This window comes from Schistocerca cancellata, chromosome 8 (genome assembly GCF_023864275.1).
Source record: "Schistocerca cancellata isolate TAMUIC-IGC-003103 chromosome 8, iqSchCanc2.1, whole genome shotgun sequence".
NCBI classification, from domain to species: Eukaryota; Metazoa; Arthropoda; class Insecta; order Orthoptera; family Acrididae; genus Schistocerca; species Schistocerca cancellata.
In genome coordinates this window covers 244,292,780-244,364,868 of record NC_064633.1, presented here as the reverse complement: position 1 = coordinate 244,364,868, position 72,089 = coordinate 244,292,780, and the positions used below count along the sequence as shown (strand labels likewise).

The 72,089-nt window shown below is 43.6% G+C and overlaps 1 protein-coding gene across 1 annotated transcript; it reads right to left on the bottom strand.

Annotated features, from left to right (window-relative positions):
- Positions 1 to 26,808: 26,808 nt before the first annotated feature.
- Positions 26,809 to 28,050, bottom strand: LOC126095492 (forkhead box protein C1). Its single transcript, XM_049910281.1, has 4 exons — positions 27,787 to 28,050; positions 27,265 to 27,744; positions 27,115 to 27,180; positions 26,809 to 27,033 (listed from the first exon to the last, which is right to left on the bottom strand). Exons 1-4 carry the CDS (start codon positions 28,048 to 28,050, stop codon positions 26,809 to 26,811), a joined length of 1,035 nt encoding a protein of 344 aa, XP_049766238.1.
- Between the last annotated feature and the right edge of the window lie 44,039 nt (positions 28,051 to 72,089).

The window sequence follows — 72,089 nt, the reverse complement described above, 5'->3', positions numbered from 1 at the left end:
ACCAGCTGCCCGTAAATTACGGGAAATATATGACCTGTGCATAGGCATCTGCAAACCTCTGGGAGCCTATCAAGTACTTGTCGAATCCATCTCAAGCAGGATGACTGCAGAGTCGCGTGCCAGTGGTGGACCAACACACTTTTAAGTACGTGATCATAACGTTTTGGTTCATCAGTGTATCTTACCTTTCTCCAGTGCGCGTGTAACAAATCGTTTTAACTTACATTGAAGGAAATATTGCATCCAGCCACAAGTTTTCTTGAAATGATTTTATTATACCATTACTAGTTTCATGATTGAGCCCTTCGTCAGATAGTAATGTTGAATTATTTCCAAGTTTTTATTTGTGTCTCCCCGAAAAGCCTTTCTTTACGTATTGTAGGACAGAGGTTTGATTTTCTTTTACAGTCCATACTGATACGGTATGGATTGTAACAGGAAATCAAACCTCTGTTCAGTAATAAGTTAAGGAGAGGACTTTTCAAGAAGACACTAATGTAAAACTTGCAAAGGAGTCAACTTTTCCATCCTATCGATGGGTTCGTGTCCGAAACTAGTAATGGTATCATAAAATCATTTGAAGAAAACTTGCGGCTGGTTGCAGTATTTCCTATAGCGTAATTTACAAAAACAGCTGACGTGTTCTGCAACAAAAATGGATAAAATAAAATTATTTTGACAGTTTTGTATCTTAATAATTACAACTATCACAGTCTTCACGAGACGATAAATATTAAATATTACACAAAATTCTGGATGACGATAGATTTTATAATGGATTTTATTTTCCTCGGTTGCAGGTGCCGTGAAGCGTTACCAAAGCCTTTGACCAAGTTTCTACTTAACGTTTAATAATTGTGTTTGTGTAAGTGTATTCCCTATGAGCAATACTTCATCTCGACTAAGAATTTTGTCTCAGAGTATTACCTACAGCTGCAAGAAGAGGGCCGGCCGGAGTGGCCGTGCGGTTCTAGGCGCTGCAGTCTGGAACCAAGCGGCTGTTACGGTCGCAGGTTCGAATCCTGCCTCGGGCATGGATGTGTGTGATGTCCTTAGGTTAGTTAGGTTTAATTAATTCTAAGTTCTAGGCGACTGATGACCTCAGAAGTAAAGTCGCATAGTGCTCAGAGCCATTTTTGCAAGAAGAGGAAAGTGGAAAAAAAAAACTTTGCGAATTGCTTGGGCACACGGGATAGACGAGAAGCAAGTGGAACAGTCCGTAATTTACAACATAATTGAATGTTCGTGTGCTCTTTGTAGTTATTACCACCCTTAAGTAGACGAGATTCTGCCACGGAGAAGCAAAAAGGCGGAAACCTTCTTCCCTTTACACAAATCTGATGTTTATCGGGTGCTGCTAGCACTGCAATGGCATTATTAACTAATTCAATTAATGGCATCCTCCGCCGTATAGCGAACGCCGGCCGCACGCTTTTAAAGCTAAAAGTGGGTTTACCACACAATTTACTCCGTACTTCACACTCCGCTACTTATTTCGCTCTTAAAATTTATGCACTATATTTTAACCATCTTGAACACACTACATCAAACTACACCAGATGACATAGTGGCTAAATTACAGAGACCATATTGACAGAACCGTGTTTCGAATCTAAATAGAAGTAGCCTCCTGTTTGTCCGCTGTTTCCGTAGCTCGGAACTCTTCGGACTAACAGCCTCCGAGCTCCGCGTTTCGTCAGTTTCCGCGAGCAAACAGTGGGGCAGTGAATCATTACAACCTCCGTACCCTTTATTGTTGCCGGTTCGAGTAATTTGAGTTAACAATTCACACAATCTAGACTTTGTTACTTCTGCAGGCCCGTTTAATATTGGTCTGCTCTAAAGGAAGAACGACACACGTTGCCATTTCCGAGCTTAAGTTGCCAGCATTGCATGGGGGAAGTGCTGTGCTTACTTAGCATGCACCGCATTCGCCACCAGGTTGTCCGTTTATAGGGCGGGGTAAATCCCTCTACTCCCCTCGCTTCTCGCCAGGACTGCAGCAAGCGAGAAAAAAAGTATGCACTTGTAAATTTTCCCAAGCTTCATCAGTTAGCTGTAGTGCGGCATAACATAGCTGGTTAAAATTACAGACCTCAATTCCTTATGTTTGAATCTACATCACTTCGCCGTAAGCCCGTGTAGAGTGAATGATGAGCAGGACATGGTATCAAAATTAACGATGTTTTCGTAGGTTGCTGTTTGATCCACGTACGGGATGATGGAAAATTGACTGTCTGTCGAAAATGACTATATACCTCGCGACTGTCCATGCAAAGGACTGTCTGTGTACCTCACACCGTAATTTCATACCTTATTCTCGTTATTTCAATACTACATGTACAAAAATAGCTCAAATGGCTCTGAGCACTATGGGACTTAACATCTGTGGTCATCAGTCCCCTAGAACTTAGAACTACTTAAACCTAACTAACGTAAGAACGTCACACACATCCATGCCCTTGGCAGGATTCGAACCTGCGACCGTAGCGGTCACGTGGTTCCAGACTGAAGCGCCTAGAACCGCACGGCCACACCGGCCGGCACTACATGTACAATGGGGCAGCAGAGTTTTTGCGCAGTGTTCCTGAATAAGTGATAATTCGTTACGGATCGAGGATGTGCACAGTGTCAAATACCTGTCGAATATCTAGGAAGGCAAATAATCTACCTGTTCACCAGTACCTACCACCTACAAATATTGTAAGTATACACGAAAAGGCTGAATAGAGGACAATGGAACAAGCAAATAACCTTAATACAAATACGCCCAGAAACCTGTAGTTTCCTCGATACGACGTAATTGCGACTGAGTACAATAACATCTTGTAACATACAAGAATCCCCTGTGATATAAACAGAAGATAGGCGCCTGAGGACAAACAAATTACAATAAGTGTTCGACATGGCCACCGTTCACATTTCACGTCTCCTCATCGATGTACGCTCACACACACACACACACACACACACACACACACACACACACACACACATATGCAACGATTTTTTGTCGGAGGACCTGGAAGAGAAGCTGGTCGGAATCGGCTACTGTGGTGTAAGCATCTTCAAGTGGGATTCTCATGGCAGCTCCGTCGTTATATGCAGCATGCAAGATAGGCCTACGCTAGTAAATTGAACGTATTAATTCTTGACACTACTTTATATGACACAGATACAGCATCAGCTACGAGATTTTCAAATGAAACTGTATGGAATCTTTTATCGTATCAGATGACGCTTAGTGAAACTTTTTCAAACATGTGCGCGTGCTTAGGTTCAAGTGAACAGCTACAGCGGGAACACGTAAACGCTCGAAATATTTGAAAACAGCGGCTGAAGCTGTCAATAGGGCCACACTCGCGATGTTTACATAATAGTAACTGATTCCGGGACCCTTGACTTTCAGTTTTAGCACATTTCTCGCATACTTTCGCGAAAACGGTACTGCGTGTTTCATTACTCCAAATCACTCTTTCTCATTCGTCCATTGTTCGATGGCATCACTCTTTATTCGATCTCAAACGACGCTTAGGATTAAGGGCAGAAAAGTATGGCTTGTGAGGAGTTGCTTGGCCATTGTACCCCGTTCTTTTTAACTCACAGTCATTGTAGTAACTAAACTGCTGGCAGCAATTTGGAACTCAATGAGTTATTCTTTCCGTTGATACCACGCGATTTTTTTTACAATCAGCGGCCACAGCGCACGGCGGTCCCAGACATTGAATACATTAGGGGACGTCCATTAATTACCTCTGCGGGCGGGAGGAGCCTGGCAAAATCTTACCAAATCTCATTTGGGGGGGACAATGAAAATCTCACGTCAACTTTTTAATTCAGAGAATGTGCATTATTATAATAGACAAAACATTGTTTCATACCACTAATGATGAGCTTAGACAATATTAAACTACGTACCAATCATTATGGCCTCTGTGAAATGTAGAGAATGCCTTACACGTGTTCATGCGCAGGATTCCGCGATTTGAAACAAGTGCCGCACAAGTATTTGATTTGATTTGGGGAGTTCTCTGCAGCACCGGTCGAAATCAATGCGTGTCACTGAGTCAGTCGTGGTATTCTGCAACTCATATAAAGCTGACATAATTGTGTTCGCAATGAATTTGTTCCAAAGCTTTTACAATGCTTGTGTCAAGCGGCATACCGACAAGTCGAAACACACTTGCGAACTAGAAGTTAAAAGTCTGTGGAAGGAAGCTAAGCTGAAGCTCACAGACAAGAATTCTCTCAGTGATCATGTTAATCAAGAGACTGCAAGCTACGTAATCACACGGTTAAAAGGAAGGTACAAATAACGATGTCTTTCCTATGCAAAGTAATTAAAGGATCAATGATCTTTAATGAAAATAATACACCAAGAAAAGTGGGTTTTTATGAATCTATTAAAACAGTTAAAACTTTTACTGTGAAGCCTTTTTCTCCATCTGTCTCTGTTCAGTTCGTCTGAATACTACTCAGGTTTGAATTGTCTAAAATAAAGTACTTTTACTCGTATGTTAAAACACTGTTTAATACACTTTATAAATAAAACATGGTTTTATTAAAGTGTTTTAATCAATGTTTAAAACAAATTTCAAAGAATAATTTTTACTTGTTTTTATCCGACAGGGTTCAAACACACATGGGAGAAGATGGGGGGTGTTTCGGTCCACAGCTCACCACGGAGAGAGCGGTCCAAATCTTAAAGAAAACCTGTCACGAAATTAATGGACGTCTGCTTGGATGTGGCTAGTCTTGGTTTAGCTGTCTTTCTTCTTTCACCATCACGTTACCAAAAATCGACTTGCGCAGCTTTATTAATACGTTTGAAATGTCGCTGTGTGATTTGTAATTCAGGTGACATTCAATTACTAATCCATATTCGAAGTCACTAGGCGCTGCTGATCGAGCCATTCTGCCGTTACTGTTTCTTTACTGACAACATAATGCTCCGCGCCTCCCTTTCTACCGACGGACAAGCCTCTAGTGACATCTAGAGGTAAATTCCGATTTACATAGAGGTGTATGTATATTGTTGATCAGATACTGTATCTCGACTGATACAAGAGTTAAGGGCATTACCCGAATAATAGAATATGTGCCCCTCTGCGTACTATCATTTGCCCGTTCTCGAAATAGGAGGGGTGTAAGTATTAGGTATCCACGCTGTAAAATGGGTCAAATGGCTCTGAGCACTATGGGACTTAACTTCTGAGGTCATAAGTCCCCTAGAACCTAGAACTACTTAAACCTAACTAACCTAAGGAGATCACACACACATCCATGCCCGACGCAGGATTCGAACCTGCGACCGCAGCGGTCGCGCGGTTCCAGACTGTAGCGCCTAGGACCGCTCGGCCCCCACGGCCAACTCCAAGTTGTACATAAATAGAAAAGCATTTTACGTGTGCTGATACCTCGGGTGAACCTTGTTGTCTACATGATTACTCTGCAATTCACCATTAAGTGCCTGGCAGAAGGGTTCATCGAACCATCTGGAAGCTAACTCTCTACCTTTCCACTCTCGAACTGCGTTTGGGAAAAACGAACACTTAAGTCTTTCTGTGCGAGCTATATTTCTCTTATTTTATTATAATGATCATTTCAACTTTTGCAACAAGGGGTCAACAAAATGTTTTCGGATTCGGAAGAATAAGTTGGTGGTTGCAATTTCACGATAAGATCCTGCCACAAGGAAATACGCCTTTGTTTTAACGACTGAATGTCATTAATGGCAGTAGACGGACATTAGCGCCACAGGTTTCTAATTCTTTGCATCCTTTTTTTACCGTTTTTATAAACAGAAGATCATTGCGCTCTTTTTTCGAGAAGTCGAAAACATTTTCTGTGTGAAACATTATCTAAGATCATAATACAAAAATTAATAGCATTTTTGTCTCGAATTTCATGAAGACAAAGCATTGACTTTACCTACCGTCAAAATAGTCCGTTTACCGCCAAGTCTGCATCTCTGAATGTAAAACAGTTTAGGCTAGAGAACGAGTGTGACTGTTTAGAATGTCACTGTTTTTTGAATAGGTGAAATACGACGGCACGCTGAAAAGTAATGCCTGCGAATTTTTGTGTGAAAACTCTTAAAGCTTTTTGAACGAAACGAACGTTAAAACAATGTGTGTCAAATCTTATGGAACTTAGCTGCTAAGGTCATCAGTCCCTAAGCTTACACACTACTTAACCTAAATTATCCTAAGGACAAACACACACACCCATGCCCGAGGGAGGACTCGAACCTCCGCCGGGACCAGCCGCACAGTCCATGACTGCAGCGCCTCAGACCGCTCGGCTAATCCCTCGCGGCAAAAACTAACATTATTAACATTTTACATCTTGAGCCTTAACGTCTAGAGGGCTCTGAACTGCAGCGTACAACTTGGCTGTGTGTAACGTAACTATGTCGATACTTGATAAACAGTGTGCTGTAATCGAGTTTAGAATTTGAAGAGTTTGTCTACACATGGTGCACCTTCTCCTTCAGCATAGCATAGCAATGCTGGATCAAATAAGAGCGCTGAGACATCTGCAACAATCCGACATCTCGGTTCAGTGTCACTAATCACCCTCCATGAAGTCCCAACTTGGCCCCATTCGGTTTTCATCTGTCTGTAAAATTTAAGGTACATATTCAAGGACTTCGCTCTGATAATGATGAAGCGATGCAAGCAGAGAAGAGGTTGCGGCTTCGTCAACAAAGTCAAACATTCTAAAGTGACAGTATCAACAAACTGATCTCTCGTTGGGAGAAATGTGTTCGTCACCGGAGTGACTGTGTGGAGAAATAAATGTGTGGACATGAAGAATACAGATGCAGAATGTTAATAATGTTTGTCTTATTTAAAAAGGTTTAAGAGTTTTTACATGACTCCGAGATTACCGGTGGATCTATTCATCGTCAGCATGGCCTTGTACTTTGGAGTATTTGTATTTCCAGCAAACGGACGGCTAAGTTAAGTTAACAGCGCTTGTAAGTTGACGTTATACATCATGTGTAAAGTACCTAATTCCACTCTTTCAAACCGAGAATTATAGTGCTACTATATTGCAGAAATACTACTTCAAGCGGTGTTAGTGCAAATGTGTGTGGATTCCTAAGGGACCAAACTGCTGAGGTCATTGGTCCCTAGACTTGCAGACTACTTAAACTAACTTATGCTAAGAACAACGCACACGCCCATGCCCGAGGGAGGACTCGAACCTCCGGCGGGAGGAGCCGCGCAATCCGAGACATGGTGCCTCAAACCGCACGGCCACTCCGCACGCCTCAGTGTTAGTAGTTACGGCGTCCTGACGATCGAAATATAAATATTATGAAATGCGTCGTCAAATTATGTCCTAACGAATTCTTATACATTTTTCTGTTGTGTGCCGTTTTAATATTGACAATTTATATCTGGTAATACGAAAAGCGCGCTTGCATTTTAATACGTTCTAGACGCTTCTAGACGCTTTCATGACTTATTAACCACTGAAGCTTCTCTTTTACTTATTTTTGTTTCATGGAAACCATATACTCTACAGATTTCACTCGTTGCGAGTTCACAACAAAATTTGCCTAATGTTGTTGCAAAATTGCTATGAATACACTGACAGGGAGATTCTCAGGTCCTAGTGAGAACATTTTTAGTTCCCGTAAAGTATTGCACTGAAAAAACTTAGATTTTTCAAGAAATGATCTCTGGTGATTTGTCACTAGGCTCGGACAAAATTTCTGCGATATTGGGAATTTAGTACAGTATATTGTTTCAAAGTTGGTGGTTATTGTATACTTATCTTAACCACAAGCCGAGTATAAAATTCGGAAACCGATCAGACGAATCCCAAAAGAGAAACAGTTACGAAAGTTACAGATCGAGAAAAAGAAACCAGAAAGAGATCGTCAGCATCACTGCTACAAACGCCTATTAAGTGCGTGCCCTAAGTCGCAGAGTAACAATGTTACCGTGACGCTATTGGTCATCAGTGTGTGTGTGTGTGTGTGTGTGTGTGTGTGTGTGTGTGTTTGGAGCTTACGGCTGCTCAACGGCGAGGTTGTCGGCGCATATATTCGTCATCAGCCTGTGTGTTCCGTGCATTTCAAAAACGAAGGGAAATCATTACATTTTGATGTTGAAAGAATCTTGAACCAAGATTTCTCGAATGGAGCTCACAAGGTACAGTAATTCACTTAAATGGACCAGAAACTTAAGGTCGTACAAACATTTGGTAGTAATATTTCAATTTGCAAAAAATTTTGAAGTATTTCTACTGTAATACATCTACGATAGAGTTTGTATCCGAAGGTGGTAATAATTATCGCACACATTTACCGACCGACTGTTTAGCGACAAAGACTATTCAGTACTTCATTTTTTTCTTAGTCTTCTTTGCATTTCGGCTCTCGATTTAGAATTTTATCTCTAAAATGCGTTAAGTCCTGATAAATGCGCAATGTCTATAGGCTACCGTGTTTTCTGAAAGTACTTAGCATCCGGAATCGTTTGAAATGGACCATTGCTGTCATCTGACGAGGACTTGAAAGTGAAGAACCTCTAGCGCCTGAGCACCTGACACGTCTGACACTCAAGGAAAAGGTCACTAAGCACATTTCACGTTTATTTAGTGTACCGCACTTGGCACAGACACGACTCGAGCCTAAGAGACACTAAATGCACGCACAACCGCCTGGTTCTGACTTTACTTGTAAGGAGTATCTGGATGAATTTGTATTAACTCCAAAGCAAGAGAGACTAGGGTTTAACATCGCCTTGAGATGACGTCATTAGAGTCGGAAGCTCGTGTTAGGGAAAGGATAAGGAACGAAATCGGCCACGTACTCTTCAAAGGAACCACCCCGGCAATTGCCTGGAGCGATTCAGAGAAACCATTGAAAACCTATGTCTGTATGATTGGACTGATGTTTTAACCGGCGTCCTTCCAAATTTGGGTGCAGTGTGCTGACCAATCCGCTGTCTCGCTCATTCGTATGCTGAGAGATCAAGACAACAACAAAATCTGATCGTGTAGCGAACAAAAATACAGACAGAGTGAAAATAATATCTTACGATTAGACTCGATGTCCCAGATCTTTAGTGTCAAAATTGTATTGAGATTCTGAGATAACGAACCAATAAAAGAAATGTAATACTTCAGACGATATCAGATGTTGGTTAAACAATGCGTGTGAGACACGTCTTTGCAGACTGCCTACGTTTCACACCCACAGTTGCAAGGACAGTGGGGAGTGGGAGGGGACGTGGGCTTTCATAAGGCTCATGTTTCCACTCTCCCCCTCCCCCCCCCCCCCTCCCCCCCGAAGTAAAAAACAAGTATCAGTAGAAGTGTTTGCCTTTTTATAGATATCAGTTTCTAAATCTCACAGCTAACTCCTAACTTTCATAGAACAATGGAGTCTTCGGAAATGACAAGGAATTACAAGCTATTAGTGGACATGACGTCGTGGGCTGTTCGGACTGTGGCTACTATGTTAGGGATAATTAATTACTAATATTCCGTCACCAGTCACAATTTTTTTATTTTCTGATTTCTGTCCAACGCATTTCTGAGCTACAACTCCATTTTCGAGGACTGTATGGATACGTTTGGCCGTTGCATCTGCTTCAGTTTGTCACCTAAAAGTGACAGAACTACACAGTTGTTAGATTTAACGAGATAAACAATACCTCATTTGGGATTAATGAGAAGAAGCAAGAAATGGAAATGCCGTATGGCTAGGGCCTCCCGTCGGGTAGACCGTTCGCCCGGTGGAAGTCTTTCGAGTTGATGCCACTCCGGCGACTTGTGTGTCGATGGGGATGAAGTGATAATGATAAGGACAACACAACATCCAGTCCCTGAGCGGGGAACATCTCCGAACCAGTCGGGAATCGAACCCGGGCCGTTAGATATGATATTCCGTCGCGCTGACCACTCACCTACCAGGGGCGGACATGAAGCAAGAGACATGACAGTAATAAAGTCTAGTAACATGCGTTTGACAACATGACTTTCGTCTATTGCGTTGGCGAAGAATTTGCACATGTGTACTTACATTTTGAAACTGTTTGATACCTTTATTACGGTATACATGACTCAAACAGTGTATATTAATCTGTGTTACAATGATGAGATGGAGAATTAGATTTACTGTTAGTTCCATTTACATAATTGAAGAAGGAAAACAAGAAATTAAAAATTATTTAGAGGAGTGACAGTTAACAATTTTAGTTTGAAAAGACGAAATTTTAGCCAGCCGCGATGGCCGAGCGGTTCTAGGCTCTTCAGTCCGGAACCACGCGGCTATTACGGTCGCAGGTTCGAATCCTGCCTCGGGCATGGATGTGTGGGAAGTCCTTAGGTTAGTTAGGTTTAAGTAGTTCTAAGTTTAGGGACTGATGACCTCAGATGTTAAGTCCCATGGTGCTCAGAGCCATTTGAAACATTTTGAAAGAAATTTTACATCCTTATTTTTATGCAAAAAAGTGAAGTTACAGTCGCAAAAAGTATAAATTACATACTTTTCAGTAGAAGTAGAAAACTGCAGTGATTATTAAGTCATTCTGCATTCAGATAAGCATGTAAAATTTCGTCCTGAATATGTAAGGATGTCAAACTAAAACTTAACTGTCACCCCACTAAATAATTTTTTTCTTATTTTATTTCATCATTTATGTAAACCGAAATAACAGTAAATCTAGTACCGCATCACCGTAACATAGGTTAACATGCACCACGCAATAATGTCGTACTGTAACAAACATATTAAACAGTTACAGAGTGTAAGTCTAAATGTGGAAGTTTTTCACCAATGCAGAAGACGAAAGTCACATGGTCAGACACAGGTAATTTATTACTAGACTTCATTTCTATTATTACTCTTACATTATCTCATTAATCTCCTCTGTGGCACAGTTTATCTCATTAAATGTAGCAACTGTGTAATTCTGTCGCTGTTAAGTCGAAATATAAAGCAGTGTACCCATACTGTCCTTGAAAATGGAGCTGAAGCTCCGAAACGCGCTGGACAGCACCATCAAAAAAATTAAAAAAAATGTTGCGGTTGACAACGAAATATTATTAATTAATAATCCCTAATCTAGAACTACACAGTCCATTTAATACAAGATGTTCGTCAGCTGCCTGTGTGAGAATCTGCTCACGTGGCTGGGCTTACTAACTGACCGGAATCTAGCCAGGTAAAGGCGCACATTCCCAGGCACACCGTAGCTGCTGTGGCCGAGCGAGTTGGCACAGTGGTTAGCACGGTGGACTCACTTTCTGCAGGGGGCGTCAGGCCGTCCTGCTTTAGATTTCCCGTGATTTCCCTTAATCGCTCCAGGCAGCTGCCAGCATGGTTTCATTGAAAGGGCACGGCAAGTTTCCTTCTCACCTTTGGAACAATCCGAGCTTCGGGCCCGTCGCTAATGACGTCATCGTTGACGGAACGTTAAATTTTAATATTCTTAAGTCCAAGGGGAGAACCGAAAAACCACAGAAAATTCAACAAGGAAGACCGAAAGGCAAAGTTCTCCATTAAGAAAAAATAATTAGCTCGAAGACTGACTTCCCGAACGTAGGTGGAAACTACTGAAAGAAACAGCTCACCCTCATTTGCATACTCGGATACTCAATTTCAGAAGTGTGTTGACAGTCGTAGTGCTAAGTCAAATATTGATAATAATGAGTGCACACTTCGCTTATATATTGTGTAAATTATGACCTCGCCCAAGATGTCACAATTTGGTGTCATTATACTTCTTAATGGGTAAATTTCTCTGAATAGTAATGTCTCGGATATTATGCTAAAGTAATGTACTAAGTAGAGACGTAAACAAAAATATTATTATATTAAAATATCTGGGAATGGGGAAAAAGAACGGAAGGGATAGAACAGGCAACAGTGCAGATAAATTTCCTATAAGAGGCAGCTTCAAAAATAGGCCTATGCATATGATATTCCAGACGCGATGGAGACACCGAAATACATGGAAATTGATTATCGAATAATAAAAAAGGCTATAAAATTTAAATATCTAGGTGATACAACCAGATGAGTAGAACAAAAAGCTAACTTAGCAAGGACAAGACAAATAAAGTAACTTTTTATTTAACAAGAAATCTTTATCCAAAAATACGTGACTCTGCACTACGATACTGTCATTAGACCAGAATGCCTAGAAAGTTAGGTAAAGTAGAAAAGATAAGAAGGCAAAATTAAGAACATCTTAGCACCAAAATGCGAAATGAAAATTAAGAAGTAGAAAATGAATTTATGAAACGGCAGAACACATATTAGACACAATTTGGAAGAGAATTATATTCCACGGATATCCAAGAAGGTTACAAGAGGAAAGAGTAATTAAAAGAATTTTTGATTTTTTTGATAAATACTCAAAAAGCCGAATTACGTGGATCAAAGAAAATAATTCAACGGGAGGTAAAGGGAAATAACGGGGGAATAAATAAGAAAAAACAAAAATTCAAAGCAAAAGTAAAAAGTTTCACGAGCTTCCAGGAGAAAATAAGAAATATGAACAAAAGAAGGAAAAGAACAACGCAGGGAAAGAATGGAAAACTACTGGAAAGAAAGAAAAGAGAAAAGAAAGGAGACTTATGTGATTTCATGTAACCCTCACAAGACCAAACCAGTTTTAGAAAATTTATATATTTTTTAATGTTGTTATTACTAAAATCGTTGTCATCTGTGGCACGTTAAAAGTGTGGGTCACCGCAAGTAATATTTGCGAGAGGGCAGATGGGCAAGATTTGTGAGGGAAGGTGGGGAAGTGGAAGTCGGGGGGGGGGGGGGGGGGAGAGTGAGTAAGAAACTGTGGCCCACCATAGAACTGAACCTCGGGACCGCGCCATCGTTTCGCAACAAGCTGCATGCCGCACAGGAGTCGATGGCGCTCGCTACCTTTAATGATGAAAAGCAGTTGTTTTCGATTTTTTTTTGTAGAATTTTCCACTGTCTGTAATCCGCGACTGCTTGTCGAAGTGGAGCATTACTCGTTACAGGGCCTTGTAGTCAATCATTTCATTCGTGGCCGAAGGAAAGTGTCGCTACGCGCGTCATCTTGACTGGGAGAAATTTATCGCCCGAGCTTAGAGAATAATGACAAGCCACAGCGAGCTGGCCAGTTTTCTGAGTAGAAGGAAATGGATCGTGTGAGGAGAAGATAAACGTATCCGTGAAATGCTTACTTCTAAGAACGTTGTGTAGAGAGTGCTGGAGGAATAGCAGCTACAGCGTTATCATAAGCAAAGCGTACAACAAATGAGACTGATCGATTCAGAAACAAAAGTTCAGTTCTGTGATTACATTACTTCGTAAATCCATACTGAATCTGCTGGTCGTCGTTTTGGACAATTGGTATATAGTTAAGAAACTGTTCCTATAAAGTGTACGTTGTTTATGCCAATAAGCAATTAAATATTACTTTTCGACATTTAGGTCAAATGAAAAAAGTGTAACATCGGACGAGCATCTCAACTGGGCCGGAAATACTCTCGCCGCAAAGCTGGAAAGCTGCATGGTGCCTGTACGCCCTCAGACTCGGAATGCATTTCTACAGGATGTGAAAAGTAAAATTATACGATCTCTTCTTACACCGAGCCTCCCGTATTGCAATGTAATCCAATAAATAAAGATACGCGTAGTAAGGCACCAGTTGATTAGAAGTAACAATGAATGCTTGTGTGCGTTACGTCTATTTGACCATATCATACAACAAGTTAGGTTGGTTACGGCCAGATATGTTACGTGACTACTGCACGGTTTGTCTGCTTCATCGTTTCCGCAGTGTCCATGCTGCCCACTAGCTCGCATCAGAGATTAGGATAAGTAAGTACTCTAAACTCAATGTGTTATTTGGTATCGTATATGTGCTCATTCGAACAAAGACGTTAGCAAATTCCTTCGATGTTGCTGCTGTACGTTTCTGAAACAAGCTGCCCTACAGTACACCCACTATTCAGCGCCCAGTTTGTGTTAAGAAGAACCTTTCTTTCACCCTCACACAGTTTTCCTAAAACTTAACGTATATGGCTTCAATTCCCTTTGACGAACTGCGAAGATCAAATGGCTCTGAACACTGCCTCTGAGGTCATCAGTCCCCTAGACTCAGAACTACTACAACATAACTAACCTAAGGATAGCACACACTTCCATGCCCGAGGCAGGATTCGAACCTGCTACCGTAGCAGCAGCGCGGTTCCGGACTGAAGCGCCTAGAACCGCTCGGCCACAACGGCCGACAACAGCGAAGAAAACGCTCCCATCTTTTCCCATTTACGCTTCTTTCTCTTTCCATTTCTCAGTCGATCATGGCACTTCCCCCTATCTTCATTATCTGTGTTGTTCGTGTTCCTCTTTCTCTCATGTCTATTGCTGCAAGCTTTCATAGTTTATATCCATCTTCCTGTAACTTCCCTTTATTGTTGTACTTCTCATAAACGAATGTAAACTGCGTTAATTTTTTTCTTTCTATTCTGTAGTAACAAACAAACGTTTTGTAATGTTGTACGAGGCGTGTTTTTTAAGTAAGTACTGTTTTTAAATTTAAAAAAATGCGTGCTAAGATATCTCAATAATTTTATTTTTACATGAAATACTGTACCTTAATCTAGACACTGACGCCATTATAGTCTGATTCTTCCTTGTTTACGTTATGTACTGAGTGTTTAAGATGTCTCCGATAATCGTGAGTCCCGCTGACTGTGAAGTACGGGCTGTTATAAAATTTCTTACTGCTAAGGGCCTAAAAGCGATCGATATTCATCGTGAGGTCTGTGCAGTTTACGGAGAAAACATTATGAGTGATGGAATGGTAAGAAAGTGGGTGAGAGCATTTAAAGATGGCCGCACAAATGTGCATGATGAACAACGGAGTGGGAGTCCTTCGGTCGTTAATGAAACTTTGGTGCAGGAAGTGGACAATAAGGTGAGAGAGAACAGACGCTTTACTATTTCCTCCTTGCGGGATGACTTTCCTAATGTTTCTCGTAGTGTTTTGTATAGCATTGTGACCGAACACTTGAATTACCGAAAATTGTGCGCACCTTGAGTACCGAAAATGTTGACGGATGTGCACAAAACCAAACGTTTAGACAGTGCATTGACTTTCCTTGAGCGGTACCACAACGACGGTGATGATTTCTTAAGCCAAATTGTTACGGGCGATGAAACATGGGTGCCCTACGTCACGCCAGAATCAAAGCAACAGTCCATGGAAGTTGAGCAAGGGCATCGTTTTGCTGCAAGACAATGCCCGTCCGCTTGTGGCGAATCAGACCGAAGATCTCATCACATCTTTTCGATGGGAAACTCTAGATCATCCTCCGTACAGCCCCGATCTTGCGCCCAGTGACTATCATCTGTTCCTGCACTTGAAAAAAGACCTGGGCGGTCAGCGTCTTCAAGACGATGACGAAGTCAAAACAGTGGTGATGCAGTGGTTAACAAGTCAGGCGGCAGACTTCTAAGAGGAGGGTATTCAAAAACTGGTACAACTTTATGGCAAGTGCCTCAATATTGACGGAAATTATGTAGAAAAGTAGATTAGGGTAGAGGATTTCATGTAAAAATAAAATTATTGAGATATCTTAGCACGTCTTTTTTTAATTTCAAAACGGTACTTACTTTAAAAACGCGCCTCGCACATTAGCTGCAACTTGTAACAAGATTATCGCACTGAATGTAATGCTAAACATATACGTGGTGTCTTTCCCAAGAGTCTTCAGTAGCATGTTCTCTGGTGTTTCGGCAGATATTTTTGCAATTTTGTTTTTCAACGTGTAGGTGGTGTCAGCCCAAGCAAATGCTGCTCATCTCGTCTTTCAAGCGATGCCGAGCTTCGATGGAAGGCGTTTGTTTCTCGTTACAAACAAAACGTTTTCTCAAGTGGAATTTTACGTGCCCATTCGACAGAGAGGTCCCAAATTAGTCCAGAGCGATATTCGTTATACCGATATCTATTAACAGGAACAGCGAAATACGAGGAACAACCAGCACTCCAGCACCACCTTGGCTAGCGCTGACTGCTGCCGCCATGCAGAAGCGCTGCTCAGCCGCTCCTGGAGTACCGGTTATTCTTCGTGTTTTACTGTGTAATCTGCTAATGAATGGGAGCGTAAAATTCCACTTCAAAAATCGTTTTGTTTGAAACTGGAAACAAACCGTTGCATTCCGTCGACGTTGGGCGCAGTATGAAAGACGTGATGATCAGAATTTGTTTGGGCTGACACCAGCTACGGCTGGTGCAAATATCTGCCGAAACACCAGAGAACGGGCGCCTGGCGACCCATAGGAGATGCACGCGAATGCCTGTTACGTGTAAGAGAGGGCGTAATGGCACTAATGTTGTCAAGTGAACTAAAGAAATAGAAAAGTTCCTTAAACCAATCTTTTTGAGTTTGCGATACACCAGTATGCGTATTTTTTCACCCTCAAGCTTTGGGATATGTGTTCAGAACACTGGCTATAAGGGAATGGTTAGGTCTAATTACATTAACACAGAACCAAAGACTTTGAAAACCAATTTGCAGTTCCTCTGTCTGACACACACACACACACACACACACACACACACACACACACACACACACAATCGCGCGCGCACATCTGCGCGTGTTCACTAACGCCACTTACAAAGGTACTATGCTTAGAAGAATTCTTTGAGGTGTGCTTGTGGGGATTCAAAATGGTTCAAATGGCTCTGAGCACTATGGGACTTAATATTTGAGGTCATCAGTCCCCTAGAACTTTGAACTACTTAAACATAACTAACCTAAGGACATCACACACATCCACGCCAGAGGCAGGATTCGAACCTGCGACCGTAGCGGTCGCGCGGTTCCAGACTGAAGCGCCTAGAACTGCTCGGCCACACCGGCCGGCCGCTTGCGCGGGCACTGGTCAACATATTCGCTGTTCACGACCTGAAACACAACACACCTTGTTCTTTCCCCCTTTGCAGAAACAGTGTTAGTCTCTGTTTTTGTTAATTTACAGATGATTGCTGAATCTCTTGACCCTATGATAGAATACACATAGTATTCCAAGTGGATCTCGCGCGTCATTTACTGTTAACAAGTAGGCATTTGGTCGAGTTTTCGCAGCGACTCAAATGTGAAAATTATTATCACTGTTTTTAAGTTAAAACTACAGCGAAGATAGCAATAAAATTTGTTTATTATCTCCGGTCTCGCATTATGTTAAAGCCATCGTAAGATTTTTAACATAAAAAACAAATGTTATTGCGACTTTTGTTTTAATCTAAATATAGCGCCAGATCGCTGCACTCCGCGGACAACGTGGCCTAAGTTTATTATCACTGTGCTTCTGAAAACTGTGACTACCCTCGAGCCCGTATGTGATGAGAAAACTGTGAGAACAATGCATTCGCTTTTGGTTGGATCGTCATTCAAAGTCGGCATAGCACCCCGATCGTGAATATGACGAGCTGTAACATTATTTCTAATCCAGGTGCTTCTCTTACCATATCTTTTAGCTTGATAGTTTCATTCATTTTCTAGTTTACTGTTGGGGTACAGCACATAAAAAAAACTACTTTTAGTTAGACATGCTCCTTGTGTAATTCAATTTAACAGATGTATTCGTGTGACCTACGTTTGGCTGCAAGGAAACTAGTATTTTATTGATTTTAGTTTCAAATAGTAAAAATGTGTCTCTCATCCTGTCTGCCGTTTCTAGCGTGAACGTTCTCAGTCGTCTTCTCGCGATAATATTCTAAGCAACCTTGAGCGTTAGCCAACTGCCCTCGTCAGGAGCAAACATATGACAGTTGGAACTGCATCTTGGTTCTCTATCACTAGCAGTAATTGCCTAAATGATTTGTTAGCGACAGGTTTAACACTGTATTTACCTACTTTTGAAAGTTAATTACTCATGACAAAGCAACCAAAAGGAGTCATCGAAACCTCAAGTTTATACCAAAATTTGACGTGGCAAGAGAATAGTTAGACTTTGTTCAAGAATATCATCCTACAAGACTTCGCGGATACCGGTGTATCACTTCGTTGTTTTGCTCAGACCTCCACGGCCAGAAATTCCGTGGGGTAATTTATATCAATTTATTCTTGACGCGTATTTGTTACAGTTTCCCTTGCAAGCAAATACAGTCAAATGAAAATAGAGGATTCTACATTTCCAAGGACAGACTCTGTTTTAAACAAATGATTCACTTGAAACGCTCACAGCAAATAACAAAAATGCAGTTTAACTGTTAACTAACTCTTTGGGAGGGTCCTTGTGTAGTATACGAGAAGCCCCATTGTCGCAGACATTATATTACATTTATGATTTCTTTTGATTGACTTTTTCATATCTGTAACAATTATTGTTATGGGGAGAGCACCGACAAATAGAACAATAAGAAACTTCTTCATTCAATAAAATGTTCTCTGGTTTCCCGAATCGTAAGTTCGCAGTGTGTCCGCAACGTTTAGGTATACTTCTCCTACGTCTTCTGTCGAAGTTGGAAGCGCAGAATATACATCCCGAAACGTCGCAGACAAGATGCAAAATTTACCCTTTAGGAAACCCGAGAAAATTTTATTAGAGTAAAATGTCGCAAAAACCTTCATTTAACAATTCCGTGTTCTGCAATTTGCCAAGAAACTAATTATAACAATATTTGACCTTTCTAAAAACTCGGGTAATGATTGGGGTGACATACAAAGAGAAGGTTATCGTTGAATAGCTTTCCTGCTGTGTAGTCCAGTAATTTTAAGAATTCTATGTGCACCTATATTGCTGAAAAGGCAGAACACAAAATTAATTTTTCTTAAATTTTTAAACCAGTAATTTGCAGAATACAAGAACTTGTCAATACGTGAATGTAATACACATTTCATGGAAGATGAGGCATATAACATTTCTAACCCGGTACATGTTCTGCTGAGATGAGTGTAACTTTACGTTATTACTGTAAACGGTCAAATAACATGAATTTGACATCACAAAGTATTCTCAGGTTATTAAAAAAGATTCGATTCACATGTAGTTGGGAAACCAATAAAAGTCGCACAGGAGACTGCAGTCACAACATGGTCAGAAAATATAAAGACTTGACGTGAATTGAAATCACAAACATTACTATTTTAAAATAATAGTGAAATAAAAGGAAAACAATTGGTAGAGTCCTGATAGGAGCGTATGATTGCGCGTTACCATGTGCGTTTTAAAGTAAGTATTAAATGTTCTTTTATTGTTAATTGGCCAAAATTCCATGCCGGCAGCTAAATATTAGTCAGTGGCTAACTTGGGATGTATGTGTAAATAGGCACATGGCGCTTGGAAAAAATGAACACCCAGAAAAAGCCACGTTGGTCGAGAATTTGCCGCAGCTATTTTCTGTCGCGAAAATAAGTAAATTACGGAGCCACAGTTTTGTCTATGTGCGCTGCCGAATCGTGTTCCAAATATCGAGAAAATCAGTTTTAAATAGCTCTTTCAAGGGAGACATATCGTTAGAATAACTACTATACAGTAGATAGATTTGTTTACTGCGTGTTGCAGTATGACTGGTGTACACGAATCCACGACTCAAATGTTGTGCAAAAAAGTTAGTTAGCTATGTCGCGTAAAAGCGAATTTAATTGCATTTGTAATTTGTTACATTATAATGATAAATTTGTATGCATTTGTCATAAGTTAACTGAAGAAGAGAACATTATACCAAAAGATCTTAACATGCATACTATAACCAGTTCTTTATAAATTACTTCAGCTTGCAGTCGCTGTGAAATTAGAACGCGATTATGTGAACTGAATTAAATTTACTGCCGTGTTACGCAGGCTGAAATGCACAGAAAATTGTAAACAAAGAGAATAAGTAATAAATTTTACTTATAGATCTGATAATTAATGTTTCTAGTAATAATCTTTATATTCAACATTTGACTGTAACAGAATCAATTGTTCATTGTAAATTCTAAGTTTTAATGTGGCACGGTTTATTCTGAATAGTTAGAAGATAATTATAAAATGAATCTAGTAACAGCGACAGTAAAATAAGTATACGTATGAATTAACAATGCAGATTGTGAGACGTCATTGTTTGTTGGAAGAGTAACATCAGTCCCTTTTTTTTTTTAAGGGAAACCACTAAGACAGCAGTTTTTATTCATAGTATCACCTCATTTCATTTGAGTTGTACAGTATCAGTAAATGCTGAAATTAGCATGTCTTGAAAATGTCGACGAAAACATTAAATTTTACAAGTCCAAATTATCAGTACTGTGAAACCAGCCAGAATAAATATTGTGTGTTGATCGGATCAGTCTGGGATATTGCTGTCAACTACTGAATAACAAACGCTATTTGCGACACATGCTTGCTAAATATAATGAATGATTTCAATGATCAATAAATCGTCTTGCATTCTCTTCATGAATATGTATCACTTGTATATACCACGAATAGTCATCCGACTGTCATTTATGAAATATGTAAGCTAACAAAGAACATCTAAAGGTATGTAAATTCCAGGTGCAATGTAGAGAGACATTGGATCGGATATGATTGGGGTAAAAAAAATATCAAAAACACAGTTTTCGTCTTGGACAATTGTATATTGATCGACTTACACAATATTTACAAATTAGTGTACATATAAGTTAATGTGGAAGTTCCTGTTATCATAGCTCCAAAGGAGACAGTAAATTCACAGGAATATGCATCTTATTTCCAAAGTCACAGAACAATATTATGAAACACAAGATTTAGAATACAGATCAGTGGCCAAAAGACAAGGTCATTTTATAAAAGAAAAATAGCAAAATGAATTCATCAGTCCTAAGAGTATTTCCTTTATACAGCAGGACTAACAGCATTGCATCTGTTGTTCTAACGAAAGGGGGAGGGGGGGATGAAAATACATTATTAAACACGCAAAAGTGTCAATGTTTTAAGCGTAAACAGACATATCACTTGCGTTTCCGATGAAGGATCACATTTCTTAAGGGGTTCTTAAGTGGTTTCACACTTACACTAAACGTATGTACAGAGATTCACATTTACGACAATATATAAACGTGGAGTTAATAATATTTACACCGCGCTCGAATCAAGTATCATATTATTAAATAAAATACGGCAGGTGATAGCAGTTTTAACTGCCCCTCGTAGTAAAACACACTTTAAATCAGAAAACAGGTCATTGTTCAGTTTCTCTTTGGACAGGTAACAGTACACAACAAGAAATGAGTCATACATTTTGTAAATTAGATATTTAAGTTGTCATTAGGAACATGATGATTATTTAAAATTAACATTTCGATAGCTCCACTCTGTGATGATTTTAAAGTTGCGCAAATAGCAAAAAGTAGGTTGTATTTTTTCCGTACAAGTGACGCACTTAATGCCGCAAAGACATTGGAGTCTGTCATAAGGCTTATTCCGGGACTCGGAACAAAATTATGAAAAACTTCCAGGCAGCAATATTGCTACTGGAATTGCCTCAGAACTAACAGAGGAGTTGAGATTGTCCAGTCTAGAGGACATACAGAGAAACCAATTTGGAAATTCGTTTGGCGAATTATATACATGGAATTCAGTGGCTTAGCCGAAATCACCAATGTGTGTGCACTTGTCAGACAACTATGTACATAAATTTCAGATTACAGACATGTATAATAATATTTACCATGTTTAGTACTGATTATGTGACAAAGTGCTTTATTGGATACGTCCATTAACATATGGGATGGTAGAGCTATTTACAAGCATGAATTGCATAAATCATAGCAATGCTGGCCAATCAGTTTGTTATATGGTGCTTCCTTTTTGTACTGAATTGCCACTGAAGCAATAACTCGATCAAGTCGGGTCGTCAGGCAACACACAACGGCGGTATTCGGCAGATTATTTACAATTTAGCGGAGCGTTTTCTTAAAACGTCAGAGAATTTTTACAAATCGGTCCAGAATGACCGCTGGAGTGAAGAGATATGATTGCATTCTGCGCCAGAAATTTTTTCTGACATTGACGACTTCAAATTCAGTACATAATGTAAATAAAGAAGGTCAATAATGCAGCTGGTTTTGAGACAAAAGATAGAACCACATTGAGTTAAAAAATTTACAAAAATGTTTCAGTCCAAATATTATATTTTTGAATATGTTACTAATTACCGCTATATACATAAGTATATTGGCCATTTAAGTTTTGACAGCAACAGTCTTAAATATGTTCTTGAGATAGTTCCTTAATTTTATACTTCGGTGATCAGAAATTATTCGAGTTAGTCTGATGCAATCATACGAAATAGTCTAAAACAGAATAACTTTCTACGTATGACAGGAGTAGCAAGAAATGGCAACTGATACATATTGTAAAGGTAGCATGAACACTAAGTGTTACCGAAAATTGAAGGGGTTGGCGGGCAGAAAGTGCTAACATTCACGCATGTATCTTGAGTATTTTGTATGCTATATCCTTGGTTAAATGCAAAGATAAGGAAATAAGCACAATAAGACACAGCATTTTATGTAGTATGCGGTGCTTTCTCGCTGTACATATGAAGCTACTTATTGCCAGCTGTTTACTGAGGGTTACCACTTTCTTCCACCGACCTCATCGACTGAGAACCCAGATAATTCAAAGAACTTAAAACCGAATCAGAGTGTACATTATTTGTTTCATTATTTATTTCCGTCACTACTGGTTCCAATTATTCAATGACAAAAACCCCCGAATATTTCAAGCGTTTTCATTCCATCACAAATCCAACTGTGGGAAATATAAACTGAAAGGGTGGTATAGATAGCTCTATTACCATCATTATTCTTAAATGAATTCTGCTGCTTTGTGGAAAAGACACTGCCAAATTTAGTTATACATAACTTTTTTAATATGGTATTTTAAAAGTGAACTATAATATAAATTCAGTTAAAATAATCATTCTTCCGCCGGCAAAAAGAGGCCTCACATTAAATTTTAGTATGACTTGGTCATTTCCGAAAGCATTAACATGATTCTCGAATCTTTTAGAAGCAACAAACACTTAGCGTTAAATATGATCATTTTAGTCATCTTAAGGCGATTTCGATTCATAGAAAGTTATTGAATACTGGCAGCAGTTCAAAGGAGAGTCAATGACCGACACTGGGACACGTAGAACGAAAATCAACCTAATAACAAGTGAAATGGTGAAATAACTAATACTGATTGAAACAACGAGTAATACTTTTTGTGATTTACGATGAAACTAACGTGAAAAAGGAACGGTCGCGTTTAGAGAGAGATGCTTTAAAGTGGCTCTCCGTCTGCCACTGGACTGGAAAATTCAAAGTTTAGTAAATATTTGTCTTAACGCTATGTCTTTAAATCGGAATGTTCACTCCGCAGAGGAGTGTGCGATCATGTAAAACTTCCCGACAGATTAAATGCGTGTTTAGAAGCAGGAATCGAACCTGGATTGTCGCTTTCTGTGGGAAATACTTTTTTAGGCGAAGATCCAGGTTCGACTCCGCGCCACAAAAAGTATAAATTCTGTTGGTTCAGAACATGAACCGCGATTGTACTTTTTTTTTTACCATTTACGAACAATTACTAATTTTCTACAGGGAGTGCGGGACACACACAACACAAATGGATACTTCGGCAAACCAAATGTGAGAAGGTAAGAAGAAAGAGACACAAGAGAAACAATAATTAATAAAGCATAATACAAGGTTACTCTCTTACTGCTTCAAGAATCACTAATAGAATTAGGAACATGTCAATAAGAATTATTGTATAAAGCTCTGAGCATTTTAAATGCATACTTAAAAAAAAAACAAAAAAAAAAAACACGATTCGATCGTGTACTGCTCACCCTTAGGCGATTAGTGGACAAAAATTTTAAGCATAGAACTATGTAATCTCAGTTGTGAGTCTCGATTAACTAAACAGTGTGCACAATGGCTGCTTGAAAAGCAAATGAATTTAATACAGAACCTCCCAGTTAGCTCTTGGTTGCGACTGGCAGTGAACGAGAAAATACCACAGATCTAATCTGTCAGGGAAGTTTTGACTGCTACTGTCGTTCCCCGTTTCAGTTCTTTACGCAAGTCATCATTGATGATGATCAAATGAAGCACCAACAGTCACTTTTACAATTCAAGGAAAAACAGATGTCGAGTGTTGACGCTTGTCTCTAACGGCTACGATCAAATGTAAAATAATATGCAAATTACTAATGTGTCTTCCAGTGAACATTTAGTAATCTGCGTGACTTGCCTACTGTCAAGGCACAGGTCAGGCGCGAGAGAATGAATAATGAGCAAATGCGCGCGTTGTGTGATAAGTCAATAAGTAATAGTAGTGCTTTGCCGTTGGGGCCGGCTCGCTTTAACACAAGAAATTAGGGTTCAAAGTCTCATTAGAGACAGAGCACAAGCTAGAGTTGAGGAAAGAGATGGGCCTCGTCCCAGCATTTGACTGAAGAGAAATGTATGTTGTGAAACTGTTGCCCCGAAACAAGTATTTGTTAAAGGTCCCAGTTCAACGCCAACAGCTGATGACAAATGCTTCTTTATTTCTGCCAACTGCAGTCCTCGGACGATCATCAGATATCACAACACATTTCAAACAATTTCATGACGAAATAGGATCTGTAGCATGAATTAGCACAAAATCCATCATATATCGCTGCTGTCTTATAGTAAAATATATTAGACTGTCAGTAATTAAATATATTTACTACATGACAGCAGTGATTTTTTTGGATTTTATGCTAACTGACGCCGAAGTTTTTATACCTCCATGTAAGCTGTTTTAAATGACTTATAATGCCCGATGATCCTCAAAGGATAACCTGGTGATAATATGGAAGTATTTTTTTATCAGATATTGGCGGTGGTCTACGGCGTTTTTAAATGACCTGAGCGACACAAAGAAGGCACCTAAGTCCTGAACATGAGTGGCCATACGGGGATTCGAACTGAAAGAGGGTCCAGTGTCAGTTTTCTTAAGTAATTCTGCAACAAAAGTGCTGACCGAGATGCTCAAAATTTGATCAGATTCGAACACGTAAGTGACTGAAACATTTTTGGGTGTTACGTCGGATAGTGTTGTAGCAACTGCACAATATTTCTACGAGGAAGTTGGTCGTGATCTTCTGTTACAGTTAAGTCGTTGCGGAGATAATAATCATTTAATGTTCGGTCGTTCTAACAACACAGAGGAAAAACAAAGAAGAACTGTTCGCAGAATTGAGAAAGCTGAAGGTACCATTCCGTACAAGCATTAGTGGTCTTTTATTACAGAATGATCAGTAGTTCTTAGATGCGCCATAAGATTTATTTTAGTTGGAAATTTTAAAATTTGAACACAGGCCTGTAAAGAAGATGCAGTTACCATTTTTAGTGGTTAGTTAACATAAATGTTCTTTTAAAGTGTATGATATCCGCCGTTCACTGCAGAAATTATTTGTTTCAAAATTGCAATTTCGGCCTCTGGGCAATTTTCAAGTAGTACTGCAAGATTTTGGTTCAGCAAATGTCAGACTTTATAATACTCCGCCATGTATACATGTCATCGTCAAAAATAACCCTTTCCACTGTAGAAATACGGTAAAATCGAACGAGTGCGAAGCTCCGCACATCGTGAAATGATGTAGATTACGTGAAATGTTACCAATGTTAACATCCTTCATATAAATCACTCCAAATGAATGTTTTAAAACGTTGTTTACATGTGGAAGGAAAAAAAAATCTACATGACTGTTAACCCCAGACCACGATAAGTTGGTATCTGTGTGTGTCGCAGAGACTAGCGGATGCACGAATCTGTTTCTAATTACTTTTTTTTTGAAAAGAAAAGACTGATAATTACTTCTATATTTAAAAACTAAGAAACTTTTACTTTTTTGTTAATAATGGAGAATTATTTTTAGTAGGCTAACACGTGCAATTATATGTTTTTCAATGAGCTCTTTTGTGATTATTGTGAATAGTTTTCCCACGCTGAAGCGCAAATAAAGCGGGAAAAAATTTGAAGTGCGGTTACCATAACATCATACGACGCAACTTATAAGAGGTTTTGAGGGAATACATGAGATGAATTCGCAGTGGCGAATATGGACAACAGTCGGCCTTACAGTGGGATGACAAAATGAAAATTTGTGCCGGACCGAAACTCGAACTCAGTTGTCCGGCTATCATGAGCAGTCGTATTGCCTTAGGCTATCCGAGCACGCTTCACAGCCAGACCCAAACTTCTACATGTCGTCAACCTGAGCTTACAGATCTGTAATGCAGGGTGTATTCCCGAACAGGGGAGACATTTTAATTGAAAGTCGATTGCCCGGTGTCGGCGGATAAATGCGGTATTGCTGTGCCTTTATGTTTAGAAGTACTGTGCAATGACGTACTTTTCAAGGAGTTCTTACGTCGGGAAAGGGGCTAACAAGGAACAAGTAAGTGACTGTTGGTGCCTCGTTTCATCTTAGTATAGGTATGACTTAGCATAGTCTCCGATATGAACAAAATAAATAAGATTAGTCTATTGAGGGGGAGCGCGTTACGGGGAGAGGTCACCGGGACGGGCAAGAAAACGCTCCGCGGAGCCTCTGCTATGCAATGACATACTTTTCAAGGAGTTAGTACGTCGGGAAAGGGTCAAACAGGGAACAAGTACGTGACTGTTGGTGCCTCGTTTCATCTTAGTGTAGGTATAAGATTAGCATAGTCTCCGATATGAACAAAATAAATAAGATTAGTCTATTGAGGGGGAGCGCGTTACGGGGAGTGGTCACCGGGACGGGCAAGAAAACGCTCCGCGGAGCCAGAGGCGAGGTTACCGGGCGCTCAGGCGTCGGAGATCTCGGTGATGGTGACGGCGCCGGTGGCGGCGAGGTGGTGCAGGCGGCGCTGGTGCAGCTGCAGCGACTCGTAGTAGCGCGACACCAGCGCCTGCTCCAGCCCGGGGAACGCCGCCCCGCCGGAGGCGGGCGCCGCCGCCCCCGGGGGCGGGGGGGACGACGCCCAGCCGCAGTCGCCGCTCACCACGTCGATGTCGTCGTCTTCGCTGCCCTCCGCCGCGAAGGTGCAGCGCTTGGTGGGCGGCGCCGGCGAGGACGAGGCGGCGGCCGTCGTCCGCGGAGGGTCGTCGGGAGCGAGCAGCGACGCCACGTCGAACTGCCGCTTGCGGCTGCACGGCTGGTGCGGCGCCGCGTGGTGCTGCAGCGTCGTGTGCGACGGCAGCGTCGGGAAGGCGCCGGCGGGGGGCGGCGCCGCGGCGGCCCAGCACAGCGGGGGCGAGGCCGCCGCCGGCGGGGGCGGTGGGGGCGGCGGCGGGGGCGGCGGCGGGCTCGGCGACTCGGTCCCGTCGTCGTCCACCGCCAGCCCCATGTGCCGGCGCACCTTGCGCTGCGCTTTCCGCCTCCGGAAGTCGCCCTTCTTGAAGTCCTCCACGTTGGCCGGGTGTATCGCCCAGTAGTGGCCCTTGCCGTTGGCGCTGCGGCCCGCCTTGACGAAGCAGTCGTTCAGCGACAGGTTGTGGCGTATCGAGTTGCGCCAGCCGGGCCCTCGCGTCCGGAAGTACGGGTAGTGGTCCAGGATGTACTGGTAGATGTCGGACAGCACCAGCTTGGTGTCGGGCGAGCTGAGGATGGCCATGGCGATGAGTCCGATGTAGCTGTGCTGCGGCTTGGGCTCCTCGGGCTGCAGCACGCGCGGGTGCTGGCCGTGCAGCAGCGAGAAGGCGGCGACGCGCGGCGCGTAGGCGGCGGCGGCGGCCGCGGCCGGGTAGCACAGCGCCGGGTAGTGCGGCGGGAAGGCGCGCGCGTACTGGTACAGCTGCAGCCGGTACTGGTCCGACTCGTGCAGCGACTTGAGCACCGACAGCGGGTACGGCAGCGGCGCGGGGCCGGGCGCCGGCGGGCCCGCCGCGGCCACGCTCGGCCGCTCGTTGCTGCACATGGCGGAGCGCTCTGACTGCCACTGCGCCGCGTGCGCGCCGCACCTCGCCGCCCTCGCCCGCCGCTCCGCGCCCGCCATTGGCCCGCCTGCCCGCCAATCCCCTGCCGCCGCCACGCCCCGCGGCGCCATGTTGCGCGCAAACAAAGCGCTGTTTGGGTAAATACGGTCTCTCCTCCCCCACCCCACCCGCTGGCAACTATTTTCAAACTGGAGCAGCCGGCCGACACGGGAACCCCTCGGCGTTCCCAGCGCAGCGCGCGCATTGAAATCACTAATAACCACGTAACGCTGCCGTCCGCTTTGTACGCCGCCCCTAATGGTTTATTTGGAAACATGTATTTAGACTCGTCGCTAAAAGGATTAACGCGGCCGTGGACAGTAGCGTCGGCCGCTACAGAATATTCTAGTTCGGCACGTACGCCCCTGCTGCAAACATGACTTGGGGTCAAAATTATATGGTCCTGCATCTGCAGCTGACACGTCTGTATCAAATCATACACAAACGAACCGCTCACATGTGCTATTCAATATTAGACCTTATTGTTTGATCCACGATGGACGTTGTTGAACTACGTGTCCAGGACAGTATTACGGTCTACAGACGCTCTCATACAACTTACTCAGTTGCTACTGCTTTAGAGCCCGCGGAAGAAATCTTTCGTTTTCTTTGTTCCGTATCTTCATCTTCTCTGTTTCTCTTTAACACGTTTTTATTATTTAAAGGCCGTCGTGTTCGCTGTTGACTGTAGAAATTTTTTATTTAACTATTGCATTATCGTCCTTTGTACCATTATCAAGTGGCACTGCAAAAGCTTTTGCATCAGCACATATCGGACTTAAAAATCCTCCGGCATGTACAACTGTCGTCGTCAAAACTAGCCCATTTCACTATAGAAATGCAGTAACATTAACCTTGTGTGATGCTCTGCACATCGTGAAATGATTTAAATTAATTACTTCACGATGTACGGAGCTTTGCGCTCGTTTGATGTTGCTGTATTTTTATAGTGGAATGGTTTAGGTCTGACGATGACATGTATACCAAAACGCTGAAATTGCAATTGTTAAATAAACAATTTCTACAGGCAGCGGCGAATGTGATGTCCTTTAACAATTCTGCATGACTGTCAATTCCGACCACGAGGAGTTAATACATAATTAAAATATCTATAAAAATTTGTGATAAAATCTTTTAAAAAATTGTAGAGTCTGCTTGCAGCTGTTAATCCTTATTTGTTGTGGGATCGAGGTACAACAGGTTTCGCGATAATGAATCGCATCTTCAGTCTTATCTGGCAGGATTGCATTAAGCCAATACGATCTTCCGACGTTCTATAAGGCACATACACTGGCAACATCAAATGCAACTGATATTGAAAGATCCATCAATAACCTAGATAATTACGGATCACCTCTGAGAGATATACTAATTTGGACTGATGACCCATAATTATCTAAGAATATGGATCTTTCAACTTCCATTGCATTTCATGTTGCCAGGATATGTAGCTTACAGAACATTGGGAGATCGTATTGGCTTAACGGCTTATTGTAATTCAGCCAAATCAAAAAATGTGGTTCGTTATCGTGAAACCTGTTGTACCTTGATCCCACAATAAATGAGGATTATCAGCTACAAGCGAACTCTACAAATGTATTGAAGATTTTACACAAAATTTTTGAAAATATCTCTTAACTATCTACAGATTAAGCTGCAGTTGCCCATATAGAAAGATAATAGAAGTTAATAAGTTTTTATTAGGTCGTTTTCTCCTCTGTCTGTTAGTCTGCACAGCCGGCTGAAGTGGCCGTGCGGTTAAAGGCGCTGCAGTCTGGAACCGCAAGACCGCTACGGTCGCAGGTTCGAATCCTGCCTCGGGCATGGATGTTTGTGATGTCCTTAGGTTAGTTAGGTTTAACTAGTTCTAACTTCTAGGGGACTAATGACCTCAGCAGTTGAGTCCCATAGTGCTCAGAGCCATTTGAACCATTTTTTTGTTAGTCTGCACGATACAAATTTTGAAATTGATTTTAGAGTAATTTCCCCAAGAGCTAGAAACTGGAAACATTCAACATGGCTCAGAAACGCCAGCAGTTGCTTTAGTGTTTTACAGTGACGCAGCATATTATCCAAAGTATTTTATTTATAATAACACTGGCCACGGAATTATACCGATGTTAACTCGCTTTCTTGTCTGGTGTGTGGAGACTGGCCACGGAATTATACCGATGTTACCTCGATTTCTTGTCTGGTGTGTAGACACTGGCCGCGGAATTATACCGATGTTAACTCGCTTTCTTGTCTGGTCTGTGGCGGAGGGTACTTTGTTCATTACTGCCATTGCCCTGTATTTCTGTTCCAGTCGCGAATATTTCGCAAGGACGATTGTTGGTAAGCCTCTATATGAGCCCTCTATATGAGCTCGAATGCCTTTACTTTATATCTTCATGGTATTTTCGCGTGAAATATGTAACAGGAAGCAACGTATTGGTCGACCCAGATAAAATAAACCTGAAATTTACCACATCTCGCTGATGTAATCTCATCAAAATGTTTGAAATTGACTGGAAAATTTCACGCACGCAAGACAGCAAGAATGAATCTAATTATTTAAATGAAATAAGTTTTTAATACACCATGTGTTTATTGGAGAGAAAAGTATAAAGTAATATCTTCTCGCCTATACAGATTCATAACCCCACACGGATGGTCTTGAATATCTGTGATCGTGAAATTGTAATAACTATGGAAATATGTGTAAAATTCAAAACGAAAAAGTGAGGCGCATGCAATACGTAATTGATAAACAAATGGTTCACCTCCTTACTGTTATCTATTACATGCACCACACGGTTTTCGTTTTAAAACTTACAAGTATTTCGTACTTACTAAAAAGCGGAAATTTTAGGAACTATCTGAATGGCATTAGGGTCTGTATTGAGCTAGCAGAAATCATTTACTTTTTAGTCCGATTTAAAAACGTGTTATATTAAAAATAGATTTTTATTTGAATAATTAATGAACACCGATATGAAATTGTGTAGTAATTTAACGAATAATGTAGTCCACAGCATTGTGTTTTCAGACTCACCGTCTATTTTAAGAAATTTTACACGCTAGCTTGAGCGGACCTCTCTCTGTGTTCGCTAATTGCATAACTACCGGGAGAAGACAAACTAATTATTTATTTTTGGACAAATGAAATGCAGACGGAGGTAGATGTAAAACTGCTCAAATAAGCGCCTAATTGAACAACAAAGAATACTTGAGGGACAGGATACGACGAACGGAAACAAAACTACAGAACTAAAAGGAAAGAGTTATATCTACATGACTACTCTGCAATCCATGCTTGACTACCTGGCAGAGGTGGCAGGGAACGTGCGGTCTCTACTAGGTGAAATTTTGTATTAATTTTTTAAATGAGCCATCTCCCTTCTGACTGGTTTGATGCGGCCTTCCACGAATCCGTCTCTTGTGCGAACATCTTCATCTCAGAGTAGCACTTGCAACCTACGTCCTTAATTATTTGATGATTGTGTTCCAACCTCTGTCTTCCCTTACAGTATTTACCCTCTACAGTTCCCTTTATTACCATGGAGGTTAATTCCTGATGCCTTAACACATATCCTACCACCCCGTTCCTTCTTCTTGTCAGTGTTTTCCGTATGTTCCTTTCTTCGCCGTTTCTGCAGAGAACCTTCCCATTCCTTACCTCATCAGTCCAACTTATTTTCAATATTCTTCTGTGGCACAACATGTGAAATCATCGGTTTCCCTTTACTTCCGGTTTTCCCACTGTCCATAATTCACTACCATTCAATGCTGTGCTCCAAATGTACACTCTTAAAAATTTATTCATCAAATTAAGTACTATTTTGATACCAGTTGACTTCTCTGTCCGTGCTAGTCTGTTTTTTATGTCCTTTCTACTTCGTCCATCATGGGTAATTTTGCTTCCAAGGTACAGAATTCCTTAAATACGTCTACTTGATAACCAATTTTGGTATTCAGTTTTTCTTCTCATTTCTGCTACGTCTCATTACTTTTGTCTTTTTCCGATTTACTATCAGTCCATAGTTTGCACTCATTAGTCTGTTCATTCCATCCAACAGATCCTTTAATTCTGTTTCACTTTCAGTGAGGACAGCAATGTAATCAGCGAATCCCATGACTGATATCGTTTCACCCTGAGTATTAATCCTGCCCTTGAAAATGTCTGTTATTTCCGTCATCGCTTCTTCTATTAATAAATGAGACAGTAGTAGGGAACGACTGTATCCCTGTCTTGCACTCTATTTAACCCGAGCAATTCGTTCTTAGCCTTCCAGTACTATTATTCACTCTTGGTTCTTGTATGTATTGTAGCCCTTATCACCTATTTCCCTGTGGCTTACCCCTTCTTTCTCACAATGGCGAACATCTTGCACCATTGTCACATTGCCGAACTCTTTTTCTACATCGATAAATCGAATGAGCGTATACGGCTAGAGACTTCCTGAAAAATATTTAACTGAATATTACTGTTCAAATCTTGTTCAAATGTTAACGTTCAAATACTTGCATGGTAAGTTGTTATACTTTGGATTTTTTGCATAACGTAAAGGCTATTTCTAATAGGGCGTGAGTCGTGAAACCTTAAGAACCATTTTTCCAGAATCGACTGACAGAAATCTGAACCGTTATTTTCTTAATTAGTTTTGTACCCTGAGTGGGGGTCTATACGAGTAGCTCATTTAATTGCATCCCGCTAAAGATTGTAGCGGAGCCGTTTCATAAAACGTATAACCAACAACTCTATGACATTCCCCGCGCGCAGCTCGTGGTCTAGTGGTTAGCGTTGCTGTTTCTGGATCACTGGGTCCCGGGTTTGATTCCCCGCCGGGTCGGGGATTTTCTCGGCCCGGAGAATGGGTGTTTGTGTTGTCCTCGTTATTTCATCATCATTCGGGAGGCGGGGCAGTGGAAAAACTGGGAATCCGTGCGGACGCTGATAATCGCCCACTTGAGCGCCCCACGAACCAAATATCATCGACAACAACATTCGGCGCACAGCTCAAGAGGCGCGTATATTGCTCTGTAGTCTATAGTTATAAATACGAACTTTTTGCGTTAGTAAGATGTCGGATTTCATGGTGTTTCCTTCAGTTTATACTGCAGTTGCCATCTTACCTCCGAAGAAGTCTGCCACAGTCGTAGACGAAACATCAGGGAACTGCTTTATACAGGGTGAGTCACCTAACGTTACCGCTGGATATATTTCGTAAACCACATCAAATACTGATGAACCGATTCCACAGACCGAACGTGAGGAGAGAGGCTAGTGTAATTGTTTAATACAAACCATACAAAAATGCACGGAAGTATGTTTTTTAACACAAACCTACGTTTTTTTCAATGGAACCCCGTTAGTTTTGTTAGCACATCTGAAAATATAAACAAATACGTAATCAGTGCCGTTTGTTGCATTGTAAAATGTTAATTACATCCGGAGATATTGTAACCTAAATTTGACGCTTGAGTACCACTCCTCCGCTGTTCGATCGTGTGTATCGGAGAGCACCGAATTACGTAGGGATCCAAAGGGAACGGTGATGGACCTTAGGTACAGAAGAGACTGGAACAACACATTACGTCCACATGCTAACACCTCTTTATTGGTCTTTTTCACTGACGCACACGTATATTACCATGAGGGGTGAGGTACACGTACACACATGGTTTCCGATTTCAATTACGGAGTGGAATAGAGTGTGTCCCGACATGTCAGGCCAATAGATGTTCAATGTGGTGGCCATCAATTGCTGCACACAATTGCAATCTCTGGTGTAATGAATGTCGTACACGCCGCAGTACATCTGGTGTAATGTCGCCGCAGGCTGCCACAGTACATTGTTTCATATCCTCTGGGGTTGTAAGCACATCACGGTACACATTCTCCTTTAACGTACCCCACAGAAAGAAGTCCAGAGGTGTAAGATCAGGAGAACGGGCTGGCCAATTTATGCGTCCTCCACGTCCTATGAAACGCCTGTTGAACATCCTGTCAAGGGTCAGCCTAGTGTTAATTGCGGAATGTGCAGGTGCTCCATCATGCTGATACCACGTACGTCGACGCGTTTCCAGTGGGACATTTTCGAGCAACGTTGGCAGATCATTCTGTAGAAACGCGATGTATGTTGCAGCTGTTGAGTGGTACTCAAGCGTCAACTTTAGGTTACAATATCTCCGGATGTAATTAACATTTTACAATGCAACAAGCGGCACTGATTACGTATTTCTTTATATGTTCAGATGTGCTAACAAAACTAACGTGGTTCCATTTAAAAAAACGTAGGTTTGTGTTAAAAACCATACTTCCGTGCATTTTTGTTTGGTTTGTATTAACAAATTACACTAGCCCCTCTCCTCACATTCGGTCTGTGGAATCGGTTCGTCAGTATTTGATGTGGTTTACGAAATATATCCAGCGGTAACGTTAGGTGCCTCACCCAGTATATCGACCACGGCTTCTCAATCGAGAATTTGTAACTAAAGTTTTTCATGATCGTTTGACGTTTTTCTTCCGTATATGTGTAGACCAAGGATATTATCGCTCTGTTGCCTCTTCTTCACTGCCATGTAAACATCGCTCTACGTAGACGAAAACGTGCTGCGCCGAGAGCATCGGCTTTCACTTCTTGCACGTTGTTACAAAACTAGTCTGACCGAACCCTAAAAAGCATTCTATCACAGCATAGCTTACAATTTCTAGGGTTACGAAACACCATGAAAAATATGGCCATTCACTTGAGTGCACCATAGCTATTTCATTCTTTTGTGGAGTATAAAATTTCGAGTGTCAACCAAAAGTAAGTAGTCAAATAAAACCAAAACAACAATAATAAATGAAATGGACATGTAAGTGACAACAATTACGAGGACAGAAAACGCAACTATAACGCAAGTGCATGAATTCTGCTACTTCGACTGCATATAACAGACGTCCGATTAAAATTAAAAGAAGACTTTTGATAACGAATCAAGCATACACTGATCCCCATCGTCTGTTTTCATTTCGCTAATCCAATCATTTTCCGTTTCTTCATGGTGGGTATCTCACTCTCCAGTTTTGGTTATTCGTCTACTGAGTTTCTGGTGGAAAGTGCGTCTGAATAAAGTGCGCTGTTTCCATCACTTCCGTACTTCGATTGTTACCTAATTCTTGCAATAAACGATGGAATCAACCTATGTTGTGCGTGATCCTACCGGCGATTATAATTTCCCTCTGGATTTCATACAGAAGCATCATCAAACAAATTCATATGTGTTTTGCTTGCTCACAAGTTACGCCAAGGAACCAATTCCTGTCGACTATCTCCTTGAAGAGTAGGGTCCTGCCACCTTGTATCTGGATAATCTTTCTTCACAGGTTGCCCCAGTTTTACGTGATCTTTGAGCCGTGGTGTGCCTTTTCTGGCACACCAGCTCTTTGGCACGGCTATCGATTACCCGGCTGTGCTACGATCTTTGCCCCTGTTGTGATCTGCTGGCGGGTATTGGCGGTTGGGAGTTGGTCGTGGGACTGGCTACGAGGCGCTAGGACGTGCTTGAGAGGACGAAGGGGCAAAACACGCGGGCTCGGCCAGCAGCGGCGCGGCCGGTCTGCCTTGCAGGACGGTCGCGAGTTTGTGGTGCACGCGCCTGATATGTCAACTTCGGCCCTGCTCGTCGCTTTGCCTTGGGGCCTGTTTTCTTGGAGAGACCCATACCTGGAGACCATCTCGAGCAACGCTCTCCATCGTACGTGTAAGTGGTTTCGGTGCCTTCGTTTCGTCAAACGATTTGCGTTGCAGCGAGTGTATTTGTCGGTCGGTTGGTTCTAATGTACGTGTTGTCGAAGTAAGAGCAGCCGGCAGAGTTTGTGAAACTGTATGCAGACCAGCAGTTACTATTTGGTTTAAAATCCGCTGGTTGGATGACGATTAAAAGGCAGATTTGCGCGAAGGTGCGCGTGTGATTTAGGGTTATTGTCACGAAGCGACGTCCTTGGTATTTTGCTGTAAAAAAAATTGCAACCAGTTATTCTGTTATTAGTAAAACTTGTATTTGGTAAAGCTAGTCATTTACATGTACTTCTTGGTATACATGAACGTATTATGGAGACCAGCAACCGAGCGAGGTGGCGCAGTGGTTAGCACACTGGACTCGCATTCGGGAGGACGACGGTTCAATCCCGTCTCCGGCCATCCTGATTTAGGTTTTCCGTGATTTCCCTAAATCGCTTCAGGCAAATGCCGGGATGGTTCCTTTGAAAGGGCACGGCCGATTTCCTTCCCCATCCTTCCCTCACCCGAGCTTGCGCTCCGTCTCTAATGACCTCGTTGTCGACGGGACGTTAAACACTAATATCCCCCCCCCCCTTATGGAGACCAGCACTTACTACTCCCTTTCAAATCCGCTGATTGGATTACTATTAGGAAGCAGATTAACACGAAGGCGTACGCGTGATTTTGGGTTATTGTCATTAAGCGACGTCCCTGGTACATTGCTGTAAAAAAATTGCAACCAGTTATTCTGTTATTAGTTAAAACTGTATTTGTAAAGCTAGTCATTTATATGTACTTCCCTATATACGTGCACTTATTGAATGCACTCACTCAATTATCAATTTCTTAATGTATATTGATTGATGTTTGGTTGGTGTTTGCCGTGTCTTCTGCGGTCTGTTTGGGTTCCAGTATCTGCGAGTTGGGGTGCGTGGGTGCGGCGTCACGTCCCGCTTCGGTGCACAGAAGCTGTGACGTGCCGTCTAGGTGTTGTTTGGACGGATGGTCTACTGCTTCCGGCATTTAAGTTAGGTCACCTTTGCACAGGGCAGCCTGCGGTCAGTGCCCGTTTCATAAACGTAACCTATTTCATGTAAAGTTTTCTTTTTTTAAAAAAAAGGTTTTAAATTTATTGAGTATGAATTGTAATTCTAGTCACGTGTTGTGCTGGTTGCGTTTTTGGAGGTTTTAAACGAATTGATGCTTTTCGTAAACCAGCTTCATATTGTAAATTATTTTTTTTAAAAGAAAAAATTTGTGCCATTTCTTTAAATCAGCTCCAGACTGTAATTTATTTGGAATCTCTGTGGGTCATCTCTTTGAGTCTGTTGGTTACTGTTATCTGTTGTCTTGCTTGAGAAGCAAGATATCTGTAATATTTTATAAAAGATGCCCACGTTGATTGTCTCTTACCTGTTTTGAATAAACAATGAATTTGGTAGTTGTGGTTTATGGAGTGACATTACAGGGGCCTTGACCTTCCATCCTAAGTGTACCCCTTATTCCCACTTCCTAAACTTCAATCTTGTCTTGCCTTCGACCGGTGCTCATTAGGGGAAGCACGTTTGAATTCTTCGTACATCTTACATTGTCCCGCAATCACATACAAAATTAATCTTCAGAACATGTGGCCGCGATCCAGGTAAAGCCTCTTGGAAATCTCAATCCAAATCTTCGAGTGTAAGCAGTGCGATGCACCTGGAAACAATGAGTATTTTCTCACTGTTACAAACTGTTTTCTGATTACTTGTTCGGCTACATCTCATCACGAGGATCCGAGAGTTGCGATGGTGATCACCAGTGAAATTGAATGTGATGGTACTCACCTGATACGACATAACCTTTGTGTAAGCCCTCAAAGTCTTCATCCTCTCGGTTCTTCTCTTCTTAACTTTGGTTCATCACATTTTCTCTTTCGTTACTGCTCGAATTTCTACCGCTCTTCTTCGTTTTCATTTGTGCATCTAACGTTTCTTTGTTCTTCCAGTTAATGTGGACCTGTGTCTTCTTATACTGTTTCAAGTCTCTAATTTCTTCAGTTCCGTGTATACTCACTGGTTTCGTTCTATCGGACGTGGTTTCATTGCGTGCCAACAACTACTAATCGGTTGTGAGTAATACTTCACCTGATATATTACTTTTCCTAGCATATTCTTTTATGAGACCAAGCGAGGTGGCGCAGTGGTTACCACACTGCACTCGCTTTCAGGAGGGTGACGGTTCAAGCCCGCGTCCGTCCATCCTTATTCAGGTTGTCCGTGATTTCCCTAAATCGCTGCAGGCAGATGCCTTCCCCGTCCTTTACAAATCAGAGCTTCTGCTCCGTCGCTAATGACCTCGTTGTCGATGGGTCGTTAAACACTTACGTTCTCCTCCTCCTCTTCTGTGAGCTTTCGTACTCCTGCTTCCATGACTTGACTGTCTCAGTATCTTTCTTTAATCTCTCTGTAGTCTCCTCTGTGTTCTGTGTCAACATATCAACCGTCATATTAAAGTCTTGCACCTGTTCATCTGTTTCCTTTGTGATCTGTTTCTTTACCTCAGTAACCTATCTATCGGTCTTCTTGTCTAAAACTTTGTAAGGCGGCTATAATTTCGCACCTTACAAGCACTCATCCACATTCTTTGCCATGAACTACAACCACAATTAGATATCATTTTATAGGTTGTACGTCGTATATATGAATGTTTAGAAGAGACTGGCATTGTCACGTACGCCTTGTAAATAATTGTTAACGCTTATTGCATGAAAGGTGACGGAGTGTCTTTGTTATAAAAACGGTGTAATGAATGGTTGCCTATACTAGTAGAGGTTGGAACACCTGTGGAGATGAAGCGGCAGGCCGAAGTCAAGCTCTGGGTGGAAGGCCCACACAGGTGTTGGTCCTGCCTAAACACAGGAAGCTAGACGGACGTAGTGGCACCTGAGCTCTGGAGCACAATAGGGCGACGGCCGGCCGCTATTGTAGTAGGGCCGGAAGGATAACCGGATAATCCTTCCGAACTCTGCAAATCTTGGACGCAGGTGAGAGGAACGAAGAAGCAGGACCTCGGAAACCACGCAAGCTGGTTTATTTATAAGTATTTTTACTCATAAGCGTACCATTTTATAGGTTTTTCCTCACAAAATTTCCGCGCTGGACGACAAAAGACTACAATATGGTTGGTCGGCGTTCAGAAGAATCTGTAGAGAGGGAGAAAATTCCGTGGTTTCGTGAATATGGTTGGTTTTCGGAATTACTAGGGTGGGGAGCCGAGCCTTGCTGGGAAGCCAGCTCTGTCCACGATAGGAGCTCTTTGGGGGCTCTTCCAAACCAGCACGCGTCCCCAGACCACACATAACTTGCTACAGACAGTCTCCGTTACCCCCGCACAACCTAGAGAGACAATGCGTGACGTGACTTTTAGTGCGTCAGCGCCAAATTAGCTTTCCTCAAAGCACTGACTAGTCTGACCGCCTGTGGAGGTTCAAATGGCTCTAAGCACTATGGTACTTCACATCTGAGGTCATCAGTCCCCTAGACTTAGAACTACTTAAACCTAATCTAAGGACATCACACACATCCATGCCCGAGGCAGGATTCGAACCTGCGACCGTAGCAGCAGCGCGGTTCCGGACTGAAGCACCTAGAACCGCTCGGTCACAACGCCCGTCGCCTGTGGAAGTCTCTCGCACCTGTGTGAGACACCCACTGGACCTTCCAAGGATTCTGCTGCAGCTGTCTCTCCTGGCAGTTTATGATCCAGAGCGCGTTGCCTCACCTAAAGCCTAGTGCAACACGCTTACATAGATGATCATATTTACGTGTGCATGCAGTTCATGATAGGAAATTGTAAGCTATATAGTTAAGTATTGAAAATCACTGGTACTGATTTCATTTGTCGGTCGGGATTAATTAATTCCGATTTGATTTATCTTTTTATTCGTGTTTTATATGAATTATCAAAAGAAAACATAAGTTCTGAAAATGAGTTCGTGGCGCTTTATTTCAAAGGTCCGTCTTGATTACAGAAACTTTTACACTTCATTACCACTGGTTTCGGCTGCTGCCATCTTCAGATCATACAGTATTCTGATGTAGGTATCCACGTCAAATTATACATGTACTTACGCTTAAGTATATAAATTACAGGATAGTTTGAGAAAAACAGTCATGTAACAGCTGCTAGGAATGTTGCTCATTGCTACTAACAAGTCGAGGTGCACTTCTCAAAATCAAGCTTACTGTTTACACGTGTCACTGTGCCGCAACAAACTGTTTACAAAGATTTACAAACTGATTGTGAAGATCATCCGCCATATCATGTATGCGACACGTGATTGTCATCTTTGATAACAGCACGTTGTGAAACTGAAGATTCCTCTTACTGCTGACTGAAATGCAAAGACATTGCCAGTGTTAACACGACGCCGAATAGCCATTACTACCTAGCACCGCCACCGTCCCCTGATTTACAGCTGGCGCTTCTCCTCTATTCTCTTGACCTCACTGTGCGCATGCATTTCCCCTCACTCTCCAACACGTCGTAACTGCTCTACTCGCGAAGTCTGTGCAGGTACGAGTGCTTACTTTCAAAATCGGTGAGTTTTCAAGCCCTGGGCTAAAACAGCGCTTTCACACCTAGAGTCATGTTTCCGTTGCTAATAGCAGGAAAACACGACCCCTAGAGACCTGTTGCTGCTTCGTAGCAAGTTACGAATAGCTAGTAAAGCGCACAACCTACAAATAGTCACCCACATATCTCTTCCTATTCGCCTTATGTTATTAGGGTCACTGAAATTTAATAAAAGTGACATCGATAGTCTAGTGACATCATCAGAAAAGGGACATATTCATGAAACCACACGCCAGCTAATTATTCTTCAGTCTGAGGAAGGCAGTTACAGCTCTCCCGACACATCGGTATCGTTATGTTCCGATGACAGCAATCGATGTTCGCGAGGTGCCCGACTCTAAATGACAGTTTAATGCAGCTCCATTCGCAGTGTTCGCTCGGACACAGAGATGGTCCCGCAACACTGACAACAGCGATTCCTGTCGGGTTTGAAACTAACTGATGGGGGTCAGAAGCAAAGGGGTGTGAGTACACATCTTGAAGTTATGAGAAAACTTAAGTAAAACTTCGCGAGATTTCAAAACTGTCTTGAGATTTCAAAATGGAAATTCAAATTCTTTTTGTGTAAATTAGGCATAAAACAACTTTGAAGCATTTTCAGTTTGCATTTTGGAATAAAAGGTTAATATAAGTGATCGATTTTACAATGAAGAGCCAAAGAAACTGGTACAGCTGCCTAATATCGTGTAGGACCCCCGCGAGCAAGTTGAAGTGATGCAAAACTACATGGAATGGACTGAAGTAGTGCTGGAGGGAATTGAACCATGAATCCTGCTGGGCTGTCCCTAAATGCGTAAGAGTACGAGGGGGTGGAGATCTCTTCTGAACAGCACGTTGCAAGATATCCTCGATATAGTCAATAATGTTCGTGTCTGGGGAGTTTGGTGGCCAGCGGAAGTGGTTAAACTGAGAAGAGTGCCCCTGGAGCCACTGTGTAGCGATTCTGGACGTCGTGCTGGAATTCCCGAAGTCAGTCGGAATGCACGAAGGAAATGAATGGATACAGGTGATCGGACACGATGCTTATATACGTGTCACCTGTCAGAGTCGTATCTAGACGTATCAGGCGTTCTATATCACTCCAACTGCACACGCCCCACACCACTGCAGAACCTCCACCAGCTTGAACAGTTCCCTGCCGGCGTGCAGGCCCCTTGGATTCATGGAGTTGTCTCCATACCCGTACGTGTCCATCCGCACGATACAATTTGAAACGAGATTAGTCCGATCAGGCAATATGTTTCGAGTCAACAACAGTCCAATGTCGGTGTTGACGGGCTCAGGCAAGGCGTAAAGCTTTGTATATGTTAAAAAATGACGAAATTCCTCCGGATGTATTAAGGTGTTGGTTTTATTGGCACTAGTTTCGATGTTGTTACAACGTCATCTTCGGGCCCATACTTGTTGACAGTAACCGTCTATGTCTAATACTAGTAGTCAGTGGTGAGATAGGCGTGTTCCATGCGGAAGGCAGGTAGTAATCCTGCCTTCCGCATGGAACACTCCTTAAGTAGTTCTAAGTCTAGGGGACTGATGACCTCAGATGTTAAGTCCCATTTGTATTTATTCCAGTCTTCTATTATCCGTATTGTATTATGCTGCGTCCATAGACCAACAACTAAATTCTCACAGAAAGCCACTAGCTTAAGTCTTACACCCTACCTATAACAGAATGCAACAGCAACTGCTACTGCGCTCCACACGCCCCTACTTACAATCGATTCTGCCACTCAGGCAACATCTTTGGTTCAGTAGTGTCAAAAATACAATCTCTTCTACATAGGACGACTGTTTCAGGTTATTTTCCATGTATTATATTAGAAAATCTGGCTCCACATACAAGTGGACCCCTCACAATATACACTCCTGGAAATGGAAAAAAGAACACATTGACACCGGTGTGTCAGACCCACCATACTTGCTCCGGACACTGCGAGAGGGCTGTACAAGCAATGATCACACGCACGGCACAGCGGACACACCAGGAACCGTGGTGTTGGCCGTCGAATGGCACTAGCTGCGCAGCATTTGTGCACCGCCGCCGTCAGTGTCAGCCAGTTTGCCGTGGCATGCGGAGCTCCATCGCAGTCTTGAAATAAGAACACCGTGAATTCATTGTCCCAGGAAGGGGAAACTTTATTGACACATTCCTGGAGTCAGATACATCACATGATCACACTGACAGAACCACAGGCACATAGACACAGGCAACAGAGCATGCACAATGTCGGCACTAGTACAGTGTATATCCACCTTTCGCAGCAATGCAGGCTGCTATTCTCCCATGGAGACGATCGTAGAGATGCTGGATGTAGTCCTGTGGAACGGCTTGCCATGCCATTTCCACCTGGCGCCTCAGTTGGACCAGCGTTCGTGCTGGACGTGCAGACCGCGTGAGACGACGCTTCATCCAGTCCCAAACATGCTCAATGGGGGACAGATCCGGAGATCTTGCTGGCCAGGGTAGTTGACTTACACCTTCTAGAGCACGTTGGGTGGCACGGGATACATGCGGACGTGCATTGTCCTGTTGGAACAGCAAGTTCCCTTGCCGGTCTAGGAATGGTAGAACGATGGGTTCGATGACGGTTTGGATGTACCGTGCACTATTCAGTGTCCCCTCGACGATCACCAGTGGTGTACGGCCAGTGTAGGAGATCGCTCCCCACACCATGATGCCGGGTGTTGGCCCTGTGTGCCTCGGTCGTATGCAGTCCTGATTGTGGCGCTCACCTGCACGGCGCCAAACACGCATACGATCATCATTGGCACCAAGGCAGAAGCGACTCTCATCGCTGAAGACGACACGTCTCCATTCGTCCCTCCATTCACGCCTGTCGCGACACCACTGGAGGCGGGCTGCACGATGTTGGGGCGTGAGCGGAAGACGGCCTAACGGTGTGCGGGACCGTAGCCCAGCTTCATGGAGACGGTTGCGAATGGTCCTCGCCGATACCCCAGGAGCAACAGTGTCCCTAATTTGCTGGGAAGTGGCGGTGCGGTCCCCTACGGCACTGCGTAGGATCCTACGGTCTTGGCGTGCATCCGTGCGTCGCTGCGGTCCGGTCCCAGGTCGACGGGCATGTGCACCTTCCGCCGACCACTGGCGACAACATCGATGTACTGTGGAGACCTCACGCCCCACGTGTTGAGCAATTCGGCGGTACGTCCACCCGGCCTCCCGCATGCCCACTATACGCCCTCGCTCAAAGTCCGTCAACTGCACATACGGTTCACGTCCACGCTGTCGCGGCATGCTACCAGTGTTAAAGCCTGCGATGGAGCTCCGTATGCCACGGCAAACTGGCTGACACTGACGGCGGCGGTGCACAAATGCTGCGCAGCTAGCGCCATTCGACGGCCAACACCGCGGTTCCTGGTGTGTCCGCTGTGCCGTGCGTGTGATCATTGCTTGTACAGCCCTCTCGCAGTGTCTGGAGCAAGTATGGTGGGTCTGACACACCGGTGTCAATGTGTTCTTTTTTCCATTTCCAGGAGTGTAGATCTCGCCGCGACGAAAACGTCTTTGCTTTAATGACTTCCATCCCAACTCGCGTATCATATCTGCCACACTCTCTTCCCTATTACGTGATAATACAAAACGAGCTGCCCTTTTTTGCACCCTTTCGATGTCGTCCATCAATCCCACCTGGTAAGGATCCCATACCGCGCAGCAATATTCTTACAGAGGACGAACGAGTGTAGTGTAAGCTGTCTCATGAGTGGATTTGTTGCATCTTCTAAGTGTCCTGCCAATGAAACGCAACCTTTGGCTCGCCTTCCTCACAATATTATCTATGTGGTCTTTCCAACTGAAGTTTTTCGTAATTTTAACACCCAGGTACTTAGTTGAATTGACAGCCTTGAGAATTGTACTATTTATCGAGTAATCGAATTCCAACGGATTTCTTTTGGAACCCATGTGGATCACCTCACACTTTTCGTTATTTAGCGTCAACTGCCACTTGCCACACCATACAGCAATCTTTTCTAAATCGCTTTGCAATTGATACTGGTCTTCGGATGACCTTACTAGACGGTAAATTACAGCATCATCTGCAAACAACCTAAGAGAACTGCTCAGATTGTCACCCAGGTCATTTATATAGCTCAGGAACAGCAGTCCCAGGACGCTTCTCTGGGGAACACCTGATATCACTTCAGTTTTACTCGATGATTTGCCGTCTATTACTACGAACTGCGACCTCCCTGACAGGAAATCACGAATCCAGTCGCACAACTGAGACGATACCCCATAGGCCCACAGCTTGATTAGAAGTCGCTTGTGAGGAACGGTGTCAAAAGCTTTCCGGAAATCTAGAAATAGGGAATCAACTTGAGATCCCCTGTCGACAGCGGCCATTACTTTGTGCGAATAAAGAGCTAGCTGCGTTGCACAAGAACGATGTTTTCTGAAACCATGCTGATTACGTATCAATAGATCGTTCCCATCGAGGTGATTCATAATGTTTGAATACAGTATATGCTCCAAAACCCTACTGCAAACCGACTTCAATGATATAGGTCTGTAGTTCGATGGATTACTCCTACTACCCTTCTTAAACACTGGTGTGACCTGCGCAATTTTCCAATCTGTAGGTACAGATCTGTCAGTGAGCGAGCGGTTGTATATGATTGCTAAGTAGGGAGCTATTGTATCAGTGTAATCTGAAAGGAACCTAATCGGTATACAACCTGGACCCGAAGACTTGCCCGTATCAAGCGATTTGAGTTGCTTCGCAACCCCTAAGGTATCTACTTCTAAGAAACTCATGCTAGCAACTGTTCGTGTTTCAAATTCTGGAATATTCCATTCGTCTTCCCTGGTGAAAGAATTTCGGAAAACTGCGTTCAGTAACTCCGCTTTAGCGGCACAGTCGTCGGTAACAGTACCATCGGCACTGCGCAACGAAGGTATTGACTGCGTCTTGCCGCTTGTGTACTTTACATACGACCAGAATTTCTTCGGATTTTCTACCAAATTTCGAGACAATGTTTCGTTGTGGAACCTATTAAAGGCATCTCGCATTGAAGTCCGTGCCAAATTTCGCTTGTCTGTAAATTTTAGCCAATCTTCGGGATTTCGCGTTCTTCTGAACTTCGCATGCTTTTTCCGTTGCCTCTGCAGCAGCGTTCGGACCTGTTTTGTGTACCATGGGTGATCAGTTCCATCTCTTACCAATTTATGAGGTATGAATCTCTCAATTGCTGTTGCTACTATATCTTTGAATTTGAGCCACATCTCGTCTACATTTGCATAGTCAGTTTGGAAGGAATGGAGATTGTCTCTTAGGAAGGCTCCTAGTGACACTTTATTCGCTTTTTTAAATAAAATTATTTTGCGTTTGTTTCTGGTGGATTTGGAAGAAATGGTATTGAGCCTAGCTACAACGACCTTGTGATCACTAATCCCTGTATCAGTCTTGATGCTCTCTATTAGCTCTGGATTGTTTGTGGCTAAGAGGTCAAGTGTGTTTCGCGTGGGTTCGTGGACTAACTGCTCGAAATAATTTTCGGAGAAAGCATTTAGGACAATCTCGGAAGATGTTTTCTGCCTACCACCGGTTTTGAACAAGTATTTTTGCCAACATATCGAGGGAAGGTTGAAGTCCCCACCAGCTATAACCGTATGAGTGGGGTATTTATTTGTTACGATACTCAAATTTTCTCTGAACTGTTCAGCAACTATATCATCGGAGTCTGGGGGTCGGTAGAAGGAGCCAGTTATTAACTTAGTTCGGCTGTTAAGTATAACCTCCACCCATACTAATTCACACGGAGTATCTACTTCGACTTCACTACAAGATAAACCACTACTGACAGTCACAAACACTCCTCCACCAATTCTGCCTAATCTATCTTTCCTGAACACCGTCTGAGACTTTGTAAAAATTTCTGCAGAACTTATTTCAGGCTTTAGCCAGCTTTCTGTACCTATAACGATTTCAGCTTCTGTGCTTTCTATTAGCGCTTGAAGCTCAGGGACTTTCCCAACACAACTACAACAATTTACAACTACAATTCCGATTGTTCCTTGATCCAAGCACGTCCTGTATTTGCCATGCACCCTTTGAGATTGCAGCCCACCCCGTACTTTTCCGAGGCCTTCTAACCTAAAAAACCGCCCAGTCCACGCCACACAGCCTCTGCTACCCGTGTAGCCGCTAGCTGGGTGTAGTGAACTCCTGACCTATTCAGCGGAACCCGAAACCCCACCACCCTATGGCGCAAGTCAAGGAATCTGCAGCCAACACGGTCGCAAAACCGTCTGAGTCTCTGATTCAGACCCTCCACCCGGCTCTGCACCAAAGGTCCGCAGTCGGTTCTGTCAACGATGCTGCAGATGATGAGCTCTGCCTTCATCTCGTAAGCAAGACCGGCAGCCTTCACCAAATCAGATAGCCGCTGGAATCCAGAGAGAATTTCCTCAGATCCAAAGCGACACACGTCATTAGTGCCGACATGTGTCACCACCTGCAGCTGGCTGCACCCTGTGCTCTTCATGGAATCCGGAAGGACCCTTTCCACATCAGGAATGACTCCACCCGGAATGCACACGGAGTGCACACTGGGTTTCTTCCCCTCCTTAGCCGCCATATCCATAAGGAGACCCATTCCGCGCATAACATTGGAGCTCCCAACTACCAATAAGCCCATCCTCTGCGATTGCCCGGACCTTGAAGGCTGAGAATCATCCTCTGAAACAGGGAAGGCAGCTGCATCTGGCTCAGCCAGAGACAGTGCCTCAAAACTGTTTGTCAGACGCACCGGGGAGGCTTTCTGATCAGCCTCCGGGGACGTCTTTCGCTGTCTGCCACGCCTTGGAACGACCTCCCAGTCAACCACAGGCGAGGGCTCAGCCCCACTGCGGGCAGCAACCGGGGCAACCACAGCGGCAGACCGATCTGGGGACAGACGGGACGAGGTTGACATCCCCGTGATACCCAAGTCCGGCTCCCCACAGTGGTGCCCATTGGCAACAGCCTCAAGCTGCGCGACCGAAGTCAGCGCCGCTTGCAGCTGTGAGCGAAGGGATGCCAACTCAGTCCTCATCCGAACACAGCAATCACAGTCTCTGTCCATTCTAATCGATGTTGAACAACAGTTACTGAAACCTAGATAACGCAAGGGAAACACGCAAAGAATGTATTAACTAACCTGTACAAACCATTTGAGTTCAAGGAGTATTACTGTAACATACGCTTGTCCATCAAACCTACTGTTAACAATTCTAGCAGCACAGCTCTGAACTGCTTCTATGTCTTCCACTAATCAGACAAGCTGAGGATCATAGACACTCCAGCAGTACTCAAGAATTGGTCGCACAGCGACACAAAAAACGCTTACAACTAAGTCCGCTGAGGATTAAGTCATGTGATTTATGTAGCTCTTGGCACGCTGCTAAGATCTGGCAATTCCTGGCTACCGCTTCTTGTGCAGCTTCGCTAAGGAACTTCCGAGGTGCGGGCGAGAGGAGTGTTTCTCAATTACAAATTCTGAAACGTGCCCTTCGTCCACACCTCGGAACTTCCGTAGTGTCGCGCTATAACACGCGCAAATACGTGACTAGAATCCTCGTACTACTGGCGATGCGTGCCACGAGAAACAAATTACTCTACGGTGACAAAAGTTGTGGGATAACGATATGCACATATACAGGTGGCGGTGATATCACGTACACAAGGGATAAAAGGGCAGTGTATTGTCAATTGTACTCAGGTGATTCATGTGAAAAGGTTCCCGAAGAGATTATGGCCGCACAACGGGAATTAACAGACTTTGCACTCGGAATGGTAGTTAGAGCCAGACGCATGGGAAATTCCGCTTTGGAAATCGGTAGGGAATTCATATTCCGAGATCTGCAGTGTCAAGAGTGTGCCGAGAATACCACATTTCAGGCATTACCACTGACCACGGACAACGCTGTGGTCGACAGCCATCACTTAACGACCGAAAGCATCGGCGTTTGCCCGTAGTGTTGTCAGTACTAACAGACAAGCTGGTTCCAAAAATGAACAGCAAGGAGACAGAAGTGATGACAGTTTCTGCACGACTTGACCATCATTTTGCAGGGCAATGCTCAAGCGCGTACAGTGCAAGCTGTTACTGATTTATTTGACTGATGGGGCTGCTAAGTGCTATACCACCTACTGCACTCCCCTGGCTTAAGCCCTCGTAAGTTCAACTCGATTTCTAAACTGAAGGAAACACTTCACGGCATTCGCTTCAGAAGTGCTACAAATTCGTCGGGCAATCGACCGCGCCGCTCCAACTGTCAATACAACTGGAACTGCTAAGAGTATCCTACGACTTACACATCGCTGGTAACGGGTTATACGTAATGCTGGCGACTACTCTGAAAGCCAATAAAACTTTTAATCACGTATCTACGAGGGTCATCCAAAACAAATGCACACTATTTTTGTAAAAATGCAGTTTTCATTCCGCATGTGTGAAAGTTTTACAGTGTGTAGATACATCCTTCCCGCCTGTTTCAAACTGAGTTCAACCTGTTCCCATGAGTGGCACCGTCACAGTATGTCTTCAAGATGGCTGCTACACTTGACGTTCGTCAGAAGCAACGTGCTGTCATAGAATTCCTGTGCTGTGAAAACGAGACAGTGGGAAACATCCACAAGAGGTTGAAAAAGGTGTATGGAGATGCTGCTGTCGATCGCAGTACAGTTAGTCGGTGGCAAGCAAGTTACGTGATGAAAGCGGGCACGGCAATATTGAGGATTGTCCTCGCAGCGGCAGGCCTCGTACTGCACACACTCCAGACAATGTGCAGAGAGTTAACGAATTGGTGACTGCTGAGAGACGCATCACAGTGAACGAATTGTCACGCTACGTTGGGATGGGGGAAGGAAGTGTCTGCAGAATACTGAAAGTGTTGGCGTTAAAAAATGTTTGTGCCAGGTGGGTTCCCAGGATGTTGACAGCGACTCACAAAGAAACAAGAAAAACGGTATGCAGCGAACTTTTGGAACAGTACGAGAATGGTGGAGGTGAATTTCTTGGAAGAATTGTGACAGATGATGAAACGTGGCTCCATCATTTTTCACCAGACACGAAGAGGCAATCAATGGAGTGGCATCAGGCAAATTCACCCAAGAAAAAAAAATTCAAAAGCATATCTTCTGCTGGAAAAGTTATGGCTACGGTGTTTTGCGATTCCGAAGGACTCTTGCTTGTGGACATCATGCAATGTGCAACAACCATAAATTCTGATGCATGTGCGACGACGCTGAAGAAACTTCAAGCTCGACTGAGTCGTGTTCGACCACATCGGCAAAAGCAAGATGTTTTGCTGTTGCACGACAATGCACGGCCACATGTCAGTCAAAAAACCGTGGAAGCGATCACAAAACTCGGATGGACAACACTGAAACACCCGCCTTACGGTCCTGACCTGGTTACATGTAAGTATCGTCTCTTTGGCAAACTGAAAGACTCTCTTCGAGGAACAAGGTTTGAAGACGATGACTCCCTTGTGCACGCTGCCAAACAGTGGCTCCAACACGTTGGTCCAGAATTTTACCGTGCGGGTATACAGGCGCCGGTTCCAAGATGGCGTAAGGCAGTTGAGAAGGATGGATATTGTGTGGAGAAATGAAAATATTATTCCTAAAGGATATATCTACACACTGTAAAACTTTCAAACATGTAGAATAAAAGATGGATTTTAAAAAAATAGTGTGCATTTATTTTGGAGTGACCCTCGTATCTTGTACGAGCTGTAAATAAATAGATGCCGCTATTAAAGTTCGAACCGTCGTATATGTGACGTTTGAGTACAAAAGCCTTTTAGTGATAAAATTAATGCATCATGGTCTGAAAGGCCATTCACCCTTTTACTAACAGAATGTCCATCTAGTAATGAAGAATAAATAAAAATATTGTCTGTGGCTGTGCTACTGTTCCCCTGCATTCTAGTTGGAAAAAACACAGTCTGCATCAGATCATATGAATTTAGATCTACAAACATCCTTTTTCTTGCACCATCATATGCAAAATTTATATTGAAGTCACCGCATGTAACTAATTTCTGGTACTTCCTATAAAGTGAATCAAGAAACATCTCTATGTTGAGCATAAATGCTCTGAAGTCAGAGTTAGGGGAATTGTAAACAACAACAACTACAAGTTTAGTTTCACTAAATTTAACTGCCCCTGCACAACATTCAAATATCTGATCAGCGCAGTGCCGTGATACGTCTATGGACTCAATTGGAGTACTGTTTTTTATGTACATGGCCGCTCCCCCACTTTGCAAGGAACTCCTTGAAAAACAGCCAGCTAATCTGTATCCCGGTAAGGAAAGCCTCTGAACTGTCAAATTATTTAAGTGGTGCTCTGATATACCACACACCTTTCATGAGCTCGTGCCCATGTTTATTGGACTCTAGATGACTGGAAAACAGTGGCCTGGTCAGATGAGTCCCGATTTCAGTTGGTAAGAGCTGTTGGTATGGTGTGCCGCAGAACCCACGAAGCCTTGTCTCTATGCAAGCTGGTGGTGGCTCCATAATGGTCTGCACTGTGTTTACATGGAGTGGACTAGATCCTCACGTGCAACTGAACGGATAATTAACTGGAAGCGGTTATGTTCGGCTACTTAGAAACCATTTTCAGCCAATCATGGTCGATATGTTCCCACACAACGATGGATTTTTTGTGGATGAAAGTGCGGCATCTCACCAGTTGACAGTTGTTGGTGATTGAAGAACATTCTGGACAATTCGCACGAATGATTTGGCCACCCAGATCGCCCGACGTGAATCCATCGAACACTTATCTGGCGTAATCAAGAGGTTAGCTCGCCCACAAATTCTTGCACCGGCGACGCTTTCGCAAATGTGGACGGCTATAAAAACAGTATGGCTCAATATTTTTACTGGGCATTCCAACGACTTATTGAGCCCATGCGACGTCGAGTTGCTGGACCACGCCAGGGAAAAGGAGATCCGACATGACATTGAGATGTCAGACCTCAGTGTACGTGACTCACTGCCCCACGGATTTAGTCAGAAACGTTTACTGGGGAACCTGCATTAATCCTCTCCTCTGCTACATGTCAGATACTTCTAAACAAGCTTCCTTTAATTTACGTCTATGGTCAAAAACTTTTAGTTAACAGATTACCGGTTTCGGTATTTAATGACCAAAATCAGATCTGTTCCATAAAAACAAAGCCCTAATGTACTGCAGCCATAGTGGCAAGTGTGCAGTACATTAGGACTTTGTTTTTATGGAACAGATCTGATGATGGACATTAAAGACCGAAACCGATAATCTGTTAACTAAAAGTTTGTGACCATAGACGTAAGTTAAAGGAAGCTTATTACATATACGGGTCACTGTTTTTTCGCGACGATGTCGCAGCTTGTGGAACTTGTAAATAAGGATCGCCATCGTCACTTTGACCTGCAATACGTGGTTAAACTCCAAAGTCAATTATTAAAAAGTCTGCGGGCATCTCAGTACGTTGTGTGACAGACACCTCCTAATTACCTCCCAATGCCATGCATAAGTTTGAACTTTGTCTCAAAGGTACCTAAAACCTTCTTCTATAATGGTGTAAAAGCATGGCGCCCTACAATGTCACCCTTAGGCCCGGCGATGCTTCAAACAACAAGGTCTCGACGCAAGTGAAGGAATGGCCACAGCTACGAAGTTCATATGATTTCTAAGGTGGGTAAATGGTGTCACAATGGCACTGTATTTCACCAAAGTTCCGTCCAACGCCACCTTGGACGTGTCACATGATGAGAAGGTCGTCAAAGCCCCTCTTACCCACATTTCACTGCTTCTTTTGACGTGTCTGCGATGGAGGTGAGAACCAATACACAAAGCGTTGAAATCATGCTGTTTTCTTATGGGTGGCCGAGGAAAACATTCCAGCAACACCGCCGCTGAGAACCGGCGCGAGAGGTCTCAGCGGGTGGCATACAGGGTGTCAATGAAATAACCACTTCCCCTGTTGGAAAGACAGTTGGCAGTGCGTTGAACAACTGGAAGATGTTCTTGACAGCCTTTAACACTGCTGACATCATTGGACGTTTCAATCCTCTAAGGACATTGTGGGGCTGCATCCTTACTGAGCGTTATCACACACCTTTGGAGTGCAGAGCGACTGTAATTTTTGGTCTAGTATATACGTTGAATCACTGGGAGTCGTTGAAAACCGTTCAGTGAAATTTGAACGTGATCAGAAGCAGCAAAGGGTACTCACGCTTCTTTAGCGCTCCCGTTTACCGCCCTCCTGTGCTGAGATCACACGGGAGTGCGACATTAGTAAGTGTATGACTAAAAAAGTAAAGGATCCCCCGTGTTGGACAACACCCTCGTTGTCACCCACGCAACTTTCTTAATCACAAATATACATTCAGAGATTTCAATACCAAATTAACTTCGCAGCTGCTCCCGCGCCTAATAGTTAGGCAACCTCTTTGCCACCCTTGGGTTAGGTTTGCCTACCTTCAGGTACGTGAGCAGCCGCCAGGCTGTATTGGTGTCAAAATTTCCGAAGGTACATTTCCAGCATTCTCAACATAGATAAGTAGGTGGCACCGAGGGTGTTGCCGAACTGAGAGGTGGGGGGCGGGAGGGAGGAGGAATCTTGGAGCGATCCTTTGCCGTTTTATTCACGGACATGTTAATCTTGCACTCCCACGTTATGACGCCACAGGAGGTCGGAAACATGAGAGATGAAAAAGCATGAGTACCCTTTGCTGCTTCGGATCATGTCCAAATTATGCTGAATAGTTTTGAAAGTTCCCTTGTAATCCAACCTGTACACGAGACCAAAAATTGTAGTCGCACTGCGCTCCAAAGGGGAGCGATAATGTTCAATGAAGATGCAGTCCCACAATGTCCTTAGAGAAAGGTTGAAACATCCAGGGGCGTCAGCAGCGTCAAAGGTTGTCAATAACATCTTGCTGTTTCTCATCGCACTGCAGACTGTCAACTGTGAAAGGCGTGGGAATCATCGCCCCAGGGAAAGGGATGATGTCATTGACGCCCTTTGTGCCAACAACTGAGCGTTTTTCGTCTCGACTGAGCAACGGTGTGTCGCAAATGTTTTCCTCGATCACCCATAAGAAAACCGCAACATCTGAACGCTTTGTGTCGCGGATATGATCTCCATCATACGGACGTCAAAAGAAAGGGCGAAATGTGGATAAGAGGGCTGTGACGACCATCCGACCGTTAGACACGTCCACGGAATTAGGCAGAATTGTAGTGAAATTTGGTGCCAATGTGACATCCTTAACCCACCTCACAGCTGTCATGAACTTCCGAGCTGTGGCCTTTTTTTCACATGTGTCGCCAGCTTGCTGTTTTTGTATTGTCGCCGTATCCGAGGGTGACGTGGCAGAGTGCCAGGCTTCTACATCACTACAGAGGAAGGTACCTCAAAATTCAAATGATAGGCAATTACGGATTTGCAAAATGCGATCCTTTAATTTCTTCGGCAGTGTACTATCAGGAAGATTCCGATATCCACCGACTGCACTGGAATACGTTCACCGCTAACAGTTCTGTGCAGCGCCTCCAAGTGGCTATCAGCAACACTCTCCGATAATCAACAGCACAACAAAATACACTGAAGAGCCAAACACCTGTTTATATCGTGTAGGGCCCCCAGGAGCACGCAGAAGTCCGCAACACTAATGCCTGAATTAGCGCTGGAGGGAAATGATACCATGAATCCTTCAGATCTGTCCATAAATCCGTAAGAACACGAGGGGGTGGAGATCTATTCTGAACAGCATGTTGCAAGTCATCCGAGATATGCTCATGACTAAATTTGGTGGCCAGCGGAAGCGTTTAAACTCAGAAGAATGTTCACGGAGCCACTCTGTAGCGTTTATGGACGTGTGGGGTGTCGCATTGTTTTGCTGGAATTGCTCAAGTCCGTCGGGATGCACAATGGACATTAATGGATTCAAGTGATCAGACAGGTTACTTACGTATGTGTCACCTGTCAGAGTCGTATCTAGACGTATCAGGGGTCCTATATCACTCCAACTGCATATTCCCCACATCCTTACAGTGTCTCCATCAGCTTCAACAATCCCCTGCTGACATGCAGAGTCCATGGATTCGTAAGGTTGTCTTCATACCCGTACGCGTCCATCCGCTCGATACAATTTGAAACGAGACTCGTCCGACTAGGCAATATGTTTCCAATCATCAACAGTACAATGTCGGGGTTGACCGGCCCAGCCAAGGCGTAAAGCTTTGTGTCGTGCAGTCATAAACGGTACACGAGTGAGCATTCGGCTCCGAAAGACCATAACGATGATGTTTCGTTGAATGGTTCGCACGATGACACTTATTGATGGCCAAGCATTGAAATCTGCAGCAATTTGCGGAAGGGTTGCACTTCTGACACGTTGTACGGTTCTCTTCTGTCGTCGTTGATTCCGTTCTTGCAGCATCTATTTCCGGCCTCCGCGATGTCGTAGATTTGATGTTTTACCGGATTCCTGATATTCAGAGTACACTCGTGAAATGGTCGTAAGGGAAAATCTCACTTCATCGCTACCACGGAGATGCTGTGTCCCATCTCTCGAGCGCCGACTATAACACCACGTTCTAACTCACTTAAATCTTGGTAACCTGTCGTTGTTGCAGCAGTAACCGATTTAACAACTGCGCCATGAATTTGTTGTCTTATATAGGCGTTGCCGACCGCCTGTTTACATATCTCTGTATTTCAGTACGCATGCCTATACCAGTTTCTTTATCGCTTCAGTGTAGAAATACAGTCGGAAGTCTGCAGGGAAAGCGTCACACTAAAGTATCACCCTCAAATGTGAATGGAAACAAATTAAATTTATTGGCTTGAAAGAAGCCAAGCGCGCCTGCTAGCTAATGGCTCCGCGCTCTTCCCTGAGGTGTCTCTTTTTAGTGAACAATTTCCCGGATCAAAAGCCGCAACGCTCGCCGAGCAAAGAACAAAAATTGTTAAGCAGAATTCCACACCGCCGGTGCATGGGAACGCACTTTCTAACGCCTTTGCGAGATTACAGTTGAGCATGCAGCATACACCTGGGATACTAAAATTGTCCTAACCCGGTGACCTATACAGTGGACAGACCTGTCCCCGTAAGATCATGTGAAATGTTAATAAAAAAATTCGCGCTATGGGAACTAATAAGCGTCTGAATTTTATCACGGGTGGCCCATTTAAACATGAAGTACGGGTACCATAACTCACACTGATATAACGAGAAAGAGGTGTCATGGAACTGCGAAATGAAACCGAAGGTCCTTATAAAATCTCGTTTATTGCTAAAATGAATTAATTGGATTCCAGTAGAGAAAGAAATCAATAATAAAGTGCATATACGTTCTAATTAATTATAAAAGAAACACGATAAGACCTTGGCAGAAGAGATTGGAACTGGAAACAATTGATTGTCTTCATAAACCCCAACTGATCTCCGAAAAGAAGACGGAAAAGCACATGTAAGCACTAATGCCCTTGACTAAACACGTTCTGAGTCTAAAAAGCAGATTTTGTGAATTAATCACAACTCTAACTTGCAACAAACAACTTCTCGGTCCTATTGCCACGAAATGCGCAGATGCGCTTATTTTTACCATCACTTTAAGACTCAGGTACCGGGATGGCTGAAATTACTGCTGAAAGTTGTTCGTACGGACCCAGCGTCTACGAACATTCTACAGTCTGGAACCGCGTGGCCGCTACGGTCGCAGGTTCGAATCCTGCCTCAGGCATGGATATGTGTGATGTCCTTAGGTTAGTTAGGTTTAAGTAGTTATAAGTTCTAGGGGACTGATGACCTTAGAAGTTAAGTCCCATAGTGCTCAGAGCCATTTCAACCATTTCTACGAACAGCTCTGGAAGGGAGTCCTCGCTATGTGCAGATCTAAGATGAAGTCTTCGTTCTCTAGAGGTCTAAGGCAGAGTGTTGCCTCTCTGCAACTTTCTGATGTGATGTTGTCTCTCTGTAACTGTAAGACGAAATGTACATCTGCTGTCCAACTCAAAATTGTTGCTGGTTATGCCAGCAGCGGCTGCACATATGCACTACGAAAATAATTTTTATGAACAAATCTGTGACTGCTTTACAGAATTTAACAACCACTCCTGCTGACCTACTCTCAGTCAAGCAGATTCTTCACGGCCTGAAGAGCATCTTGTTTTCCACCCCCCTTGCAGATTCGTATCTTTTTCGAAAGTTTTGTTTCCTCGACTTCTCACAATGGCAGCTTATGGCCTGCCGGAAGTCAGCTCCTGGGCTCTGCGAGGCTTTTATTTGCACATGTGACATTTCTCTGCAATCGTATGCCTCAGGACCTGGCCTTTAAGTTTGAAATATTTGAACGACACGCTAACCGTTGGACGCCTGTGCCCCTCATGTTCCCACAGTCTGCCAGTGGACCCTGCTTCGTGAGAAGCATTACATATATCTTTCATCGAATGAAACTCAGAAGTACTTACTAATTTCGCAATCATAGGTGTTCGCTTGATTAACCTTCGTATTTTCATACGGTTGTAGGCCTAATTTGAATTTGATTTGGATAGAGAGTTATTAATTAGGTTGCTGAGCAGTTTTGGGAAAACTGTCTCTTAGCACTTCGTAGGCTTTCTGTGCGTGAAAATTAACCTCGTTGTTCACAAAGACTCACTAACTCCAGACTTGTGAAACCACTTAAATGCACAAATGCACAAATTTACCACTTAAATGCACAAATTCCGACACAGAGGGCCCATAACTTGCCACTTGAACCCTATGACGGCTGCCGGCCGGCATCCCGATTATGCGAGCTTCCAAACCGCTCCACGAAATTGTTTAACAGCCAGTGTTTCAGCCAGTCAGGCTCAAGAGCAGCATGCAGGCATTCTCATTACCCATTTCCTGCTCCTGGTTACATCAGTTCTGTAAGGTACTGCATCAAGATTGGACTTTTCTCCAACAGAAGTCGGAAACATGGGGTGTCATGGGGACAAGCTCTCCCTATAAGCTCACTGAGCTCTAGCCACAACCCATTTAGGATTTGGGAGACACTGGCATATCACCTACAGGCTGAACGAAAACTCTCTTCTCGTTGCAGCCAGATACTGGCCCAGGCGACTACTGTAGTGAACAGTGCTAACACTTGTGGGCGGCTTGCAAATGATATGTTACATTATTGCGATACTGTAGGAATGTGCTGGGAAGTGTAACGTGCTGGAGGCTTTACTGGATACATTTCCAAGTTAACATATATTAATAAACATAGTATCACCACATTCCCCTTGCAGGAAGAACGATTTTGCGAACATCAGTCACGTCGCAGTTTAATATAATTAGCATTTGGGCATTTAACGAATAAATTAAACAAATCTTCGATATCACTAGTGACAAAAAAAATTACAATTTAGTTCTCCACGCCTTTAAAAACTTTTCGGTGCTCATACTGATACATACAAAAACACATATAAAATTATTTCACAGATCTAAAACGCCTCACATAGGTATAGTGCAACAAGCCCTGCAAATCTCAACACAGTGGAACGTTTACAAAACAGTCAGCTTGTGGCCATCAATTTAAATTCCTAATCACAATAGCTCTCTCATCTACATGGCACCTGCACCGTCTGTAGAAGCTGTCTGCACAACCAGCACACAAAACATTTTAAAAGCAATAAACAAGGACATATTCCACAACTGAAGAAACATCAGATTTGCTTACATTACTTAAACACGCACATAATGAACGAAAGGGAAGCCAAACTTGAAATTAATCGAAATAGGGGACGGACGAGGATAACTCTTGTCAACGTAAACAAACCTCACACTTGTACTAGATTCACTTACACTAACATATACTGATAAGTGCGCTAACATATACTGTGGAAATGAAATGAACGTATGGCATCCTTGGCCAGGAGCCCCCTATTCGGGGAAGTTCGGCCGCCAAGTGCAAATCTTATTTCAGTCGACGCCACATTGGGCGACTTGCGTGCCGGTGATGAGGATGAAATGATGATGACGACAACACAACACCCAGTCCTTGAGCGGAGAAAATCTCCAACCCGGTCGGGAATCGAACCCGGGCCCGCTTGCATGGAAGGCGAACACGTTATCACCCAACCAAGCAGGCGGACAACATATACTGATGAGCCAAAACACTATGGCCACCGCCCACCACCCAGCGTTGGACACCGCCTGCTGGCATTGCGGGCACGTGTCGCTTAACAAAAGTATGTAAGTGGAGCAGACACAGACGGGGGATCAGCCTAGCAGACACTGCCTGCAAATGGCGAAATTCATTGACATAAGCGACTTTGACAAAAGGGTAGACTAAATATATTGAGTCTGTGAAATGGAATCTCGAAAACGGCAAAGCTAATTGAATGTATCAGGTCGGATGAAGGAAGACATCGAAGCAATTCAGAGGAGGGCTGCTAGATTTGTTACCGGTAGGTTCGAACAAACCAAGTGTTACGGAGAAGCTTCGGAAACTCAAATAGGAAACCCTAAAGGAAAGGCGACGTTCTTTTCGGGAAACACTAATGAGAAAATTTAGTGAACAGGTAATTTGAAACTAACTGCCGAACGATTCTGCTCCCACCAACATAAATCGCGCGTAAGGACCACGAAGATAAGATACGAAAAGTTAGGGCTCATACGGAGGCGCACAGGCATGCATTTTTCCGTCGCTCTACTTGCGAGTGGAACAGGAAGGGACATGACAAGTAGTGGCATAGGCTACCTCTGCCACGCACCTTACGGTGACTTGCCGAGTATCTATGTAGGAGTAGATGTAGAATGTTCACGTGCTACAGCCATGAGCTTCTACGGGCAGAGTTAGAAGGACAGTGAAACCACCACTACGCGCTAAATGGCTGGACGTCACGACTCTTTACAGAATTTGGGTTTCAGAGGCTTGTCTGCTCTGCAAAGTAGGATAGATGGTGATGTGTGGCATTTCTGTTGGAAGAGCACAATGCTGGTGCACGCACAAGTGTTTCGGTGCACACCGTTAATCGTACATTGTTGAACATGGAGCTCCACACTATACAATCGCTACGTGTTTACATGCTGAACCAACGACATCGTCATTTACGACTGTAGGAGGCACGGGACCATCGAACAATGGAAACGTGTCGGCTTTTGTTACACTACGTCGATCGTAGCCTCCACCAAGCAGAGAACTGTCACTTAGTTTGTTTTAGCGGAAAAACCGGAGCATCGCAGACATTCATAGGCATTTGCAGAGTGTCTAAGGAGACCTGAAAGTGAACAAAAGCGTGGTGAGTTGTTGGGTAAGGCGTGTGTCATCACCAAAACAAGGTCTCGCAAACCTGTCTTATCTCCTTCGTGCTGGTTGGCCGCACACAGCTGTCACTCTTTCAGTGTTGGAACGTGGAGACCTTTCATTCAAGGTGATCAACGGATGACAATCAAACACCTCGCTGCACAACTGGCAATCTCTGTTGGTAGGACTGACACACTCGTCCACCGGTTGGGGGGCCCAGAGGTGTGTGCCCAATGGGTTCTTCGCTGCCTAACAGAAGACCATACAGAGCAACGAAGGACCATCTCTACTGGAAGCATTACGTGGATGATGGGGAGCTTACTGATACAGCGGAACTTTGGCTCCGACGTCGACCAGTAGAGTAGCGCCATGTTACCATACAGGCCCTATCAATAAGGTTGCGTAAGGCGGTCGCATTGAACAGAGATTATATTGCAAAATAGGGGATTTTATTGCCAAAAGAGTGGGGAATAATTTGGTATACTGCAATTCAGAATAAAACCAATCTGCTTGCAGAAAAAAAAGTTGCATCATTTATCGATCATCCCTCGAATGAGTCTTATTGGAAAGCGTCATTTCCGTTACGGAATAGAGCGGAGGACTTCTACAGCTACTCTGCAATTCACACTTACGTGCCAGGCAGAGGGTTCATCGAGCCATTTTCATACTACTTCTCTACCATTCCACTCTCGAATGGCACGTGGGAAAAAGGAACACCTAAATCTTTCCGTTCGAGCTCTGATTTCTCTTATTTTATTATGATGATAATTTCTCCCTACGTAAGTGGGTGTCAACAAAATATTTGCGCATTCGGAAGAGAAAGTTGGTGATTTAAATTTCGTAAATAGATCTCACCGCAAAGAAAACAACCTTTGTTTCAGTGACTGCCATCCCAACTCGCGGAAAAGTGACACTCTCACGCCTATTGCGCGAAAACACGAAACGAACTGCCCTTCTTTGCACTTTTTCGATGTCCTCCGTCAATCCTACCTGATAAGGATTCCATACCACGCAGCAGTATTCCAGCAGAGGACGGACAAGTCTAATGTAGGCTGTCTCTTTAGTGGGTTTGTTGCATCTTCAAAGTGCTCTGCCAACAAAGTGCAGTCTTTGTTTCGCCTTCCCCACAATATTATCTATGTGGTCTTGCCAATTGAAGTTGCTCGTAATTGTAATTTCTAGGTATTTAGTCGAATTGACAGCCCTTAGATTATCGTATACCCAAAATTTATCGTATTTCTTTTAGTACCCATATGGATAATCTCGCACTTTTCTTTGTTTAGTGCTAATTGTCACTTTTCGCACCATACAGAAATTCTCTCTAGTTCATTTTGTAATTGAAATTGATCGTCTGATGATTTTACTAGACGGTAAATTACAGCGTCATCTTCAAATAATGTTAGGGGGCTGCTAAGATTATCACCTAGATCATTTATATAAATCAGGAACAGTAGAGGGCCTATGACACTACCCCGCGGAACGCCAGATATCACTTCTGATCTACTGGATGAATTACCGTCTATCACTACGAACTGTGACCTCTCTGAGAGGAAATCACTAATCCAGTCACATAACTGAGACGATACTCCATATGCACGCAATTTGATTATTAGTCACTTGTGAGGAACGGCATCAAAAGCCTTCTGGAAATCTAGGAATATGGAATCGATCTGAGATCCCTGGTCGACAGCACTCATTTCTTCAAGGGAATAAAGAGCTAGCTGCGTTGCACGAGAGCGATATTTTCTGAATCCGTGTTGGTTATGTATCAAAAAATCGTTTTATTCAAGGTGATTCATAATCAATATCCTACTGCAAATTGAGGTCAGTGATATGGGTCTGTAATTCAATGGGTTACTCGTATTTCCTTTCTTGCATATTGGTGTGACCTCTGCTACTTTCCAGTCTTTAGGAAATGGCCTTTCGTCAAGTGAGCGGTTGTATATGATTGCTAAGAAAAGCGCTATTGTGTCTGCATACTCCGAAAGGAACCTGATTGGTATACCATCTGGACCGGAAGACTTGCCTTTCTTAAGTGATTTTAGTTGTTTCGCAACACCTAAGATATTTACCTTTATGTCACTCATGCTAACAGCTGTTCTGGTTTCGAATTCTGGAATATTTACTTCGTCTTCTTTCGTGAAGGAATTACGGAAAACTGTATTTTCTAACTCCGCTTTATTGAGACCACCATCGGTAACATCTCCATCACTATCACGCAGTGACGGTATTGACTGTTTTTTGCCACTGGTGTACTTTACATACGACCAGAATCTCTTTGGGTTTTCTACCATATTTTGAGACAATATTTCATTGTGGAAACTATTTAAAGCATCTCGCGTTGACGTCCGCACTAAATTTCGAGCTTCCGTGAAACTTAGCCAGTCTTGGGGATTTTGTGTTCTTCTGAATGCTTTTTACGTTGCTTCTGCAACAGTGTTCTGACGTGTTTTGTGTACCATGGTAGATCAGTCCCGTCTCTTATTAACTAATGCTGTATGAATCTATCTATTGCTGTCGATACTGTATCTTTGAATTTGAGCCTTATCTTGTCTACACTTACATAATTAGCTAGGAAGGAATGGAGACTTTCTCTTAGGAAGGCATCAAGCGAATTTTTATTTGCTATTGATCAGGCAGTAAAGGAAACAAAAGAAAAATTTGGAGTAGGAATTAAAATCCATGGAGAAGAAATAAATACTTTGAGGTTCGCCGATGATATTGTAATTCTGTCAGAGACAGCAAAGGACCTGGAAGAGCAGTTGAACGGAATGGACATTGTCTTGAAAGGAGGATATAAGATGAACATCAACAAAAGCAAAACGAGCATAATGGAATGTAGTCGAATTAAGTCGGGTGATGCTGAGGGAATTACAGTAGGAAATGAGACACTTAAAGTAGTAAAGGGGTTTTGCTATTTGGGGAGCAAAATAACTGATGATGCTCGAAGTGGAGAGGATATAAAATGTAGACTGACAATGGCAAGGAAAGCATTTCTGAAGAAGAGAAATTTGTTAAATCGAGTATAGATTTACTTGTCAGGAAGTCGTTTCTGAAAGTATTTGTACGGAGTGTAGCCACGTATGGAAGTGAAACATGGACGATAAATAGTTCAGACAAGAAGAGAATAGAAGCTTTCGAAATATAGTGCTACAGAAGAATGCTGAAGATTAGATGGGTAGATCACATAACTAATGAGTTATTGAATAGAATTGGGGAGAAGAGGAGTTTGTGGCACAAATTGACTAGAAGAAGGGATTGGTTGGTAGTACATGTTCTGAGGCATCAAGGGATCACCAATTTATTATTGGAGGGCTGCGTGGAGGGTAAAAATCGCAGAGGGAGACCAAGAGTTGAATACACTAAGCAGATTCAGAAGGATGTAGGTTGCAGTAGGTACTGGGAGATGAACCTTGCACAGGATAGAGGAGCATGGAGAGCTGCATCAAAGCAGTCTCTGGACTGAAGACCACGACAACATTTTAAATAGATATATTTTGCGTTTATTTTTAGTGGTTTTGGTTGATATGGTTTTGAGCCTCGCTACAGTGACCTTGTGTTCACTAATCATTGTATCCGTTATGACGCTCTCTATTAGATCACTGTTATCTGCCTTGTGTATGGACACTTATCGAACCACTTCATCGCGAGTCTCAGTAGTGTTTGCGTGTGCTCCGCCGCAGGCGTAGCAGTGTCGAGTGAATGCATTGGACGTAAGTAAGACGCCAGTCAGACAGGGGTGGCCGGGGATCTGTTGCGCAATCCTCTTAGCGCGCTGTTAGCGGAAGCACTTGGCGGGCAGGAAGCGATCCCGCCGCCCCCGCTGTTTCCCCATTACTTTGGCCGGCTTCCTTAATTACTCAGCTGCAGCAGGCCGCCTCCTTTTAAGAAGAGCTTTCCAGCTGGGCGGCGGCAGGGTGGGAGGCGAGCCTTCTCGCAAGGAAGCCCCCTCCCCCACTTCTATTATTGCCGGGGAGAGGGAGGCCGCTGGAGGGAGAAGGGTTGACTACCGCTGCTTCTACTCAAAGACGCTTTGCAAAACAGCGGCGCGGCACGAGCGTGCCGGAAAACACGATCAGGCGGCGTGCCGGCCCCGCCGAAACAAGATTAATAATTCAGGCCGGCGGCGACTTAGTGCGGCTGCTGCTGCGGGCGCGTTTGAAGTCGCGCGCCCCGGCGCCCAAAATGGCGGCCGGCGACGCCGCTACGCGACGGCGATCGATGCCCGCGGCGGCGGAGAGCCGCTCTCTGCGACGCCCGGAGGCAACGGCCGCGCCGACTGCTCTTCTTCTTGTAATTAGGGGGAACATGATGAGAAATACGGTGTCTGATCAAAACCATCCGGACCCCAGTGTCCAATGTGGATTGAGTACTACATATCATGAGAGGCGGACCTTTCTGTATAAAATGAGATGGGGAGGGTTTTGCTGTCAGCAGACAAGTAGTAACGACGGAATTTGTGAGTAGGTGATCTCAGTGACGTGGACTAGACATTGGATGTCGCCTGAGTTCCAGTTAGATAACGCTGCCCAGTTGACCAGGCAGACGTCACGTACCGATGGAGAGGGACAAGAGAGCGTTGCGGATGGTGATTGTAAAATATCACATGAAATCAGCGGAAGGAATCATTCGTGAGTTCCAGGGTAATATCGGCAGTCCAGCTAGCACAATGACTGTGCGTAGGGATTTAAAAAGAACGGGGAACAATGTCCGAGCGGCTCCTCATAACCCTTACACATTATCTGTAGTCAGTGTTAAGAGGCGCCTGAGGTGGTGTACAGCGCGTCGCCACTGGACCGTGGTCGGCTGGCAAGGAGTAACCTTGAGTGGAGAATCACGCTATACCCTGTGGTAAAGCAATGCAAGAGTTTGGGTTCGGCGAGTGCCTGGAGCACATTACCTGCCACCACATGTAGTGCTTGCCAATAGTGAAGAACGAAGGATCTTTTACGGGATTAGTGTGCGAACCTATTATTGCGCTTAAGTAAAGTGCTAATACCAAAGGATATGGATACATTTACATTTAGATGATAAAAGTCATGGTGGGATACCTCCCAATATCGTGTCGGACCTCCTTTTGACCGGCGAAGTCCAGCAACTCGGCACTCGGCATGCGCTCAACAAGTCTTAGAAATCCGCCACTGAAATACTGAGACATTTCAGTATTTTAAACATAGCTGCGCAACAGCAACGGTTCCACGTAATAAGACTAAAAAACAGCCAACCAGTTGCAATGGATAAAGTAATCTTTACCTAGGTTTCGACAGATTTAAATCTATCTTCTTCAGAAGGCGGCAGTATTACATTAATATGGGATGATGTATCGTCGTCATTTTTACAAATATCTGCATAAATCCATTAGTCCAAATTAAAATATAGCCCTGTAAATAGGATTTGTCATGTAAATAAAATTTAGTACATGGATGTTGCAGAGCTCACAAGCGACATGTCCAAATTAAAATATAGCCCTGTAAATAAGATTTGTCACGTAAATAAAATTTAGTACATGGATGTTGCAGAGCTCACAAGCGACATGTCCAAATTAAAATATAGCCCTGTAAATAGGGTTTGTCACGTAAATAAAATTTAGTACATGGATGTTGCAGAGCTCACAAGCGACATGTCCAAATTAAAATATAGCCCTGTAAATAGGGTTTGTCACGTAAATAAAATTTAGTACATGGATGTTGCAGAGCTCACAAGCGCTTGTGAGCTCTGCAACATCCATGTACTAAATTTTATTTACGTGACAAACCCTATTTACAGGGCTATATTTTAATTTGGACTAATGGATTTATGCAGATATTTGTAAAAATGACGACGATACATCATCCCATATTAATGTAATACTGCCGCCTTCTGAAGAAGATAGATTTAAATCTGTCGAAACCTAGGTAAAGATTACTTTATCCATTGCAACTGGTCGGCTGTTTTTTAGTCTTAATACTGAGACAAGCTAAAAAAAAAAAAAAAAAAAGGCTCTGAGCACTATGGGACCTAACATCTGAGGTCATCAGTCCCCTAGAACTTAGAACTACTTAAACCTAACTAACCTAAGGACATCACACACATCCATGCCCAAGGAAGGATTCGAACCTGCGACCGTAGCGGTCGCGCGGTTCCAGACTGTAGCGCCTAAAACCGCGAGCCGTGCTACACCTAGAGCCGTCCATAACGGCGAGAGTGTTGCCGGTGCAGGATTTTGTGCACGAACTGACCTCTCGAACATGTCCCATAAATAGAATGACATCTACTAGACTGCGGAATTAAAGCAGTGAGGACGGGTGAGTCGTGCTTGGGTAGCTCAGTTGGTAGAGCACTTGCCCACGAAAGGCAAAGGTCCCGAGTTCGAGTCTCGGTCCGGCACACCGTTTTAATCTGCCAGGAAGTTTCATGTCCCATAAATGTTCAATGGGATTCATGTCGACCGAACTCGGTGGCCAAATCATTCTCTCGAACTCTCCAGAATGTTCTTCATACCAGTCGTGAACAATTGTGACCCGGCGACACGGCACATTGGCTTCTATAAAAATTACACAGTTGTGTGGGAACGTGGAGTGCATGAATAGCTGTAAATGGTCTCCAAGTAGCCGAACATAACCATTTTCAGTCAATGATCGGTTCATTTGGACCAGAGGACCCAGTCCATTATGAAGCTTACGCAGTGCCTTGTTGACGACTTGCGTCGATGGCTTCATGGGGTCTACAGCACATTCGAACCCACCATCTGCTCTTACCGACTGAAACTGAAACTCATACGACAAGGCCACAGTTTTCAGTCGTCTAGGGTCTAACCGAAATGGTCAAAAGACCATGAGAGGCGCTGCTGGTGATGTCGTGCTGTAAGCAAAGGTACTTCAGCGATCATGTGCTGCCATAGCCCGTTAACGTCAAGTTTCGCGGCACTGACCTAACGGGTACGTTCGTCGTACGTCCCACATTAATTTCGGCTAGCCGGCCGGAGTGGCCGTGCGGTTCTGGGCGCTACAGTCTGGAGCCGCGTGACCGCTACGGTCGCAGGTTCGAATCCTGCCTCTGGCATGGATGTGTGTGATGTCCTTAGGTTAGTTAGGCTTAAGTAGTTCTAAGTTCTAGGGGACTGATGACCACAGCAGTTAAGTCCCATAGTGCTCAGAGCCATTTGAACCATTTGATTTCGGCTACTATTGAACGCAGTGTTGTTTGTATGCTAACACTGACAACTCGGCGCAAATGCCGCTGCTCTCAGTCGTTAAGTGAAGGCCGTTGACCAAAACGTTGTCTGTGGTGAGAGGTTATGCGTGAAATGTGGTATTGTTGGCACACTCTTGACACCGTAGCTCTCGGATTATTGAATTTCCTAAGGATTTCCGAAAAAGAATGTCCCATGCATCTAGCTTCAATTATCATTCTGTGTTAAAAGTCTATTAATTTCCGGCGTGCGTTCATAATCACGTCAGACACCTTTTCACACGAATAGCTTGACTACAAAAGAGAGCTTCACCCATTCAGTGCCATTTTATATCTTGCGTCTGCGATACTACCGCCATTTGTATATGTCCATATTTGGAACCTGGTACTCAAGGGAAGGCAGGATTCGGTTGCGATTGAAGAGAAGCTGTAATCAGTTAGTATAGGTTGCCTTTTACAGTTACACGCAATTTATTTTAAACCAGTAATTCCAGACTCAACAATAAACAAAATACCACATGTTATTAATGAAGGAATAAACAACTGTGTAAATAACAGTATTTTCAGTGAGTTACAATTTAGCAAATCACCATGAAATACAGAGCAAGCAGATAATATTATAAAAGCAAGCCACTGTGATCTAGGCAGAAGGCCTTATACGCCAGTGAGAGGTTCCATGCCCTCTTTTGCATGTCTCCTCTCATTTTCATCAATTTTATTAATGTTCTGTATCATTGCACGGTAGTAACAGACCAAATAAGGTTATTGTAATGAGAGTATTTGTACTGAGAGCTCAAAAACTACTTTTCACTTGATTCCCATGCATGTTGGTTTAGTTCCATGGGTAGCCTGTGCGAGGCAAGCATTGGAGGATGCGGCACACGGCATTTCCGGTTGGGGGCTGCACTTCACTTTCCTGATTTCTGTGGGGTTCGTACAATAGGCTTAAGCGCCTGGCGGAACGACTGAAGTCGGTCTAGTTTCTCCTATTGTATGCAGGCGAAACGACCTGCGAGACGTCTAAGTGTCGCTGCAGTTCATGTGTTTATCGTTCCGGCGCGTCCGGAACGAAGATTCCTGGCACCGACTGACTGCATTGTCCTCATGATTCTGAGAATACTTGTGGACTGTGCCCTGCTGGGTGTGACAGTCTGTCGCTGGATGGCCGGTGGTCTAAGCAGGTTGTTTTCGTAGCCGGTCAAACGGCAAGTTCAGTGCCCTCAGCTGAATAGCAGAGGCATGATTGGTCAACCTAAACTGAGGCTAGTTGACATCATAAAACCCTGCTAGAAATTGGAGGGAACGGTCGCTATTGGCGCGAATGATGTTCTGAGACAGTGTGGGGGAATTTTGGAATCAAAACTGAGTGCTGATTCGCGGTTTTCGAGGAGAGTAGGGAGTAGTGCAACTTTGGCTTCGCTCTTGCGTTGTGCGGGCAGGGGATTCGGGATCTGATCTTCCTCGGAGTCGGAAGGGCTTGCGACTTGGTCGCTCGTTTTCGGTAGAACTTAGAATTCTCGGACAGCCTTCGCGGCCAGGGGTTGACACGGAGCTGCTGCACGGCAGAAGTCGGCGCCTACGTCAACAGGACCCTGCCTACCGACGACGTGCTGCAGATTTCAGTACTGGTGCAGCATTTAGCGGCTCCGGCATTGTAGGACCTTATCAATTTTATACTGAATCCCTCAGCAGCACGCGCATTCGCTTTGCTAAAAGTCCGCCTTGCCTGTTTCTCCATGTGATCCCATTTGAGCCCTCACTACTAATTGCGATACTGCTATATAGTCGGGAGATTAATATTTGATTCATTAGGGCCTCCAGTCATTATTGTCAACCGTTTGCATCACAGAGAGGAGGAACCCCTTGTTCTCGAGCCAACTCTTATTCGCATAATAGTTCAGTATACCCTGTCCTTTAACCCACTGTTTGTGTTGCTAATCATGTACATTTATGTTGTGATGTATAATAAATCTCATTGTCATATTTAATTTGCATATAATTTCGTAGATATGTGCAGAATCCCATTTAATGCTGTTTATTATGATAAAGTTCTCTTTTTTTCTGAGTAAATTACGATTTTTATTAAATTATTGTGAGTGTACACTCCTTATTTTACCAACTAGCTGGGTCCACTATCATTTCCTTCCGTTACCGTTGCGCACATAATCAATTAGGTGGTATGTAAGGAGGGGGTCGAGTGCATGTCCAGTTCTCATGTAAAATTCGTCTGAATTAAAGAGGTACAAACTCTTCTCCACCTCGGCACCTCGCACCAGGAATGGCAAAAAATTAAAAATTGTTTAAAACTCGCTGCTACTTACAAATTAGGTATTTAAATATTAAAGGCAAGTTGCCACAAACACAGCAGAAGGCATCAAACTCCAGGAATGTCAGTAAATAAGGTTTCAAGGCTTACTGCTAAAATACAAATACCAATTTAGAATTTTAAGGCAAATGACCATAATCACGGCGGAAGGCGTTACACGCCTGGAACGGTAATAATATAAAAAAATTAGAAACCTGCTGTAAAACAGCAAATACAATAGCAAAGGTTTATTATATAAAAAAAAAACCAGCAACTGATCACCAAACAGATGAAATAAGCTGATGGTGAACCTTGTAACTCAAGCCTTAACACCCACTGAACACTACACTGCTAGATTTATTCCAGAAGGCGACCTTAACTATTAACTAGACATATATAACCTTTAATGTAGGCATTACAACAAGGTATTGTAATAAATAATACAATAATAAAGCACAAGGACCAGTACATAAGCTCCTTAAAAGGTACTGAGGCAGATTATACCCGCAGGAGGCACGGACTGAAGGAGAGTTACACTGAACTACTGGCCATCAGACCTCCTTTTGGAACACACGTGTCGTACAAGAACCAAGGGGCCACAGACGGTGCTCCAGGAATCGACCTCTGAAGAGGTCCGGCAAAAAACAATTTCGCGAGCGATGAGATAGGCAGCATGAGTTGCATTCACTTCACAAGATGGTAACTCAGACTAGAGGCAGTCTAACGAATGACTAATGATAATCTTGCTGAAGCTACCTGACGCCCGATAATCCAAATGCAATGATAGAACTCAGACTAGAGGCAGTCTAAAGAACGACTAACGATAATCTTGAATCCAAATGCAATGATAGAACAATACGCGAAAGCCGGAACCGGCGGTCTGAACTATGTCCCCAGAATACTGTGCTGAGAGCGCTCAGAACGACAAACGAATCATTACTACCAGAGTAGAAGAATCACCAACCGGCCTACAACCAAGAAAGCTGTCAAAACTACACACCTTATCGGACAGCAGCGGCAAGGCGAGGAAACGTGCACTGCCTTTACATACACTTACCCCAGGGCAGGTAACGAGCGTTAGCGGCCATCAGGCAAGAAAAATTACCGCTAGTTGAACGAATTGTAACAAGTTGAACTTAGGAAATAGTAATAAGAAGTCGAGGAAAGCTAATCAGATCCGCCTTTCCCAAGCAGTCCACTCGCTGCTCTTCGCCTCGGCGACACTACGAGCAGCAACACGAACCCAAATCACTGGTGAATCGCGAGATATCACAATGGTGGAGGTTTCTCAACTTGGATTCAAATGCACTCATCTTAAAGCTTGCTGGGTCCGGTTTACGATGAGGTCGTGCACCCTCGTGACCAGAGCCCTTCCATCCGGCAGTCCATGCGTGCCACTAGCGGTTCCGGCGTGTTCTGGCACTGCGCGGACCTGGCTCCTCTTGAGACTCCAACCGAAATGGCCCACTCACACGACCCGGAAAACAACGACGTCGCGTCGCCCCATAGATAGGGCAACAGTTACTATATATCGCTAACCGGCGCTGCTGCCACTAGCGGACAGGAAACGCTTGCGAAACCGAGTGGCGCCAGTCAACACGAGAAGAAGACAAACAACTGCAACCATGCCAACTAAACGATACCGTCTGGCCTCCAAGAGAGGGCGGGAACTTACAAACAGTACCAACGCGAGCCGCAGCACGACTCCATATTGCTATCCCATGACTTTTGTCACAGTGTGCTACCTTATTAAAACCATCCCGACACCACAATGTAATGCGGAATTGGTCACCAGATGTCTCGAGAGGCGGACCCACCAGTATAAGAGGAAATGGGGAGTACTGCGTTGTCAGCAGAAGAAGAAGTGACAGCCAGTAGTTCGATCAGGAGAGCTCAGTGACTTCGAATATGGACTGGTCATTGGATGCCACCTGAGTAACATTGCAGAAGGTGGTTGTGAGAAATCACATGAAATCAGCGGGAGGTATCGCTCTTGAGTTCCAAAGTGCTACCAACAGTCCAGCTAGAACAGTGGCTGTGCGTAGGGAGTTAAAAACAATCATCTACAATGGCCGAGCAGCTCCTCATAACCCTTACACATTTTCTGTAGTTAGTGTTGAGAGGCGCCTGAGATGGTGTAAAGAGCTACATCACTGGACAGTGAATGACTGAAAACGAGTTATTTGGGGTGATGAATCACGCTAAACCCTGTGGCAAAGTGATGGAAGGGGTTGGCTTTGGCGAATGCTTGGAGAACGTTACCTGTTATCGTATGAAGTGCGAACATTGAAGTACACAGGAGGTGCTGTTGGATGTGAGATACTTTAGTGTGTGGTCCCCTTGTTGTGCTTAAGAAAATGCTGAATGAGGAAGGACATGTACACATTTTACAGCATTGTGGACTGCGTACAGTGGAGAAGATGGTTGTTTGTATCAGCATGACAATGCGTCGTGTCATAAGCCACATCTGTGAGGCAATGGTTTGTGGACAGTAATATTACTGAAACGGACTGGCCTGCCCAGAATCCCAACCTCAAGCCAATGGAACACCTTTGGGATGCGTTGGGACGTCGACTTTGCTTCACACCCCAACGTCCAACAACACCACCTCCAGTGGTTTCAGCTCTTGAGTAGGAATGGGGAGGCATCCTCCACAGACATTCAAACGCCTCATTGAAAGTGTCCCGAGCAGAGTTCAAGCAGTCGTAAAGGCGTAGGGTGGATACACCCCATGTTGATGTCCACTGGTAGGTGTCGAATTACTTCTGATCAGATAGTGTATCTTTATCAGATACTGGAAGTAGCCTCACAATTTGCCGAGCAACAAAGTGTTGTCCTGCGATAATGAGTGAAGCTAAATTTAACCTAAGGAGAGCCACGCATGAAGCCTCAAACGTAGGCGTTATCGCAGGTGTCAGTATGTTGTACAAAGTTGCCATACCTTTCATGCTACATTTTATGACGTTTCTGTATTCCAAAAAAT

What these genes read in the sequence shown, in the direction of transcription:
- LOC126095492 (XM_049910281.1), bottom strand. Translation starts at nt 28,050, where the DNA reads ATGGCGCCGCGGGGCGTGGCGGCGGCAGGGGATTGGCGGGCAGGCGGG. An exon ending in GGCTGCAGCTGTACCAGTAC is followed by an intron (nt 27,745 to 27,786) that starts GCGCGCGCCTTC and finishes CTGTGCTACCCG; the next exon opens with GCCGCGGCCGCCGCCGCCGC. An exon ending in ACGTGGCGTCGCTGCTCGCT is followed by an intron (nt 27,034 to 27,114) that starts CCCGACGACCCT and finishes TTCGCGGCGGAG; the next exon opens with GGCAGCGAAGACGACGACAT.